This window comes from Azolla caroliniana, unplaced genomic scaffold (genome assembly GCF_043228905.1).
Source record: "Azolla caroliniana isolate FFs.n. ecotype wild unplaced genomic scaffold, voAzoCaro1.0.p SCAF_8, whole genome shotgun sequence".
NCBI lineage: Eukaryota > Viridiplantae > Streptophyta > Polypodiopsida > Salviniales > Salviniaceae > Azolla > Azolla caroliniana.
The window spans coordinates 16,185,697-16,257,785 of record NW_028230443.1 but is presented as its reverse complement, the minus strand read 5'-3'; the positions used below and the strand labels follow the sequence as shown (position 1 = coordinate 16,257,785).

Here is a 72,089-nt window from a genome sequence, read left to right as displayed (position 1 = left end):
GTGAAGAACTATTTCAACGACCTCTTCGAAGGATTTTGGATCCTTATCGTGCACTATCCAATGATAGTCCGAATTGGGGATGCCATTGACAAAACAAACTATTAACCAATTGTCCCCTTCTAGACCCGATTTTTGGATTTGGGTTCTAGCATGGTGAACATAGTCTTCTAGCGAGGAAAACTTCCTGCTAGAGAGGTTCATTAAAGCTTGAGCTGCCTCGGTTCGAGAGGGAGGTTGCAGAAATTGGCCCTTAAAAACTGTGACAAAATCTGTCTAGGTATCAGGCAATTTCCCCAACGTTCGGAGCCCACGCCACCAGGCGGCGGCCTTACCCCCTAGTTCTCAGCCGACATATGCAATCTTCGTACTATCTGGCGTGGAATAGAGCTCAAAATGAGACTCCCATCAGCCCAACCACATGCAGATTGCTTCTTCGGTTCTTTCATTTTTTTCTCATGTAAATGGCTTAACGACAAACGATGGTTCACCCTGTCGCTGATCAGGTCTATTAGTCTCACGTTGTAAACTAATGACACGTGCCTCGAGAGCACTTTGAGATTGCCGAAGTTCGGTCATCTGTTGCGTGGTGAAACTAAGGTATTGGCTTATTTGTGGAAAATATATCTCAATGGACATTTGTCCAGGATGATTTCCTTGAGTTCCTTCCGCTTGAGCGGATGACATCGGGTCATTATTTTGAGCCATTGTATGATTATTTCTGGAAAAGAAATAGGATAAGGTCAAAAAAATAGTAATAACATCATGTCGTGATGTAAACATATCATGGCCAAACATTAATCGATATCATGATCTCATGTAAATACCCCTCTAGATGTATGAGATGAGGTTCAAGATCAAGTTACTATGGTAACACAAAGGTGTTTTAAAAACTATGGGGGTGACAAATAAATGTCTTTCCTTGATCTCTATATCAATTTTTTTCATGGCGGCTCAACCATGTATATTCACGTCATGAATAAGTCCTATTACGAGGACCCCAAAGTGCACTTAGACCTCAAGTCTAAACATGTGTTATAATCATATGTATCAACAATGTTGTATGGTCTTGGTCATATTTGAACTCGAGACCTCGAGAACAAATGCATTAAACACTTGAGCCAACCAACTTCTTGAATGTTTAATATTTAATGTGTATAAGAGATATGTGAGGCATTTGCCCATATATGTTTTTTTAAAAGGAACATATATGTCAAGAGTCCTTATTTCCCCCTCGTTTACCACAAACTTTGTTGGTACGTTACCTGACCTCAAGTCTCGTAATTACGATGGCATATGCTAAAGGGCAACCTAAAGGTCAAGCCAAATGAACCCTATTTTCGTAGTAGGCCCACGTGGCCCATCACATGGTTACGTCATTACGAATGCCTTTCGTAACAATGAGCTCATGGTGGCATCGTATCCATGTAATAAGGGAGGGATGTTAGATATGTGTGTCATAAGAGCGAACTCACATCAAGTGGGTCAAGCCCTATGTTCTCAACACCATTGTGGCTAAGATTGTTTCATTACGTAACGAAATCGAAGTCACCAACGGGGATGTCAACAATAAAAATTTGTTGAAAAAGGGATGGTGACAACATCATTCTCACAAAACTGTGAGGACGGCCACCAAGATCCTTTCCCTGAAAAGGGAAACATTCGATATTGAAATCACGTAATAACTTATATACACATATGTATATTATCACATATATACGATCAAATACGTATACATGTGACCACATATGCATATATAAAAGAAATTGTAATATAAAATAGCCAAAAATGATGTAATCGAGGCATATACCCTCTACACACACGAAACATCTAAAAATAAGGGTTAATCGTAATACGCAATTGAGGTATTGACCTCATACGCATACCATTTACATACAAATCAAGGTAATGACCTCATACACAAACGTAACATATGTTTGTGAACGTAATACGTTGTCGTAGTGTATTTTGTACACTACGTGAAAAAGTAAAAATAATATAACCGATTTAATTACATATAAATAAATAAAATAAGAATATCAAGATATTTATCACGTGCATAGGGCAAGATTCAAACCTTGCACCTCCACATAGATAAACCTCAACTTTACCATTATGCTACCTTATCTTTAGTGTTCTACAAATAGATTTAATAACTATAAGTGCTTTATTTGCGCCTACCTTTATTAAAAGGTAAATCATGCATTTTTAGAGTGCGTGAATATTTTATAGAAAAACGCAAGCGACTAAAAAGTGACTCATGCACATCTAGCATGAATGAGCACTATATTTAGCAAATAAAAGCAAGGATTAGAAAAGCATCACATGCACATTTAGTGTGCATGAACATATTAGAAAAAGCATGTAGCTATGCTTAGTCTCTCCCATCACTATATAAGGATGGGGAGCACATTGTAGTTTTGTTGATTATTTTTCTATAATGATCAATCAATCTAAAATATTCGTGGGATTCACGAATTTGCTAAAAATAATTCTCTCTTACTACCTAAATATTGACTAAATATACTAAACTCGTGGGATTCACGGGATTCTTATCTTATAACTCTTTATACCTATTCTTTACTAGCCTTATTTGTATTTTTCTTTCTCCTAGTCCAAAACCCCGGTGGTTCCCACCCGACTCACGCAAACGATCCGGAGCCGAAAGGCACGACACAGTTGGTGAACCCGACGTGAAGGCGGGTGGCAAGGAGATGGAGAATCAACAAGAGGCAATGAGCATAACGATGATGATGATGTTCGAGCGGATGCTACAAGAACAACGAGTGATGTCGGAGATCACGGGGGCAGTAAAGCGGCTCGTACAACGAAATGGACAATTCGACGGAAATGATGTGTCACGCTATCTACGTGACTACAAGGCGGAGATGATACGATGTGGGATACCGGAAGGATTGCAAGTGACATCCTTCAATCGGGTGGCCACGGATGAGCTACAAGAGAGAATCCACAAGATACGGCAACAAAACTCGACATGGGGGTCATTCGAAGAAGCTTTACGAGAGGCATATGATTACAAGAGATCGAAGGGACAAGATCGGCGAAAATTCGACGAATGGGTGGCATCGGAGAAGACCCACTGAAGTGCAACACAAGCATTCCTAGAGTTCGAGCATCGTTTTGCTCGACTCTCGGAGCGAGAACAACGATTGGTGGGAGAGGATAAAGTCCTAATGTTCGTAAAATCGATCGATCGGAAAGAAAGGATGGACATTGGGATCGAACTCGAAGATGATGACGGTGCGAACGGCCTTACCGAGGATTGGGCCAAAGTCGAAAGGGTATGCCGAAGACATGATGAAAGGAAGCTGAGAATCTCGTCAACAACGACATGGCCCATGAAGGATGGTCGATTGAGGAAAAACGATGAAGCCAATATGAAGGCCGAAATACAACATGATGGTACCACGGGAGAAAGAGTGGAACAAGACACCCACTCGTCTTGTGAAAGAACGATGGCGAAGGATAAGGCCGATAATTCAAGTGTAGAAGGAAATTTCGGGATACAAGTGCCCGAGACATCGGGTCAAAAAGGGGTAAGCATAATAGATGTTTGCATAATTGATGCAGATAAAGAGTGTGAAGCGGATGTGATTAAGGAGGTAGCCACAAAAGACGAAATCGAATCGGAGGTGGCTATGGACGAATCAATGGCGGATTGCCATATCGAGACTTCCCCACCACTGATTCCAGAGACTCCGGCGGTTGCGATCGAAAGGCAACGTGAGACCGAAGAGACGGAAGGTGGCGGAGAGAAAACGAATGTCGAAGCCGACGAATACGATGAAGAGATAGCCGAGAAGAAGGTATTTTGTACACTACGTGAAAAAGTAAAAATAATATAACCGATTTAATTACATATAAATAAATAAAATAAGAATATCAAGATATTTATCACGTGCATAGGGCAAGATTCAAACCTTGCACCTCCACATAGATAAACCTCAACTTTACCATTATGCTACCTTATCTTTAGTGTTCTACAAATAGATTTAATAACTATAAGTGCTTTATTTGCGCCTACCTTTATTAAAAGGTAAATCATGCATTTTTAGAGTGCGTGAATATTTTATAGAAAAACGCAAGCGACTAAAAAGTGACTCATGCACATCTAGCATGAATGAGCACTATATTTAGCAAATAAAAGCAAGGATTAGAAAAGCATCACATGCACATTTAGTGTGCATGAACATATTAGAAAAAGCATGTAGCTATGCTTAGTCTCTCCCATCACTATATAAGGATGGGGAGCACATTGTAGTTTTGTTGATTATTTTTCTATAATGATCAATCAATCTAAAATATTCGTGGGATTCACGAATTTGCTAAAAATAATTCTCTCTTACTACCTAAATATTGACTAAATATACTAAACTCGTGGGATTCACGGGATTCTTATCTTATAACTCTTTATACCTATTCTTTACTAGCCTTATTTGTATTTTTCTTTCTCCTAGTCCAAAACCCCGGTGGTTCCCACCCGACTCACGCAAACGATCCGGAGCCGAAAGGCACGACAACGTTGTCGTGCCTTTCGGCTCCGGATCGTTGCGTGAGTCGGGTGGGAACCACAGAGGTCTTGGACTAGGAGAAAGAAGTTCGTGAGATAGAGATTAATTATGAGTAAATAGCAAAGAGAAAGATAAGAAACTCGTGAATCACACGAGTATACTATATTAATTGGTACTTAGGGTGTTAAGAGAGAAGTAGATGTATAAATCGTGAATCCCACGAATAATTTTTTGTATTGATTAATACTTAATCCAAATAATCAACAACCCTTTATATATTTCTCTCCTCCTTATATAAGGAAGGAAGAGCTAAGCATGGCTTCATGCTTTTTTTTTTACAAAAAGTGTTCATGTCCACTAAATGTGCATGTGATGCTTTTTTATTTCCTAAGTATAGGGCTCATGCACGCTAGATGTGCATGAGTTATTTTTAGTGTCTCGTGTTTCTTTTTTTCTTTTTCATATATTAAAAAAAAATACACGATTTACCTTTTAATAAAGGTATGCATAAATAAAGGTCTTATACGTATTAAATCTATATTTAAAACACTTAAGATAAGTTAATGTAATGGTAAGGTTGGGGTTTGTCAACGTGGAGGTGTAGAGTTCGAATCACGCCCTGCGCAGTAGTGAGTATTTGCCGTTTTCTTCCCTGCCGGTATGCCGTTTTCCTCCTTGCCGGTATGCCGTTTTCTTCCGGTTCTCACCGAGCGCTCCATTCTCTATCCGGAGGGACAAAAATATAATTTCCACATAGTGTGCAAACTACACTACGACACTCGCCCCCTCCAAACCCGCACATCCTCCGGTATGTGCCGAAGTTCTTGATTCTTCGTATCCGTCTTCATCCGAAGCTTCCTCCGATTCTCCCCTTATGTCGACTATGAGTTGTAATCCACTTTCTTCGCTTCCCGCATCATTGTGGTCTTCGTCCGATTGCTCCTCGTTGTCGGCCTCGACTTGGATCACATAAGGTTTGTCGTCGGTCTGCTTCTTGAAAATCTTCACCCGCTTCCCGGCTATAGGCACTCGTAGTATTGTTCCATCCAACTCGGACAGTCGGTACGTCCCGTTGTCGAAGACCTTCCGAACCTCGTACGGCCCGAACCACCTTTTCGCGAATTTCCGCATCGTTGTATGTTGATGGTCCAAGCTACTATCATAGACGATCACCCAATCTCCTTCTTCAATCCTCCTCGGTCGTAGTCGGTGCTTTGTGTCGAACCGGCTTTTGTTCCGGAACCGTGCTTCTTGTTGTCGGCGTGACGCTTCCGCTACATCTTTCGGTCTTCCCTCCAGTTGTCGTATCCGGACCGCTAGTAGTTCTTCCCAGTTCATCTCTTCCTTCCACGGTAGTATTGTCCATGTCGCGATTGCGGTTTCCGTTGGCATTACCGGTGCTTGTCCAGTCATGAGTTCTGCCGGCATGTAACCGGTCACGGAGCTATGCGTCGTCCGATCCGCCCATAGTGCATACGGAAGCATTTGTGGCCAATCCTTCACCCTTCCGTCGCATGCCTTCGCAAGTGCTTTCACGATCGGACTATGTCCTCGTTCGATCTTCCCGTTGGCCTCCGGATTGTAGGCCGTTGTCAACGTTAACCGAACTCCATGTTTGGCGAAGAATCCCCTAGCTTTGTCCGAGTCGAGTTCTCCCCGGTCCGCAATCACTTGTCCTACGCAGCCGTACCTACAAAACACTTCTTCCAAAAGAAATTGGCACACCGCGGCACACGTTTTCCTCCGAAGCGCTCGACCTTCAACTTGGTTTGTGAGATCTTCTCGAGCTAACACCAAGTATTTCTTTTGTCCAATCCCGGTCGGCATAGCTACAATGTCGACCATCCACTTGAAGTTGATTGTCGGTGAGAATGTCGGATGCAGCTTATCTCGGTGTCGGACCCCGGAGTAGACTTGACATTTCTCGCAGCTTTCTGTGAACTCCGCGACATCTTTATACATGTTCTTCCACCAATATCTTTGCTTGATTTTCACAAAAGTTGCCCATGTTCCTCGATGTCCAGCCCAATCGGATTTGTGGAACTCGGACATTATCCGGTTTCGTTGCTCTTTCGTCCCGACTACTCGAAGTGGTATCCCATCCGGTCTTTTCGGCGTCCTCCATATTAAACCGTTTTCCAAGAAGAACTTTTGGACTTGCCTCTTCTTCCTTCGGATCTCGGCTCTCCTTTCTTTATCATTGGTTGAATCCTCGACCTCTTGTAGCATCTTCCCGATCATCAAGGTTTCCCCCTCGTATTCTTCTTCCCGGAATTCTCGGATCACGTTCACTCGGCATATGTGTTCTGACGTGAAGTAGTCTTCGGAAACTTCTTCATTATCTAATTCGGTTATGTTGTCTTCAAACCGCGCCCTCGATAACATGTCCGCTACCGCGTTGTCCTTCCCCGAGATGTGTCGAACCTCCGGATTAAGTGACTTGACATATGCAATCCACCTTAGCATAGCCACATCCGGTATCGTACAACACCGCATCATCCCGAGTATCGGAAGACAATCCGTCTCGATCACCACTTCAGCTCCGATCAAATAATCCCGATCCGATTTTATCGCCGACACGACTCCCCACAATTCTCTTTTGACTTGTGCATATCCGCGTTGCCTTTCGTTGAGGACCTTTGCTCCAAATCGGATCGGATACCGCGAACCATCCGAGTCGGCTTGATTGATGACCCACCCGATACCGGTTGGACTTGTATCAACCGTTACTATGATTGGCCGCTCGTAGCTTGGCTTCATAGTGTCTTCTTGAGCTTCCTCATGGCTTTAGTGTGTTCCGGTTTCCACTCGAATTTCTTACCTTTCCGCAACAAGTGATAGAGCGGGTCCGCTACATGTGCATAGTGCGGAATCCATATGTGATAGAATGCACACGCACCCATAAACCTTCGGACTTCCGATGTTGACTCACATACTTCCTTCATAGCTTGAATCGCATCGATCTTTGTTGGTGACGGTCTTCGGCCGTAGGGTCCACATAGATGTCCGACCACCAATATTTCTTCTTGCCCGAATGCCGATTTCTCCCCGGAAAGTGTTAGGTGCACATCTTCTAGCTTTCGCAACACTTTCTCGCAATCATGAATATGGTCGACCACGAACTTTCGGCATCCCCGATCATCCATAGTCTCATCTTTTTCTTCCACCGCGCATCCTTTCATCGGAATGTCATCTAGAAACGGCATCGTTATCTCCGGGATGCAATCTCGAAGCACCTTGTTCATCGCGTTCATCATATGTGCAACCGAGTTTGTCGCTCCTTGTGGTAGTGTGCACATTCGAACTAGTCCTATCGGTGTCCACATGGTAGTGATGTCTCGGCTCTCCACGGCTAGTTGGAATTGGTCATACCCCGAGTATAGGTCCCCGATGGAGTATATCGCACGTCCGGCAAAAGCTTCCGCGAATTCGTCCACTATCGGACCGACTCCCGAGTTCCGGATCGTGACCTTGTTCACCGGTTGCAAGTCTTGGATGAATCGGAGTGACCCATTCTTCTTCGGAACCGTAAACCATCGATTTGAGTACGGAGCACTTGATGGCTCTAGAATCCCCATCGCCACCTTCTCCTTGAGCAAGTCGATGACTTTCGGAATATGCGCCCGTGGCACCGGAATCGGCTTCAGGTTCCACGGTACATGATCAATCGTGAAAATCACCATCGGCTCCACTATCTTTGGATCAATGCATCCGATCTCCCTCGATGTGAACGCGAATGCTTTGCCATGTTGCTCCAACATCTCTCGAAACCGTTTTTCTTCTTCTTGTAAGAGGAACCCACCTCCACCGATCCGAAGTTTCTTCCGGGTCTCATCTGTGAAGGCATGTCCGATATCCACGGACTTCCGAAGTGTCGGATCTCCCGAGACTTCTTTCTTCTTTTGTTCGCTATCGGCGGGTAGTGGTCCCGCGGCCGGTTTCACCTTCTTCTCCACGGTCTTGTATTTCGTACTTACCATTGCTTCTTCTTTGCGGAGCGCATCCGGCCCCATTTTCGCAACGATCTCGTACATCTCGACCGATTCCACCGGGACTACCCGGTTCCCTTGGCTTTTATCTTCCGCAAGCTCTTCAAGCCGTTGTAGTGTATTCCCATAGAACACTTCCTCGATCACTCCCACGATTTCTTCGTCTTCTTTTATTATTGATGCCGACCGTAACTTATCCTCCACTTTTCGGTATTGTTTCTTCATTCCTCCGGTTACGGCCGTGTACGTAGATGCCCCATCCGGGCCGATTCGTACTTGTTTTGCTCCGAGAGTTTTCTTCCTGTGTGGGGTATCAGGGCTTCTCGGACTATCACTTCCCCACTCCGCAACAGTCCGCTTTAAAAATCCATTCTCACTTGGGACAAGAGTTCCCTCTTGTTCCTTTCGTGATTTGCCGGCACCGTTAGGAATTGGACGGATTTCTCTCCGTTTTGGCTCCGAATTCGCGCAAAAGCCGCACCACTATCGAGCACCTTCGTCTCCATCCGTGAAGCCGTGATAAAGGGTTGGCTGAGGATGACAGAATGTGAAACCTCATCCTGCACAAAGAAATTTTGGTCAATTTCGACATCCCCGATCTTTACCGTCACATCCGGACAAGCCGCAAATAGGTCTTCTGTCGTTTTCGTGGCTGCCCGAATCTTCCATCCATGGTTGGTGTTTATAGGCCACTTCCCCTTTCGGTAGAACTCCTTGGACATCAAGTTGATCTCCGATCCGTGATCAATCAATGCTAGCACGGGTTCTTTGATGTTGCCGATTCGGACCGGAGTCTCCGTAGTCGCACGTGCCCAGTGTGGCCTTGTATAGTGGGAGTTCGGAATTTCGCCTTCCACTTCGGTGTCGTTCATTGAAACGGTATTTGCATTCACCCTTGGAGCATTTTCCTCCGTACTTTGTCTCTTCCTTTTCACGAGATCCACGAGAAGATCGTGAAACTCCTTCTTCACTATTCCGAGTAGTTCCCGCAGCGAAAAATCTACCCGGCTATCCAAGATTCTTTCCTCGAACACTCTTTTCAAGTCGGTTTGTTGTTCTATGTCCGAGGCGAGCTTGAATGCCGGAGTCGCCTTTTCTTTTCCCTTACCTCCGGAGTTCCAGCTTTCCGGTATCTACGATGGTCCGGCCGCATCCTCCGTGCGCCGTCATTTCTCGTCCACATACACCTCATGTAATTGACACAGGGCGTATATGCTATTCTTGTCGACAGGGCACTCCCATCCCGTAGCTTCCCGGACACCTTCCGCGGTGTTTCGGATATCGTTGGACTCGGTTTTCTCGGTGTTTCCTAGCACCTCCGGCCAGAAAGACGCCTTCGCTCCCGATGACTCCCCGACACATATTCTCGCGGTTGTCGCATAGTTGCTTCTTGCCGCTAACTCCTCCTCGAGCACCTTCTTCATGCCGCCTTTCCGGAAGTTCGGTCGGAGTGGCTTCCGAGAGTCCATCGAATGAATCCGGTTTCCCTCGTAGTAGATGAGATCCCGTCGTAGCGCCTCCTTATGGTCGTCGCAATCCCTCCGATCGTGTTCGGCGCTATCGCACCATATGCACCGTCGATCCGTATATTTGGAGCTTGTGGGGCGGTCATCCGACTTCTTCACCATCGCGATCTTTAGATTCTCCATCTCCTTCAGCAGCTGCTCCACCGTAGACGCGTCGACTCCCTTCTCGGCCGTAATCTCCCGAGCCCTCGGTTGATGGTCTTCCAGTCCCGTTCTCGGTTTCGGAATCGGTTCCGAAACCCTCTTTTCTTCGTTGGCAAGCCATTGCCCCCTCTTCGTGTACCGCGCGACGATATCCCGCACGCTTTCCCATGTTTCGGTGAGGCCGCTTTCGGTGGTCGTGTCCTCAAGAAGCACTCCGAGATCTTTCCAGTCTCGGACGTCCACAGCTCGCAAAAACATGATGACTTTGTCCGGTGCAAGAATAGTTTGATCTCTCGCAGACAACCTCCCGAACCGACTTTCGAATGTCGAAAACACTTCGAGGACCTTCAGCCCCTTACCTGACGTTTCCACCCAATCCTTGAATCCCCTCCGCGTTGCCTTGGAGGAGTCCTCAATGGCAAACGTGGTCTTTAACGCCTCTTCGAATGCTTCCCACGTCGGATTTTGTTGTTGCAACCCGTGGATACTCCCTTGAAGCCCGTCGGTCGCCACCCGGTTAAAGGATGTCACTTGCAGTCCTTCCGAAGCCCGGCACCGGAGCATCTCCGCCTTGTAGTCCTGCAAATATTGCGACACATCCTTACCATTAAATTGCCCGTTGCGTTGCACGAGCCGCTCTACTGATGCCGAAATCTCCGACATCGTGCGTTGTTCTTGAAGCATCCGTTCGAACATCGCCATCATATTGTTAGCTTGTTGAGCCTCCATCTCCTTGCCACCCGTCTTCACGTCGGGTTCACCAACTGTGTCGTGCCTTTCGGCTCCGGATCGTTGCGTGAGTCGGGTGGGAACCACAGAGGTCTTGGACTAGGAGAAAGAAGTTCGTGAGATAGAGATTAATTATGAGTAAATAGCAAAGAGAAAGATAAGAAACTCGTGAATCACACGAGTATACTATATTAATTGGTACTTAGGGTGTTAAGAGAGAAGTAGATGTATAAATCGTGAATCCCACGAATAATTTTTTGTATTGATTAATACTTAATCCAAATAATCAACAACCCTTTATATATTTCTCTCCTCCTTATATAAGGAAGGAAGAGCTAAGCATGGCTTCATGCTTTTTTTTTTACAAAAAGTGTTCATGTCCACTAAATGTGCATGTGATGCTTTTTTATTTCCTAAGTATAGGGCTCATGCACGCTAGATGTGCATGAGTTATTTTTAGTGTCTCGTGTTTCTTTTTTTCTTTTTCATATATTAAAAAAAAATACACGATTTACCTTTTAATAAAGGTATGCATAAATAAAGGTCTTATACGTATTAAATCTATATTTAAAACACTTAAGATAAGTTAATGTAATGGTAAGGTTGGGGTTTGTCAACGTGGAGGTGCAAAGTTTGAATCACGCCCTACGCAGTAGTGAGTATTTCCTTTTTCTTTTTTTTTTTACATTTATGTCTCTTTATCCGGCTCTTCCTTGCCGGTATGCCGTTTTCTTCCCTGCTGGTATGCCGTTTTCCTCCTTGCCGGTATGCCGTTTTCTTCCGGTTCTCACCGAGCGCTCCATTCTCTATCCGGAGGGACAAAAATATAATTTCCACATAGTGTGCAACCTACACTACGACAACGTAATTGAGGTATTAACCTCGTACGCATACAACACTAATCACAATATATGTCAAATGAGGTATTGACCTCGTGCACATATGTAAACGTTTTATATAACCAATTAATTAACACTACAACATCATTGAATTAATATAAAAAAATTACATATGACTATATACATGATTAGAAGGGAGAAGAAAAAATAAATAAAAAAACAAGAAAGAATACCGAAGTTCCTTTGTTGATCGTGTTAAGAAATGGAATGGCAAGAGTGGTTGTAATGCAGCGGAAGGTGACCATATGTGTGTGTGTGTATAACAGTAGAGAGAGAGAGAGAGAGAGAGCACAAGAGACAGAGATAGACAAAAGTATATATGATATTAACAAAATGAGATACATCCAACAGTGACTAAGGTACAATGAGTTGGTTTATATACCAACTATGCTAGGGCAAGCGCCCTTTCTACTATTTTCAAAACTAGCCTGGAGTGTCCATGAGCTAGTGTGAAACCTATCTATGGGAAGTTGAGTTCGATTCTCAACACGCCCCTTCGAACACAACTTCCATCTTTCGGAAAGTCGTTTGGTTTGTACTTCGACTTGTCTCGTCGGTTGTGTTGCGTATTGCGTAGCTTATCCGTGTTGCATCTGCGTACTCCTTCGTCTCCTATCCGTGTTGCGTATTGTGTAGCCTATCCATGTTGCGTCTGCGTACTCCTTCATCTCCTATCCGTGTTGCGTATTGCGTAGCCTATCCGTGTTGCCTTTGCATACTCCCCCTCAAGCTCGGCAATGTGGACGATGTGAGACCAAGATCCGATGCAAATTGCCTGAGCTTGTCGATGCCTAAGGCCTTCGTAAAGATATCAGTGACTTGTGGTGCGTGCTGATGTGTTGGAGGTTAATTTCTCTGGCCTGGACGTGCTCGCGGATGAAGTGGTAGTGCACTTCGATGTGTTTAGTCCGCGCGTGAAATACAGGGTTACGCGCGAGGTAGATACTACTCATGTTGTCACAGTATAGGCTTATTGGATATTTGATGGGTACGCCCAGATCTTTTTGTATACGCCTAAGCCATACAGCTTCGCATGCGGCGACTGTTGCGCCCCTGTATTCGGCTTCAGTGCTCGACAGTGCGACTATCAGCTATTTCTTGCTGCTCCAGGAGATCGCTCCGCTGCCGAGGGAGAAGACGAATCCGGATGTGGATCGTCTATCCGCTTTCTATCCTGCCCAGTCTGCGTCTATGTACCCTTCAAGTCGAATGGTCGTATTCGACTTATACAGGATGTTGTGATCCATTGTTGTACTGACATACTGTAGTATCCTCTTAGCACAATCGAGATGAAGGTTACGCGGATTCTGCATGAATTGGCTGAGTAGGCTGACCGAATAACTTAGGTCGAGTTGCATAATGGTGAGATAGATCAAGCTACCGATCAGTTGGCGATACTAAGTTAGTTTAGTCTCGACCGTGACGGAACTGGCATCAATCTTGATATTGCGATCAAGAGGTTTAGGCACAGATTTGCACTCTGTCATTCCGAATTTGTACAGGAGGTTGAAGATGTAGTGCCGTTGTGAGATCATTATCCTGACTGGTGTCCGAATTACTTCAATACCTAGGAAGTAAGGAAGTTCATGCAGGTCTTTCATTTCGAGTCTACCGGAAAGAAGTGATTTAACTTTGCTAATCTCAGCGAGATCCTTTCCTTTGATTACCAAATCATCCATGTACAAGATGATGATTATCGGGCTATCCGACTCGTTTCGGATGTACAGGAAAGTGTCGGATTTTGACATCTGAAATTCGACTTGATGAAGATACTGCGTGATCTTCGAATGCCAAGCACACGGTGCTTGTTTGAGGCCGTACAATGGATTGTTGAGTCGGCATATGGCGTGTGGATGATTACGCGATTCGAATCCGGGTGGTTGTGTCATATACACCTCTTCTTCTAGCTCTCCTTGGAGGAAAGCGTTTTTCACGTCCATCTGATGGAGGTGCCACCCTTTTGCTGTTGCTAGCACGATTACGGTCTGTACTATCGTCATCTTTGCCACTGGGGCAAAGGTTTCTTCGTAGTCTACATCGTGTGTCTGTGCGTAGCCCGTTGCAACGAGCCGTGCTTTGAAGCGATTTACGGAACCATCAACATTGTGCTTCACCTTGTAAATCCACCTGCAACCAATTGGTTTCTTGTTCGGGGGGAGAGGAACGAGATCCCATGTCTCATTTTTGCATAACGCTTCCATCTCCTCATTCATCGCGTTGACCCATCGCAGATCCTTTGCGGCTTCGGAAAGCGTTTCCGGTTCCCGTACTAACGCTACCTTCATCATGAATGCATAATGATACGCCATGTATTCGTCGTAGCCGTAGCGGTTTACGGGGTTCTTCTCGCGCGTGGATCGGCATGGCTTGTCATTTGCGGATTCTAGGGGATTCTTCACGCCGTCCATGTGGATATCAAGGTCATCGAACTCACTGTCGAGATCGAAATGATCTTCATACTCCTGCATTTTTTCCTTGCATTTGTCCAGCTTCGGACTCGGCCGAGATGTGCTTTCATCGCTCGGCAGCTCTGATGGCCCACTCAGCCGTGTCGTAATTGGGCTGTCTTCTAACATCTGTGTGAGCTGATCCTCAGCTTCTATTTCTATTTCAATGTCATCCGCGTCGAGTGGGGTTGGAGTCGAAGTGTTCTCTGGTGCGTACCAGGATGCGTATTCGACGAAGACTACGTCTCGACTTGTTCGAACCTTATGAGTAGATGGGTTGAAGCACTTGTACCCCTTTTGTTCGAGCGAGTATCCTACGGGGATACATTTCTCCGACTTTGGATCGAGCTTTTGTCGTGTATCGTCGGGAATATGTACGTAGGCGATTGAACCGAACATGCGGACATGCGATAAGTTCGGTTTCTTCCTGAAAAACTTCTCATGCGGAGTTATGACATGTACTCCTGAGGTTGTGCACCTGTTCATGAGGTATACAGCCGTATTTGCCGCTTCTGCCCAGTATGATTTCGGCAGGTGCTTCTCGTTCATCATGGCTCGTGCGACTTCTACTATGTGGCGGTTTTTACGCTCAGCTACGCCGTTTTGCTGAGGTGTATGTCGACACGAGAACTCTCATCGGACTCCTTCCTTGCGGAGATATGCCGAGAACTCATCCGAAAAATATTCTTTGCCTCCATCTGATCGAAGGCAGCGTACATGCCGGCCTGTGGCTTTTTCCACTTCGGCTTTGAACTTCTGGAAGTGGCCGAACACTTCACTCTTTTGCTTCATCGGATAAATCCAGGTATTTCTGGAGAAGTCATCGATGAACGTGACATAGTAACGGCATCCGCCGAAAGTAGTTGTTTGGGCTGGTCCCCATACGTCTGAATGTATGACATCCAGGATCCCTTTGCTTACATTCCACTCTTTTGGGAATGGATGACGGCGTTGCTTTCCGAATTGGCATGCTTCGCACACGCCCGTGATCTCCTTTCAGTAAAGTTCGGGAGTCCAACTACGACTCCTTTTGTCTGCATGTTCTGAAGCTTCTGGAGATTGATGTGGCTGATTCTCTTGTGCCACAACTTTAAGTCAGTTTCAACTTTCTGGCCTTTTGCATACATAGCCGACTTTACTTCGCTCGACTCGAGGATGAACATACGACCTTCTCGTCTGCCGTGAGCTATGATTTGATTGCCTTTATCAATGAAGCGCCCATCATTGTTGAAGCGTACCTGCATTCCTTGTTTGACAATCTGGCCGACCGAGACCAGATTTTTCGTGATGGTGGGAACATGTAGTATGTTCTTGAGGTAGGTCTGTTCGCCGTCGTTTCCGAATGGGACATTCCCGATATGTTGTATTGGATGAGTCATATCATCACCTGTTTCGACATATCGGGGACATTCGGGCTTCCGTAATTCCCAGAACCAATCTTCATGGGAAGTCATGTGATTGGAAGCTCCCGAATCGAAAAACCATACTTTGTTCAGAGTGGAGGTGGTAATTGACGCAAGTGCAGACATTGAGTGCGCTTCGTGCTTCATTATGAACATTCCGCCGCGGTCGCCGTAGTCGGAGTTCATGGCGTAATTTGTTAGTTGTCAGCCTTGCTCACGCTTCTTCTTCCGACATTCCTGTTCGTAGTGGCCGGGTTTTCTGCAGTACCCGCACTCAACTAGGTTCCTACGGTTGCTTGGTCCGACGTGATGACCCCCCCTTCCGTCGAACTCTCTGAGCCCATTCTTGTCCGCTTGCCACTGGTGGGAGTTACGCCCTTGATTCCGCCGATCATTATGGCCTTGTCCGAAACAACCTTTGTTTCCATGGCCGAAATCTCTTCTATTATCCGACTGGGAGTACAGCAAATGACCATCTGATGCGTTGTTCCTCTGTTGGGCATGATTCTCTTCGACCAACAATATCGATTGAAGGTCGAAGAAGGAGGGAGGGTTCTCCCTTGCGAGAATAGCCGATCTAATTGCGCCGAAACGCGGTGCTAAGCCTTCGAGGCATATATACACCAATTTTTCATCATCAATGACGACGTTGATCGATCCGAGGGCGTCACATAGCTCCTTGATCTTCAAGGTATAGTTGCCAATTCACATGTCCCTTTGTTGAAGATTGTTCAGCTCCTATCGAAGTTGGAGCTTTTGTGTGACTATATTGGCTGCAAAGATCTTCTTGAGGTTCTCCCATGCCTGCTTCGGCGCTTTAGCCTCTCGAATGTAGCCACACATATGATCATGAACGCATGATGCAAGGCAATACAACACACGGCTTGTGTCCTGCTCCCAAGCGGGATAGTCAGCGTGTGTTGGGTTGGGGTGTGATTCGTGAGCTCCTTCGATGTAGCTCTAGTAGCCTTGTCCGACAAGATATTGATGCATCTTGTATTCCCAAGATGCAAAGTTCGTTCTGTCAAGCTTCTCGGTAGGAAGAGCGCTTCTCATTTGATTATTCATGGTGATTTCTTCTCTATCGATGGGTTGGCTCTATTGATCGTCGACGTGCAGCACAACATAGTCAAAAAATGCTTGATCAGGCAACCACACGCTCTGATACCATGTTAAGAAATGGAATGGCAAGAGTGGTTGTAATGCAGCGGAAGGTGAGCGTATGTGTGTGTGTGTATAACAGCAGAGAGAGAGAGAGAGAGAGCACAAGAGACAGAGATAGAAAAAAGTATATATGATATTAACAAAACGAGATACATCCAACAGTGACTAAGGTACAATGAGTTGGTTTATATACCAACTAAGCTAGGGCAAGTGCCCTTTCTACTATTTTCAAAACTAGCATGGAGTGTCCATGAGCTAGTGTGAAACCTATCTATGGGAAGTTGAGTTCGATTCTCAAAAGATTGTTGTCTGGATCAAGGCCGACCGTACATCGATCAATCACCATTAATCAAGAAGACAAAAGACAACAAAAGAAACATTAGAACATGAGTTCTGAAACCAACTATTAGAGATATGCCCTAATGTAAGCATATGATAAGGATAAAAGAATGATAGATAGATAGATAGAAAGGAGAGAGAGAAAGAAGGGTGTCGATCCACCCGACCACCCCCGAGCGAAGGGATCGAGACGGACTCGAGCCTTGATCGGTGTCCCATACCACCGTCGTGGCGTCGAGCCGTACCTAGTGCAAGAGTTGAACCACCATGAAACAGAGTCTCGACGTAGTCAAAAGATGATGAAATGAGGGTAGCTAGGCCTCTTATTTATAGTGATACCCAAGGCCCCCAGGCAAGTTCACACTTGGCCTAATAGGTTGTCTCTATCCCGAGGATTAAAAGTAATCCTCCCCATCTTTACACTCTCGTTTAACCCTCACACTTATCCACATGTATTGAATATTATGGTAAATTCTCACCACAGGATATTATATGGTCAAGCCTGTAACAACACCGGAAGTCGACACCGACGCGGAGGAACCGATGGATCAACAAGCGCCGAAGTCATAACAGCGAAGGAGCTTAAATGGGCATGTTGAGAAGACAAGGTTGAGGTGCGTAGTACCAGACGGGTCACGGGAAGCAGAACCGGACCGGACGAGGAGCGCGAGCAAGTTGGGAGGACGTTAGAAGAAGCCGGAGGAAAGGACCAGATACTGCCACAGACATTAACACCACGATCCGACCTCAAGTTGAGCTTGAGGGGGAGTGTTGAGCGAGCAAGCTCAATCGGATCCGTATCGGTTGAATAAGCCAGAGCCAGATCGGTATCCGGAAACAACCAGCCGGATCGAGGAGACGGATCGGAGTGCCGGAGTCGAGAGCGAACCTAAAGCCTAGTAGTAGCCTAGACTACTAGGTAATCATTGTCTCGTTGTTAGTGTTAGTCACTTGTATGAGCACTGAAGTACATAATACTTCTGTCAATCCTTTTGAGGACTTGTATAAATAGTGTTGTTTAGGACGTTGTAGGTACGGAGTTACAGAGTGTCTTCATTTTTGAATCTATGTTTACGTTCTGCTCTCTCTGTCTCTCCCACGTATACTCTTTGTGTATTAAGCTTCTCCATTAAACCTTCATCTTATTCTCTGTTGCTACTCGGTTGAGCCGGTTCTGTCTAACGCTTCCGCACGTTAACATTGACAATAATTATAAAGTTACGATGGATGTGACTTTTCCTACCTCCTTTGATTTGTAGGATTAACTCTTCAATAGTAGGGCCTTGTTGTTGTAGCTCCACGATTTGTTGGGGGTGAACAGGGGGCTCATCTTTTTGTATGCTGAGTTGGGAGACTTGATGCTCAATTCGGGATAAGGAATCCGCGACTATATTCGTGATGCCTCGGTGGTAAGTTAGGGTAAATTTGTATTCCTACATTGCCAAGGCCCACATGAGTAGTCGTCCTAGTGGATGACTTTTGTTGATCAAGGAGAGGAGTTGCTGATGGTCTATCTCGACTTGCACTGTGGTACCGTGCAAATAAGGGTGGAATTTCTGTAAGGGCTAGATCACTGCCAAGAATTCCTTCTCTGTGGTTGAGTATTTTGTTCTGCATTTGTGAGTGCTCGATTGATGTAAGCAATAGGTCACCATTCATTTGTGTGGTCTTGTTGTAACAATACTGCACCTATTACTAAATTAGACGCATTTGTCTGTACCCAGAATGTCCGGCTAAAATCAGGAAAAGCTAATGTGGCTGCATCGCTGATGAGCTTTTTTATTTCATTAAAACTATTTATGTAGGCGGTGGACCGCGTAAATTGGGTTCCCTTCTTCAAAAGCATTCGAAGCGACTGTGTGACCGTGGCCAACTGTGGTATATACCGTAGTGAAAAATTCACTAGTCCTAGGAAACTTTGTAATGTTTTGACGTTAGTTGGGGTTGGATAATCTGTTATGGCTTTGATTTTTGCAGGATCCATGCTAATGCCGGTGGTTGAAATGATAAATCCCAAGAACTTCAACGATGCCGCACCCCGTTGACATTTCTTCCATTGCAATTGCAGAAGTATGGATCAGGATATCATCAAGGTGCACCAGCACCACACCCTCATTGATGAGGTCTTGAAAGATTGTATTTGCCATTCTTTGGAACGTGCTTCCAGAATCAAATAGAACGAATGACATTCTTTTAAATTGGAATAAACCATGTTGTGTGCGAAAAGTTGTTTTGGGATCTGCCAGTACCCTGACGCAAGATCTAGTGATGTGAAATAACTTGACTTCCCGACTTGATCTAACAAGTCATCGATGCGTGGCAATAGATAGAGATCATGCTTCGTGATCTTGTTCAAGGGCCTGAAATCGATGCAAAAACGGAACGTACCATCATCCTTACGGACGAGATGTGGCTCTGAAATCCAATCGCTACTTGATGGCTTGATGATGTCTTTCTCTAGCATGCCTTGTACTGCTTGATGGATTCGATGATTATCTAACGGTGATCGTCATCAGGGGGCGGTTCGAACTGGTTTTGAATTGATTGTGGGAATAGAATGTTGCACCAGAAGATTGATCTTGGTTGTCTTTGTAGACATGTGAAATAGGTCGGGGAACTGCCAAAGGATACTACGAATTGCAACTAGCATACTTGTGGTGGTTCTAGGTGAATTTGTGTGTGCAAGATGTGTGGGCTAAATTGTGGAGTGTTAAGTAATGGAATTGTGGCTAATGGCTTTGTATTAGGTAAAACTAATGTTTGTGTATCAACGTGCAGTTGTGCGCCATTCTTTATAAACCAATTACAACCTAACGTCATTAGAAATAGTTGGTGCAGTAAGACGTAGAAGGAATGAAAAAAGGTGTGTTCAGCAAGGGTGAATGTACAATGTGCGTGTCTAGCGGATTGGTATATTTTTTGCTTATCGCCAAAGATGACCTGAATTGGCGCTGCGGGTGAAGTAGGTAAATTCAGTTACTAAACTAAATCTACAAGTCTAATTGAAGATATGGTGCTTCCTGAATCTAAAAGGGCTTCATGTGATGTGTTATCTATTTGTGTTATTGTGAAACATACCATCCATCCGGAAGAGGTTGCGGCTTGAATGTGCGGGAGCTGCTCTTCCGTCAACGTCCCGCTTGGTTGTTTCCCTGTTCCATGGCAAGTGATGTAGTGTCGGCCAATTGGATTTGTGCATTTTGATGATGTCTAGAGGCTACAAACTTCCTACAATATTTTTTAACATGGCCAACCCATTACAATAGAAACAACGGGGCTTACCATGATTGTCTCTATCTGGTACTTAGTTCTTTTTAGTGCTGAATTGTACATTTTGGACGTCTATGTTCATTGGGCCATCGGTCGGCTCAATTGTTGTCTTTTGAATATTGTTATTTGCAGGTGGTGTCGGTTGTGATAGGTCGATGTAATCCGGTGCCTCAATTCGTTGTGCGATTTGCACAACCATCTGGAATGTCGTTGGGCCTTGGTCTTTGACACGACAGTATATGTCATGGCGTAATCGTGGTAGTAGAAAATAGAGCTTCATGGTTTCCTTCATATTGGGGTCGACACGCAGTAATAACTATTTCATTTTGACAACGAATTGTGCCACTGGTTCATGTGCTTGTTGATGTAGATTGTTTAATTGTTGGAGGGGTGTTTGTGTGACATCGTTGTTTGCGAAGTGTTGTATGAGTTGCTCGCGTAAGTAGGTCCAATTCTGTTTGATTTCCACGGGGTTGTTGAATGAACCAAGTGGCGGCAACATACTCCAGCACGCACTTTCGTCACGCCATTCATGGTAACTCGCCACATTGTCGAAATGATCCAACCATGCTAGAACATCTTCTGTTGGAAGACCTGAGAAGGATCTTGGGTGGATTCTTAAATCTTTCTGTTTGTTGGTCGTTGCACCAGCAGACTGATTTGTAAGCCATGTCATAAGTGTTTGGTTTGTATGATTTCCTTGCATCGTCATTGTTGACATCGCCTGAAACATCCGCTCCATGGCAGGGTTAACCTGTGCGTGTTCTATGAATTCAGGTTGCATGTTGACAGTGTTATCCGCTTCCGATTGTTGCATGGTGTATGAGATCTTTGTGTCGTGGATGGTGACCCGACGGTGATTATTGGCTGCTAATGGGAAGAGTTGGTTGCCGGCCTACTGTGCTCCTTCAAGAAGTCGGTTGGACTACTCTACACCCTCCGACGGCGTGGCAAGAGCCTGTCATCTCCACCAATGTAACATACATAGAGTAGGCTCCAAAAAGTGTCCTCATTGGACCTCCTTTGTTTCTATTTATAATCGTGTTAGTTACATCTTTAACTTCTTGGTGCTTCACCTAGCGAACCAGACCCATTCTTGCTCCACTACCTAACACTAGGAAACTAAAAAGGAGGGAGTTCATATACTCTCTCTCTCTCTCTCTTTTGTTAAACGAATACTTGACCATGCATTCGTATACATATTCGTTTTCATTTGAATGGGAAACCCCATGAATGCGAATATGTCAATCTATGGCTATGTGTAAAGCAAAGAGAAAATGGAAGCAAAATGTTTTAAATGAAGGTTTTTTTTTTTTTTTAAAGAAGATATCCTGTCATTAGTATAAACAAATTACAAGATTTTAAACCTCTATGTAATCGGCGGGGGAAACAACCATTTCGGTGGCTGAAAATGCCAATAAGGAGTAGTGTACCTGGATGTCACAAATGGAGTAGCTGTCCAGATAATAAGAAACTCATGCCGTTGAGCAATTTTAGCATCAGAATCTCCCACTATACCATCCCATTGACCCTTCAAAGCATGAACTATCTCTAACCAAATATTTGAAATCACTTCAGCAGGTGGTGTTTTCAGATTATGGAAAACGAGAGAACACCGAGCTTTCCAAATGTGATAGACAGTGGTACTACTCAATATCTCCCATATTGGCTGAACTTCCTTCCTTAGTCCTGAAAACTGTAATGACATCAGTGATAATGTACGAACACTTCCATTTTTAGTGTAAAACCCATGGTCCATAGATTCGATGCCATAATGGAACACATCACGGGCAAGTGATGTCCAAACGACCATGCCCCAAGTGAGAACCAACGGGGGAAAATAATTAGCGAAAATTCTAAGGAGCCGTTGCCATATCTGTTGAGAATCAATGCATTCCCATAAACAATGTTTTTGAGTTTCCGTTTGTAAATGACATCGAGTACAACATGAAGACACTCCCATCCTATGCAACCATGTGCCAACCGGCAACGCCTTGTGTACAACTAACCACTGTACATGTAATATTTTGTGTTGCTGTTTTCTTGCCCATAAGATAGCCCAGAATTTTGCAAGGAATTGGGGAGTAATACCTTGTTGATTCCAATATTGAGATGCAGCTGGTACCACATCACGTGTATCTGAAAGTACATGTCTTCCCAACTGTACAGAATATTGGAAGAAATTGAACTTGTTACCCGTGTAAGGATCTGTCCAATGATAGTCAATTGGGTCCCAATCTAATCTGAATACCGGTCTTTTAGCTAACACCCACAGCTTCCAATGTGTCTTTATTTCCTCTATCATTGGATCAATATACCATTTACGATCGGCATATCCAATTATCCTTATCTTGTGCTCAATGGCATAGGGGTAATCTATCACCATTTCCCCGGACTGAGACAATTGATTTGTTTCATCCACCTCAAACAACCGGTATGTCTTATCATTTGAATAACCCTTAATAGCCAAGAGTACTTCCAATCTTGAAAAAAACCCAATCCATCTATGGTTAGTGTTATTGGGTGGTATGGGTTGTCTACTCATAGCTTCTTGAATTTGTTGGTACATTATATGTCCGCCATGCATATTACGTAAGATTTCTTTTTGTTCTTCCAACGATCGCGATAAAAATTCTTTCCAAGTCTGAACTGTTTTCGCGGGACCTTCTGTCATTTTTCCCCACGATAACCATTGTCTAGAACCCAACACAAAACCATCTGATGTTGTAAACAACGGGTTCCAAACTATCTTTTGTCTGAGATACTCAAGATAATGTTTGGGGTTCGGTTTATTGCGAAGCAAACCAGGTAGTACTTGTTTCCATGCTGCAAATAATGTCCTAATAAATTTGTCTTCCCATCTAGTGGCTGAAGGTACTCGGAAATTTTCCCTAAATATCCAATTCACATCCTTCGACCAGGGAGCACCTAAACGAGGAAAGCAATCTGAGCAACGGTCAAGCAATAATACTTTCCATATCTCTTGCCCCGGCATAAATCCTCTAACGAGCAACTTACTTAACAATGCTCTTGATTGGTCCACTGGATCAATAATACTTAATCCTCCTTTAGAGCGAGGTAAGGTAATAACATCCCATTTCACTTTGGACCGAGCATTGCCTTCTGTTTTACCGGACCACAAGAAGTTACGAACCAATCTACGTATTTTCAGAATACATGACTTGGAGAATATCCAACATGACAAAACATACCATGTTGAAGCCAATAAAACCTGATTAGCCACTACAATCCGACCAGCAAAAGATAGCTTGGCTGAACTCCATAACAACAACTTTTTCCGCAGTGACAATAGGAGGGGTGCCACTTGATTTTCCATTGAAAGATCAATACCTATCGTACACCCTAAGTATCGAACTGGACAACCTGATGGTATCCATCGAAATTGCGGGTGTGGACTCCATAGTGGAGGCTCTACATCCCCCACCCAAAATGCAAAGGACTTGTTCCAATTAACCAGTGCACCCGAAGCCTTACAAAATGTGGATATGGCCAATTCTGTTTTCTGCAGATTTTCCAAATCACCTTTTAAATATAGGGCAGTGTCATCTGCAAATTCAGCGTCCCTTACTTCTATATGTGAGAATGGGATGCGTATTCCGCGTATACCAATATCACCAGCATTCAAAAAGGAAATCATTGCCTCAGCAAAAAACAGAAACAAGAAAGGAGCTAAAGGACAACCCTGTCGAACTGATCGAGAAATAGTAAACAAAGGTCCATAATTCCCAACCAGTAAGACTCTGCTTTGTGCCGAATTATATAATGAAGAAATACCTTTTATCCATTCTTTCGAGAAACCAAAACGAGCCAGTACACCTTGTAAAAATTCCCAGTCAACACGGTCATAAGCTTTCTCAAAATCAAGCATAACAATGGCCAACTCTTGATTAGATTTGGCTGCCAAGGCAGCAGATTCCCAAAATGTATACACATTATCCAATATGCTCCTTTCCTGAATAAATCCTGTTTGCGACGGATGTATAACTATAGGCATTATAGTACCAAGTCTTATACTAAGCGCTTTAGCTAGGATTTTATACACCGTATTCAGTAATGTAATTGGGCGCCATTTCTTGATGTCCAATGAAGGACCTTCTGATTTAGGGATAAGGTAAATTATTCCTTCTGTAAAATGTGAAGGCATAATGCCCTCTCGAAGAATTTGTTGGAATGTTGTACATAAATCTGATTTAAACAAGTCCCAATATTTAATGAAAAATGATGGGGTTAATCCATCCATACCTGGACAAGTATTCTTAGGCAAAGCTTGGAGTGCTTCACTCAATTCCTCATGAGTAAGAACGTCTTGAAGACTGGCATTCATATCTTGTGTTATTCTTGAACTCATTTTATTCCATACACAAGACCGACTTATTAAATCCTCATCGGAGAATGAAATAGCTGATAGTAGGTTGGAATAGTATCGTGTGGCTATTTCTCTCATCACTTTAGGGTCAGATGAGATGGTCCCATTCTCATCTTGTAGTTGTTTGATTGAAACCGCATTATGATTGGGTCTCATTGCATGAAAAAATTCAGCTGTACATTTATCACCCATTTGGGTCCAACTAGATGCCCTATTATGGTATTGAAATTCTGCACGCTTTTCTAATAGTACAGCAAGTTCTTGTTTTGCTGACCCAATTTTCTCAGCAATCCAAGTACAGTGTGGATAACGTTCTTGTAATCGTTGTAGAGAAACAAGAGAAGTACGAGACCGTTTCTCCTTTTCTTGGATCATAGAGAACCTCTCCTTAGATTTACCCCTAAAAAATTCTGAAATACATCGTAAGCCATTAGCTACCCGCACCGCCATTGATTCCTGTACAACATCCTTTTGTGACCATAATTGAGCCACTTGTAAGGAAAAGCTATTGTCTAACAGCAGATTTTCAGGAATCTTCATATTGGAGAATTCTTTAAGGTTTTGGGTTGATATTGAAAGAATCACTGGAGCATGATCAGAGAAGGTAGTCCCTGGCATTATATGTATTGTACCAGTTGCTGAAATAAATTTGCCAGATACATAGAATCTATCCAATCGAGCTAAGTTAGTACCATTTACACGTCTATCTGATCTTGAAAATAAAAGAGAGGTATTTGTATGAACCATCGAAGGAGCATGCCAAGCATCTAAAATTTGTAAGGAGAACACCAATTGTTCCCACATTGCTAATTCATGGCCATGTATCGTAGTTGAGCTACCTCCCATTCTATCAATGGGGTCCTCAAGCATATTGAAGTCACCAGCGATACACCAATGATCAAGGGAAGGCAGATTCTCTAATAATTCTTTCCAAAATTGTTGCCTAGCAGAAGCAGTATTAGGAGCATATATATTCAAGAGTCCCCATATAATCTCCCCCTCTTGCATAATAACATATTGAGCCCTTCCAGGAATGATCACTTGTTTTTGTATAATGGATGGAATCCACCTCTGAGAAATAGCCATACAAACCCCACCACGGACTTCCGTGTTGCCTATCGCGGGGGACCAAAACATGTCCCAATTTCCAGATAAAATAGAACCATACCGAGAAATTCTAAAAGTATTTAAATGATGTTCTTGTATTAAAAGAAAGTCGAGGGATCCACCCACTATGCATTTGTTGATTTCTTGACGGAGACGATACTTGTATCGTCTATATAAGGGGCCCCCTAACCCCTGAACATTCCATGACATCACTCGCATTTAAGGGAACTTAGGTTGCTGTGATGCCATTTTCATGTTTTTCGCTAACGGCTCAAGATTGGCCTCACTACCATCTTGTTCACCACTTTTCGATTGTAAAGGTATCGTATTGCGTACCATTCTATAATGATGATGAGCTTTAGCCAATATTTGACCTTCCGATAGTCCATCTTCATGGATATAGGTATATCCACAATTTGGAAGGATCGCAGCATCTAAGGATACCACCACTTGCCTTCGCCCCATCACATCAGACACTGGCAAGAGTTGTATAGTTGCTGCCTCTAGTCCCCTTAATAATACTTCCCCAAAATTGTCACAATTAACATATTTTGCGAAGTGTAGTGTTTGTTGTCTAATAACCAATCTAACATCCGCTGCCACCCATGTTTGTTTATCATATCCACAAAAAGGGAAAGAAAATCCTACAAAAGATTGCATAGTCTTGAAAAGAACATGAACATGTATTGATGCACTGCCATTATCAACTATGTCTCCCAAAAATTTCAAAAACTCAAACCCATATGTGGCATTCCATCGATTGATTGCAAAATCACTAGTACTTTCTACTTGAGAATTTATCGGGATTGTGCGAATGAAGTTCGCATTTAACCCTCTCAAGCTAGACGAACGTTTTGTAGATCTGTGAAGGTTTCGCGATACATTACTCAAGTTCAAATGTTGTTTACTTGATTCCATTGTTTTGCTCTGAGTGGCCATAACAAGATTATTAACTGATTCAGTCCCTTCTCTATTAGGAGTAGATTGTTCAGAAACATTACTAATTTGGCATATCTGAACATCATTTTGAGACAAAGAGTTATCTAGTTCCTGTATGGCATCATAACGGCCTATACTTACGTGAGCACCCTTAGATTCAATGCATTTATTGGGTATTGAGTGCCGTTTTTCAATTGGTTTCCATATCTCATCCTCGAATGTTTGGATATTTTTCCCTTTTTCATCCTTGGATGGCTGAACATTTTTCCCCTTTCCACTTCCTCCACCTAAATGAGATTGTTGCTTCTTATCCAGATTAACATGGTTAACGTCTGTATACACGTTATTTGTACCATTCTAGGGTCTAACCCCGTTCTTCTTTTTTGGGCAATCTTTCAAAACATGGCCTTGCTGTTTACAATAAAAGCATTGTCCACGCATACCTATATACTCCAATTTTTGCATGAATGTCGAGTTCCCGGTAAGCGATGGTAAAAGTACCTGAGTAGGTAAATTTTCTATTGAGGAAACTAGTATTCGAATTGATGGGTATCCCGTTAATTTCATTCCTATTGTCTCCTCTCGAGGAGGAAGAATCGTGCCGATTCTTGCTGCAATTGATGGGAGTACAGCCATGTATTCCTTAGGGATTCTCGGGAAAACCACGGAAATCGGGGTCAAACGATGCCCCGAATTCAACATTTCGACGGGATCAAAGCCCGATTTCCACGGCATAAAACAAGCTATTGCATTTCGAATGTTAATCGTATTTGCATTCAACATTACCACAACGGATTCAGTGGTATCCAATTCTAAATGATAGAAAGCATGTCCAAGAAATTGCACATCGACGATTTTTCCGATCCTATGTTGGAAAGCCGCTTGTAGGAGATCTCTCAAATCTCCTCTATTTGGCCTTAAACCTATAATCCTACACACTATTGAGTAGGAATGTAGACGACTTACCTCTCTTTTCAATATCTCTTCTTCTTCCGGTGTGAAGACGACAGTGAAGGCCGACCGTGGAGGAGTTGTCGGGGGCGCTGCGTGAGAGTTCCCCTGGTGTACCGTGTCAGCCATCTCTTCCTCTTCGTCTACAGTGATCTGCGCAACATTCTCTTCATCCTTCGTTTTGTTTTAAATGAAGGTTGACGGTCTCCAACAAATACATATATATATGCATGCTAGCTGTATATATATACATGTAATTGCCTTTTCTTAGAAATAAGTCAAAGGGTTTGTTTGCATGTGGAACCCTTTTCGTAAACATCTTTTTGATGAATGCTAAGCTATATCAAGCACTATGATGTTCTTTCCACTCACATTTCTTACTACTACTTATTTAGTAGTGGGAACCTCAATATGAGGTGAAACCCCACAAAGAATAAAGAGAAATGTACAAAATTTTGATTAGACATTAAAGTGCTTGTAAGCACTCGAAATCAAGAACGTGGGTTTGAAATGGGATGTCCCATAGGTATAGATAACCAAATAGAGATCATAGATTAGAATAGTTTAAGAATTTAACGTTATGCAATTTTTTTTGGCCAAAAACTTTAGAACTACATACCATTGAGATGGTTCAAACTTCAACACACCCAAAATCGTGTTCATTGAAGGAAGTAGATATTGCTTGATAAGCCAGATGAGAAATCTATCCAAACAACCAAAAAAAATCCCAAACTTTTACCCAGGAAATTTGAGTAACACAAATAAACTTATTCTTTGTATAAATGCATTAGTCCATAAGATGTGTCTTGTTTTTGAGTCTCCACCACATTGTGCAAAATGTAATGTAGCTATCTTTCCCGTTTTGGAGATTAAACCCAATGGGAAACACGCTCAATAAGCATTATCGTAGGAACACCCTTAGCTCAAGTGGAAGACCAAGCTCCATATACAAATACACTCGTTTTTCCGTCAAGATTTTGACTCGTGGGGTTGCCTCTCTAACACCAGCTTTGAATCCAACACCTGCTTTAGTCTCCGTTTGTGGTGACATGGGTTCCTCCCTATGAATGAATCGGTAAATCTTGCAAGAATGAGATCTGCTCGGCATAGGTGGAGTTTTTCGATAAAGCGAAGTGGATCTCGGTTTTTGAACCTGCTGCACGCGATACTTCTATTTATCGAAACTCCATTTAAAGCATGGAACATTACTATTTTATATCGCGTTTTACGCGGAGTGCAACTAACTACTAGGGTTCCTCTCAAAAATCCTTTTGGAAATAGGGATCTATCCCATTCCAATAGATTGACTCGGGAATATCTTCATGGTTAGACTGGTCGATAGAAGAAGTCGAGGGATCGGACCAAACGGTTGGTCCGTCTCTCGAGACAGACATCCAAACCCATAACGAAAAATCGATGGATAAGACATGCTGGACAGGATGAACTTAATCATACCATGGAATGTTCAACTCGTTAGTCTCTCAAAATGAAACAAGAGAGAGGGGTTCGGCAGGGTCTGTCTAAAGTTCCGCCTATCTCTTTGTTCCACCCACCTATTATTATATCTGCGAGGGAAATAAACTAAAGGGGTTTGTTCCGAACGACTCTCTTTTCACCACCAACAGATAATGGATCGGCGACGAAATAAGATATCTCTCTATCGATTCAGTAATCAAATAAAGATAATACACCAAAATAGTTACGAAAACTAGTTCTCCCTCTTTTGAAATTTCCAAATCGGTGGAAAACCATGTGGGATACGTTACTCAGATCATTGGACCAGTATCGGATGTTGCTCTTTCTCCGGGGGAAATGCCAAATATTTACAACTCACTAACTGTTAAGGGACGTAATCCGGCGGGTCAAGAGATTAATGTTACTCGCGAAGTACAACAATTGTTGGGTAAATAATGAAGTCAGAGCCGTAGCTATGAGTGCTACAGACGGTTTAACGAGAGGTATGAGTGTTGTTGATACAGGAGCCCCTCTCAGCGTTCTTGTTGGTGAAATTACCCTTGGCCGAATTTTCAATGTCCTTGGCAAACCCATGGATAATATGGGTCCTGTGGAAAGTAGTATAAAATTTCCGATTCACAGGTCCGCTCCAGCTTGGCCTGGCTTGACTACAGATACCCAATACTCTGGAGATCCTTTGCCTGATCCCATGCGTGTTTCAGCAGGTCTCATGGTGATTGGTTTGTCGGGAAAAACTCGTATCCATAGTTTACCGCCACGGCGAGCATACCTCGTTATTGCCCTTCTTCCCGCTTCTATTTGTCTTGTTGTAATCCATGCCTGTTCGAGAGCTTGGAGAGCAAACTTTCCAAAAGATATTTTATTACCGCGATTGCTAATTCCTTTCAATCTTCCTCTATGTTGTTTACGGAATTTTGTTCGTTTGGGGTTACAGTCGATGGCAATGAAATTTTTCCATCTCTGATACGAAACCGGGCATGGGGATCTCTTCCCCAGTATTCCACCGAACCTACCGGGTATTCCAAATAGCCTCCGATTTTATGTAATGAGATTCTTTGCTCATCTTTCAGCGATGGGAGGAGCGGGTTCGGAGAAGGATCCTAGAGTGTACGGAATTGATCCAGGAGGGTTGGTCCCTCGACACCACTCCTCTTCCATTGAGTATCTCTACGGATACTCGCCATTAGCGAGAGAGGAGGGGGCGGGGGAACAAGCACACTTGGAGAGCGCAGTACGACAGATAGTTGTATGCTGCGTTCGGGAAGGATGAGTCGCTTCTAAGAAAGACGCAAAAACGAGCCAATGGGAGAATATCAGGATCGATTCCCGAAGAAGATATAAAAGGTTTCGTCGCATTGTTGCGTTGCAGAAGCAGACTAGTTGGGACGATTGCTTTTCATACAAACAAATCTTTTTTTTGTGCTAGAGTCTAAAATAAAGTATTGCGTGTGATACTGATAATGGGATCTACAAATATACCTGATAGGATTGATGTTGATGCACAAACAAACATAACTGTTTCAGCAGAACTCTTGGATATCCAGATTGACAAAAGTGATGCTTTTTTACCCCGACAGTAATCTCTTCAGATCCAAAAAAGGAAAAATCCTATTTGAACGAGTTGATGATGATGTCGCAGGTTTTTGCGGATTAGATGGAATAAGTTGAACCGTTGTAGGTACATGACCAACAGTTTCCTCCCCTTCTGTTCGTTTCAATAGACTGGGTGATAACGAATTTGACAGTTGGGACTGAATAGATGAGATGGTATTGTATGAGACGACTTCATTTTTGGAGTCCACATACGGATTCTCTAAGACGTTGGGATAGCTACTGCTGCATCTCCCAATAAAGAAATCCCTTTTGATTCTGGAATGAAATTGCTTCTAGCACAGTCCCATACAGGTGAGTTAGAGTGTTCTAGAAGCTTTGGTGTATTCGCTTCATCGGAGATATATCTCGAAATACTTTCATTAATGTCTTTGGCCAACCTGAAATGTTCAAAGGAGGACCCTACAGAAAGTTCCCAACCGTGGGGGGAGTGGAACCCTACGCATGGATCAGTTAGTAGAAGAATAGAGAACGCCTTCATTGTGTCATTCAAGCTATAAAATAATTCTTGAATCCAAGGGTTTGGAACTGCAAGTCTCTTTCGACCCGTTATAAGCAATAGAACCGAGATTATGATGCTAATTGTATCGGTTACTAATTGCAAAAGTAGCTGAATATTTGCTTCATTATACATTACTGCCAATCGAATAGTTTCGTTGTACGCATTTGTATCATAATTCCAGAATTGAGTATCTATCGAAATTCCAGTTGCATCGTTTAACCAAAGCAGCGCCTCCGTCTTCCGAAGCCGATTCAAAGCCCTCTCCTCTTGAAAGGAGTTTATGAATAGTTGTGGTTGATAAACGTTCCACCAACCCCTGATCTGAGGTTCTATAAAGCTATTTTTGAGACTGATTGAAATCGCGGAAGGAAAGAGTAATAAATACCCGATATACCAGAATCACAAAGCTATTCCATTTACGCAAAAAATCCCTTACTGAAGGACCGGATTAACAATTATAATAAACGTTTCAAGTATATTTATTTGTTAAATAGTTTTACTGATTTTCTGCGAGATGGGCATACACAGCAATTTGCTACACAACAGGATTCCCTAAAGCAAACTATTGAGTCCAAGCTTTTAATCGATGGGTTATATGATATATTTGATGGGTTGGATGAGCTTGCTGGATTTGATGATGTTTTTGAGGCAATTCCTGCATATAATGAAATTAAGGAAATCGATCCTTTTGATGGAATTGATGAATTTCGTGGAATTGGTCGAATTCAAATAATTCCAAAAAAAAATTGTGTATAATTGATATTACTTATCAATATACTAGTAATGGATATAGCATCCATGGCTGAACGGTTAAAGCACCCAACTCATAATTGGCGAATTCACAGGTTCAACTCCTGTTGGATGCAAATAGAAAAAAAGAAAGTAAGAATAGTAGATATAGAAATATTCTAGAATAGAATAATTAGATAAAATTAATGTGTATTTTTAACCTTTTCAATTTTGTAGACTATACAGGAACTATTAAAGGAGAGAAAAAGAGAATAAAGGAACGGCAAGGGAGATACTACGGATAAATTGAAAAATCAAGTACTTACTGGGAAATCTATTCGTTTGTTACAGAACAACCAATACACTTTTGATGTAGATCCAGAAATAACAAAGGTTGAGATGAAGAAGTGGGTTGAACTTTTCTTCAACGTCGAAGTGAGAGGCATTAATAGTCTTACTAGCCTGGGGAATCACTAATTTTTCTGAAAACCAAATATTATCATGACCGCAACTTTAGAAAGACGCGAAAGCGCAAGCCTATAGGGTCGCTTCTGCGACTGGATCACCAGCACTGAAAACCGTCTGTACATCGGATGGTTCGGTGTCTTAATGATTCCTACCCTACTAACCGCAACCTGTGTATTCATCATTGCTATCGTCGCAGCTCCTCCTGTAGATATTGATGGTATTCGCGAACCCGTCTCTGGTTCCTTGCTATACGGAAACAACATCATCTCTGGTGCTATCATTCCTACTTCTGCAGCTATCGGGTTACACTTCTACCCAATTTGGGAAGCAACTTCTGTTGATGAATGGCTATACAATGGTGGTCCCTACGAACTGATCGTTCTTCACTTCCTACTTGGTGTAGCTTGCTACATGGGTCGTGAGTGGGAACTAAGCTTCTGTTTGGGTATGCGTCCTTGGATTGTTGTTGCATACTCAGCTCCTGTCGCAGCTGCTACCGCCGTTTTCTTGATCTACCCAATCGGTCAAGGAAGTTTCTCTGACGGTATGCCTCTAGGCATTTCTGGTACTTTCAACTTCATGATCATTTTCCAGGCTGAGCACAACATCCTTATGCATCCTTTTCACATGTTGGGTGTTGCTGGCGTATTCGGCGGCTCTCTATTCAGTGCTATGCATGGTTCTTTGGTAACTTCTAGTTTGATCAGAGAAACTACTGCATGTCCTTGAAAACATGAGGTTAAAACAACCTATACACTAAATGCGTGTCAATCTTATCCATTGGAATAACAACATTTCCATTGTCCAAATTGAGACATAAGTAGATAATCTCTATCTAGAGAAGGCACAAGTACAAATTTGAGTACAAACTCTATCACTTGCTCCCATATGGGTCAAGACTGAAGAGTGTGTCTCAAGCCTTTAGCAACATGTAAAGTCATTGAACCTTAGACTTTGCTCATTTAATTGATTTGCTAAAAAAAAGCTTTTCTAAGTACTTGTTCATCTAACAATCTTTGAAATACATATAGCCCAAGTCCTACTCCCACTCCTCAATCCTAGTTCCACTACGACTCTTACTCTCACAAGCTTTTCAGTGTACTTGTTCAACTAATAAACATGAAAATATGGCACCCTAAGTCTAACTCCCAATCTCCATCCTCATCCTATTCTAATGAGCATGAAGATATAACACTTTCACTCCCAATCCTATTCCTATTCCCATTGTAATCAACGTGAAAATATAGCATTCCCACTCCCACTTCGAGTCCTAATCCTATTCTTATTCTTACTCTCAATTGATATTATATGGAAGGAAATAAAAGAATGCCTTAGATACTTAGCCTCATCTACCTTAGAGATAGGATATAAAAGAGAGGAAAAAGGAAGTAAAAATAGAAAGTGTTTTCTGTCAAATACCTTGAAAGGTTAGAAAGGCTTGGTGGTGGAAGATGATCTCATGTCCCACTTATATGGGTTAAATGATCTTGTATAAGACAAAAATACAAAAGATGAGAATCTTTAATAAGAAATTACATGCAGTTTCACCTAAACACAATTGATATTCTAAAGTTCATAAAGGCTGCATTTTAATTTTATTGATAGGGTGGTTGTCGGCAATAGAAATCTCATTCGTCAACCGGTAACAGTGCCATGTGTTGTTGGTTGGAAAGAAAAGGAATAGCTTTGAAATGGTAGAAATTTTCTCTTTATTTCTTTGAATGCTCATATGATTCCGGCAATTCCCCCCCCCCCCCAACATCATTGGTCATCCCTCTCCAACTATTATTGTGAGTGCCACATGAGCAATTATTTAATCGATTCAACCCCCATTTTCTCCCTTTTAGGGATGATCACAAGTTTGGAGAAATGGTGAAAAACTCGTGTAACTTTTGAGGAAATACTTGGGGCACTTGGAAAATTATTTAGGGGCATTTAGAGAAATAAATAATATTTTTTTAAAACTAAATATTACTAATTAACATTTAGTGCAAATGATTGTAAAGGGAGGGGTTTCATATTATTCCAATGAATATGATAATTTGAGAGGTTTTGTATCATAAGATAGTTTTGTCTAGAAATAATGCCAATAACATGTTGCATAATCTCAACTCTACAAAATTTTGAACCGGCTATAGCATCATGAACCTACATCTCATTCCTCTCGCATGTAATCTATCTATCAATAAGATCAAAATATAAATTGTATACATCTCAAAATCCAAAAAGCTTTCCAATAAAGAATGGAGCCCCATTCCGAGTATTTGCTCATTGCAAGGAGGAAGATTAATAGATGTCTTCACAAGGGCTATGAGTACATTGGAATTTTTCTTACTTCACAGAAGTGGTGCTACATCTACACCATGAAGAGATATTTTTTATCTACTTGCTATAGCAATAAGAAATATGTGTGTTGTTCAAGCTATGCCATGAAGAAAATGTCCTACCATGTCATAGGCTTGTAATTTACTTGCCTCAATACATGCCCCTCAATCGTATAATGTGAGGCACTATGTTTGTGTGTGTGTGTATATGTTTGTGGAATGCTCATTTACAAATGAAGCTTGCACCATTAACATTTTCAAAAGGCCAAACTCTCAAGATATATGTTTTTCTCCAATGTTCATTAACCAACCTGTGGGTTCATAATAGGGCAAGCGGCACCCTAACCCTACTACTTGTTAAAACATGAAATGATGTATGACCAAAAAGTTTTAAGAGGAAGCTTGGGGGATATCATTGAGAACTGGATTTAAAAACTTGTTGGGTGGTAGCACGACATTATGGAACCAGGTGTTTATGAGAAGAGTTACCAATGCCCATGGAATGTAGACACAAGCACACACACATGCATTGCAAGCTACACATTGTGATTCCTCATGCACACAATGACACACTCTTTGTTGGGTATCATGTGTGGATGTTAAAACCATTGTTGACAAACAACCCCCAAATAGATAGATGGATTTTATTATCGTCGTAAGCGGTCACAAATGACCTATGGAACCAAAAATATTACAATTCACGTGATGCATGTGAAAGTGAGTAGCATCTCTCAATAATTTGGGAGTGCACATTGTCAAGGTAAGGATAAAATAGAGAGAGAGAGAGAGAGAGAGAGAGAGCATTGTCACTCTAAGGATAAGATTGGATAAGGATTAGGGGGATTGTAAAAAACAAGAACTCTGTGGAACAAAACATTAAAAAAAAGCACAGTCCAAAGTAAAAAAAAAAAAAAACAAGAAGAAGAGGAAGGAAGAAGCAATTTCTTGCCCCTTGACCAAGTCAAGCAAATGCTATAAAATAAAAAAAATGCAAAACAAATCAAAGCAATTTCTTCTCTCTTGACCAAGTCAACTTTCCTAATCTTGTGAATCTATCTTATATAATATCAAATAAATAAAGGGAGGTCTTTCACAAAAGACATATGATACTAAAAGAGAGAAGAAGAGTGTCTTCCTTCTAGTTCTTCTTCTTCTTCTTCTTCTTTAGATCTACACACTTAGCTTCTTGAGATCTACACACATAGCTTTGTTCTTCATCAATTTTGTGGCTTTGTAAAGAAAGAACCCAGATCCATTTCATCATTAGCCAATCCACCTCCTCATCTCTAAACCCTAACCATGTCTGGGACTCCCCCTCCTTTCCCCTCCTCGACAGGGCCCGACAAGTCTTCGTCGACAACCCAGAAGAAGCTCGCGGATCTCCACCGACCCCCGACCCTCCCCCTCCCGGTGCAAGGCAAGAACCTCCTCTTCGTGGATGGGCCGGTGGCCAAACCCCCGCACTGGGTCAAGGCCGCCGAGGCCCTGGAGACGAGCCATTTCGACGAGGTGCGTGGCATGATCCGCCAGTTCTACGAGAGCGAGAAGGTGGTGTTGAGAGGGAGTAGCCTGACTGTCGGCCAAGTGACTGCCATCACCCAACGCTCGTCCGTCTCGGTCGAGCTTGACGAGTCCGAGGCGAAGCCTCGTGTGGACCAAAGCTCCGATTGGGTCCTCAACAACATACTTAAAGGCACCGACACCTATGGTGTAACCACGGGATTCGGGGCCACTTCTCACCGCCGCACCAACCAAGCCCTTGATCTCCAGAGAGAGCTCATCCGCTTCCTTAACGCAGGCGTGCTCGGTAGAGATGGAGATGGTTGCTTCTTGCCTCCCAAGTATGCCAAAGCGGCCATGCTCGTCCGAACCAATACCCTCATGCAAGGCTACTCGGGCATCCGGTGGGACATACTAGATGCCATGAAGAAGATCATGTGTGCAAATGTGATCCCGAAGCTCCCCCTCCGGGGCACCATCACGGCATCCGGGGATCTTGTCCCTCTCTCTTACATCGCCGGGTTGATCACGGCACGCCCCAACTCGCGGGCCTTTGGTCCCGATGGCAAGGAGATCCCGGCCCTCGAAGCCCTAAAACTGGCGGGCGTGGAGGAGCCCTTTGTCTTGCAACCGAAAGAGGGGCTCGCTCTCGTGAATGGTACATCGGTCGGGGCGGCTGTGGCTGCTAATGCATGCTTTGATGCCAATGTCCTCGTGCTCTTGTCGGAGATTCTCTCGGCCCTATTTTGTGAGGTGATGCAAGGCAAGCCCGAATTCACGGATCCACTCACCCATCAGCTCAAGCATCATCCGGGCCAAATCGAGGCCGCGGCAGTCATGGAGTTCCTCCTCGAAGGTAGCGCGTACATGAAGGCGGCCGCGAAGCTCCACGAGACGGACCCCCTCTCGAAGCCGAAACAAGATAGGTATGCACTCAGGACATCTCCTCAATGGTTAGGGCCTCAGCTCGAAGTGATCCGTGCCTCCACACACGCGATCGAGAGAGAGATAAACTCGGTGAATGATAACCCCTTGATCGATGTGTCGAGAGATATGGCCTTACATGGGGGTAACTTCCAAGGCACCCCCATAGGTGTCTCCATGGACAACATGAGAATTGCACTGGCGGCAATCGGCAAATTGATGTTTGCGCAATTCGCAGAGCTTGTGTGCGATTACTATAACTCAGGTCTACCCTCCAATTTGAGTGGGGGGCCAAACCCGAGCCTGGATTATGGATTCAAAGGTGCAGAAATCGCGATGGCGGCCTATTGCTCGGAGCTTCAATACCTCGCGAACCCCGTGACCACTCATGTCCAGAGTGCGGAGCAGCACAACCAAGATGTGAACTCCTTGGGTCTCATCGCGGCACGCAAGACGGCTGAGGCCATCGAGATCTTGAAGCTCATGTCGGCGACATACATGGCCGCGCTTTGCCAGGCGGTGGACTTGAGGCACCTCGAGGAGAACATGCAAGCGGTGGTGAGGAAATTGGTGGAGCGATCGATCCAAGCAACCCTAAAGTCGGAGAACACATCTCTCCTCCCTACCAAATTCTCAGAGAAGGAGCTACTTTCGGTGGTGGATCACCAGCCCGTGTTCTCATACATCGATAACCCGTCCAATCCGGCCTATGCACTTCTATTACAATTGAGGGAGGTGCTAGTGGAGCAAGCATTGAAGACTCCTTCAGATAACAATGAGGCCGATTCGTCGCCCTTGTTCAAGGCCATCCCCGTGTTTGAAGCGCACCTAAAGAAGAGCTTGGATGAAGAGGTGTCCAAGGCGAGGGAGCGATACGACAATGGCGACTTCGCGGTGCCCAACAAGATCAAGAACTGCCGGACCTACCCGATCTACAAGTTTGTGAGGGGCGAGTTGGGGACGAGCTTGTTGAGAGGGACGGCCACGAGGAGCCCCGGAGAAGACATCGAGAAGATCTTCACCGCGATATTGGACGGGAAGTTGCTCCTTCCGTTGGTCAAGTGTCTCGAAGGATGGCGCGGATCGGCGGGTCCTTTCACACCAAGGCCCGTGCCCGCATCCCCGGCCATTTACAACCCCACCTATTGGGCCTGGTTTGACAACCTTAGGTCACCTTCAGCTACTTCTGGCAAAGGTTTCTGGGCTCTCACCTAAGTGTGACATAATAATAATTGCCCCTCTCAATCATGTTCAATCTCCAATGAATGAAAAAAGTAGTAGGAGTCTTAAAAGTCTGCTAAGACCTAATGAGACTGATGTTGATGATAAAACAGCATGTATTTTTGTCCACATGCTTGGGGATTTTTCTCTGTTTTGTCTCTCTTCTTCTTGATAATAAAAAACCATGTCTTTTTTCCGCGGGAAGTGTGCCTCACCAATTTTTAGCATCGGTTCAATGGATCAAAGAGGAAGAGTTTTTTTAGGTCAAGGTATCAAGAAAAGGCTTGAGGTCTTGATGGCCTAAAATGTCTTTGCTTGACATTGATAAGCGAATGGGTTTATTAATTATAATTTAATCTGTGTTTTGAAGGAATGAGATTGAATTGTTTAAGTGTAGTTTCTCTCCAAATTTGTTTGTAAGTCTTAAAACTCCTTTATTCATGATATGATCAAAGGATGTGCACATGCTTTGCTTGGATTGATGTGATTTTGGAGTTAAAAATAGGTGTGGTGCAATGTTGAATGATTTGATGATATTTTCTTTTGGAGTTGTTGGAGGGTTGAATCCTAGGCTTGGCCCATTGGTGAAATATAGATGGTTTTGAAGCATATCATTGGAAGTTTGGATGTATTAATGGATGACTAGTCGGCATGGCCCATTGGTGAAATAGACGGTTTTGAAGCTTCATTGGAAGTTTGGATGTATTGGTGGATGACTAGTTAGTGTCAAAGCAAAGTATTTATAAATTGATATTCATGATGTGGTGGAATAAATGTATTAAGTAGGCTTGTCCCATCTATGAATTAGGCGGTTTTCAAGCTCCATCGGAATGAAACCTCCATAGGAAGTTCTTATGTACTAGTGGTGGTGGATGACTTATTAATGTCAAAGTTATGTACTTAGAAATTTAGATTTTCATCTATCCACACAACACTTGTGACTTGCCTTGGATATGTTATATGACAATAATGGTAGGCTTGTATCTTGACTTACGAAAACTCCTTGTAGATGTGTTGCTAAAAACTCTCCTCGCAATAGGGAGAGAGAAGCATGTAATGTAGCTTAGTTGATGAATGACTTTCGAGAACTCCTTGTAGATGTGTTGCTAAAAACTCTCCTCGCAATAGGGAGAGAGAAGCATGTTATGTAGCTTAGTTGATGAAGTAAGAAGAGACTGGTTGGTTGAGAATCTATTTGAAAATACTTGAAAGCAGAAAAGAAACATTAGAATCAAAGTGTTCTTAATACGTAGGTGGATGATTTTCCTTGCTCAATGCCATCATGTGGAGTTGTTTTCGAAGTTTTGTCAATCAATTCTTTGTATTTCACATGATTATTTAGAAAATGGGTGGAATTTCATTGTATTACAACTCACCCTGTTGTTATTTCGTAAAGTTGTGGGATTTGCATCTTGGAAATCTTTTAGGGTATGCCATGTATCAGAGTTTTTTGGCTTGGGAAGAGTGCATGAATCTGTGGTAATTAAAGAGCTTTTTACTAAGGCTGACAATCTCGATTCTAACAAATAAAGTTGTCTCATCTTCAAATAATTGCAAGTTTGTCAGAAAATTGCTCGAACAAGTTTTTGAGCATAAAAAAGAGAAAGGATAAAATAAGTAAAAGACGGAGAAGTGCTAAAGTAAGTTAAGGAGATACTTGTTCTTTGGAGAGATGACACTTCATAGATATGTTTAAGGTCTTAGGAAAGCTAAAACTAATAACCTTCTTAGTAGAACTCACAATTGGCTCTTTGGAAACTGGAAAATCGATCTTTGAGAAAACGCGGAATACATATAAAGTGTCAATGTATAAATGTTTGTCAACTCTTCTTTATGATACAAAGTGTTTGTCCTTCTGCGTGGTTTGAACCTTTAGTCCATGAGGAAAAGAAAAGCGAGCCTTTAGCCCATGGGGAAAAGAAAAGCTTGCATCGAATGAGACAAATCGTTCATTGAGGAAAGGGTGTTTAGAATATACTTCATAGTATTTAGTATTCTAAGAATAACAACTAAACATAAACTCTTCATTATAAAATAAAAAAGAGCATGTTCACATATTACTATACAACCGACATGTCTTTGATGTTGAGAGAATGTAATGGACAATGTTATAGCGATGGAGATATTTGTAAATGCTTTTAAACAGAGGTGAGGTTCTAAATGTGATTAATAATTCACATAGAAGAATTTGCAAATAATGGAATCAACAATAAGTACATTACCCCACTAACATTAACTAGCACGACGGATAAAAAATATTCATTGTCGTGACTTGTGACATTTAGTAGAATTAGATAACCATTAAGGTTTACCAGCATTAATGAAAGAGAAGAACTAAATACTGTGAAAAAAAATAGGGCCATCAAAGAGAAAAGAAATAGGAAATACATTTATGATATGAATGTGAAAATGTTATATAATTATCCAATTCGTTAGATTCTTTTCATACTAACAAAACCCAAGTATGTAGAAATTGATTTGCAATAAGGGAATAAACATGCTAGATTGGTTAAAATTCGAACAATTGGGCTGCAATGTCATAAATTGATTTTAGATTACAAAATGAAATATACATATATAAAAAACCTAAATGCTAGCATGGCATGGCATGGATCTCGTAAGGAACATATGCCAAAGCCTTACTAAGTTATATGGTATTTTTGAGCCAAAATTTTGTCGGCGGGTGCTAAAGATATTTTATGTGGGGGTACATTGCACAATACTAGTGCAAATTACATATGTTTCATGTGAATAAAGTTATGGTTTTGGAATTATGTGGTTTTTTGAGTCTACATTGTTACTAACCCATGTGTGTCTTATATCCTTTTAATTCATTTTATTCTGCTCAGCTTGCATTTAGCATTGTTGGAGCTATACAAGCAAAGCACAAATCCCTTTATGTGAGTATTTTGTGTAGCGATAGTCTAGTTGCATAGGCTTTGCGGAATATCGAGGGACAAGCAATTACATGAACAATGAGAAACCCCTTTACCATAGACAATACAAAAAAGGTTTGTAAATAAAAGCAATGAAGGTTGGCATCTTATGACAAAAGGAAATCATTAGTTTGCTTGGAAATGTTAAAAACCGACAAAAAAGAAGGTGAAATATATCTAGAAATTTAAGAGATTCTCAAAGAAAAATAACTCTCCTAAAATGGTTAAACCTTTTTAAATGTCCATGGACATATTTTAACCTTTCATACATCCAATAGTGCTAGTGGGGAATCCTCTCCACTTCCATTATTTTGCCTCTCTCACACTTTCATTCAACCCCCCTAGTGGTTGTATGACATGCTTTTTCTCTTGTATGTCTCAATCTCCCTAGAATGCTAATGAGCCCATTTCTCTAATGTCTCGACTCTCCGAACCCTTTATCCCAATCTTTGCATCATGTTAAGTCACATTCAACCTGACATTAAATGTAAAGGTTAATTTTGAGAGAGATGGAGAAAGAAAGGTTGTTGAGTAAGCCATAGTCCTCACTTTATTGTAATAAACTTGTTTGGACCACAAGGTCATTTGTGAGTACATAAACATGACACATCTTGAAGTGAAAGAATATTATATCTTATCTCCAAAAGTGCAAATATAACTTGAGCATGCGTCTCTAAGAGGGCAAGCGGTGTGGACTTTCTAGCTACGAGCAACTAGCTTTTAATGGAGAGAGAGATGATATTTTAACATCCTACGGAAACCATAATATAACCCATAGAATTAAAAAAAAAACAATACAATAGAATTTCCTCTACTAATGTGAGAGGTTTAACAAAAGGGTTCACATCCATTCCTTAAGATCACTCTATGCCAAGTAGAGACTCTATATTTAAAAAACGCAGCTGAAATATGTTGTTTTAATCTATAAATACTCATGAAGTATAGAATTTTTAGTTGTTTGAAGAATAAAGTTAAAGGTTTGGTTTGCTTGACTTGTATAGGATACAATTTGTGATATTTTAAAGCATTTACTTGACTTGATTTAGAATTCTTATGGGAGAGTTATGATTATGATATTACAGATCAAGAAATAGAGAGATTGAGATTAAAACAACATAGGGATGACCGGATGGGTTGAACTACTCATCATATTAGTACAATGTGCAATTTCAAATTCTACTTCTTATGGTCATATTTTAAGCAAGTGCTTAATTTATGTATATATATATTTTTGGTTCTGTATCATAGTAATGATGGAACCATTTCTTAAGAAGAGATACATGAACATTGTTAAAGAGAAGGTTAATCAACATATCTATGTTTGAAAGCACCACAAGTAAAAGAGGTGGTTGATTTTGACAACAAGTTTAGTGCAAAGATATTGCTAAGTTCCTTTTGACTCGTTGATATTCAGCTCTATTTAGATTTTTTTTTTTTCTTTAGCACAATGAGTAGGAGTCAGGACAACATATTTTTAAAGGTTATTGATCCTAGCTTTCCAATTATTGCTTGTATTATGAAAATACATAATGTCGCCGAGAAAAAACATTTGTAATAAATATGGATTTGGTTTGCACTATCGTTTTATAATGATAAGTTATTGCATTAATTACTAATTAAGAGTGACTGAAATTTTAATGGTCTAGATATTGACCATTGTGAAGATTTTTCCAAATTTTCCTTTTATTCTAGAGACTTGACAAGTCTTGGGTGTAAGTTTAATACACACCTAGCTAGTATGAATGGGTTTCATATTGTGCATACTTAAGTCTTAGATGATATTTATTGAAACAATACCAAATATGCTTTGATATGATTCTAGGGAATAACATATGATGTGATGAGGTGAATTGATAATGAATGTTGAAATGACGGAAAGGGGTGTGCTAACATTTATGAGATAAATGATAGGCCAAATAAACCAAAGTAGGTGATAGGGACCCAAACCTAGCTTTACACCGAGATTGATTCCAACATTATTTGACAATTTGCTTCTAACAATGCATCACTACAGCTTAGAATTTTTTTTTTCTCCAAAAATGGAGCTACTTCCCCACTAGTTAGGAGAGATTTTTACAGAAAGACTATACAAGATGGCTTGTATATAAATCAAGGAACCACCCCCCGATTGAGTTCAAGACTATGAGACTACGTACGTATCCTCTCATACTTTCTACTTAAGTAGGTATCTAGAGCTATAAACTAGTGACAATCATAGCCGGCCAACACGAGCCTGATCCTTTGGCCTTCAACAGTGGGAGGGTGGGAGGTGAGTAGGAAACAACCAACGTGGGGCTTGGTAGTTCCACCTCGGGTCGTTTCCTCGCGTTGTCGTGCCTTTCGGCTCCGGATCGTTGCGTGAGTCGGGTGGGAACCACAGAGGTCTTGGACTAGGAGAAAGAAGTTCGTGAGATAGAGATTAATTATGAGTAAATAGCAAAGAGAAAGATAAGAAACTCGTGAATCACACGAGTATACTATATTAATTGGTACTTAGGGTGTTAAGAGAGAAGTAGATGTATAAATCGTGAATCCCACGAATAATTTTTGTATTGATTAATTCTTAATCCAAAAAAATCAACAACCACTACAATGTGCTCCCCATCCTTATATAGTGATGGGAGAGACTAAGCGTAGCTACATGCTTTTTCTCATATGTTCATGCACACTAAATGTGCATGTGTTGCTTTTTTATTTCCTAAGTATAGGGCTCATGCACGCTAGATGTGCATGAGTTATTTTTAGTGTCTCGCGTTTTTCTTTTTCATATATTAAAAGAAATACACGATTTACCTTTTAATAAAGGTATGCATAAATAAAAGTCTTATACGTATTAAATCTATATTTAAAACACTTAAGATAAGTTAATGTAATGGTAAGGTTGGGGTTTGTCAACGTGGAGGTGCAGAGTTCGAATCACGCCCTGCGCAGTAGTGAGTATTTCCTTTCTTTTTACATTTATGTCTCTTTCTTTTTACATTTGCCGGTATGCCGTTTTCTTCCTTGTCGGTATGCCGTTTTCCTCCTTGCCGGTATGCCGTTTTCTTCCTTGCCGGTATGCCGTTTTCCTCCTTGACGGTATGCCGTTTTCCTCCTTGCCGGTATGCCGTTTTCTTCCGGTTCTCACCGAGCACTCCATTCTCTATCCGGAGGGACAAAAATATAATTTCCACATAGTGTGCAACCTACACTACGACACTCGCCCCCTCCAAACCCGCACATCCTCCGGTATGTGCCGAAGTTCTTGATTCTTCGTATCCGTCTTCATCCGAAGCTTCCTCCGATTCTCCCCTTATGTCGACTATGAGTTGTAATCCACTTTCTTCGCTTCCCGCATCATTGTGGTCTTCGTCCGATTGCTCCTCGTTGTCGGCCTCGACTTGGATCACATAAGGTTTGTCGTCGGTCCGCTTCTTGAAAATCTTCACCCGCTTCCCGGCTATAGGCACTCGTAGTATTGTTCCATCCAACTCGGACAGTCGGTACGTCCCGTTGTCGAAGACCTTCCGAACCTCGTACGGCCCGAACCACCTTTTCGCGAATTTCCGCATCGTTGTATGCTGATGGTCCAAGCTACTATCATATACGATCACCCAATCTCCTTCTTCAATCCTCCTCGGTCGTAGTCGGTGCTTTGTGTCGAACCGGCTTTTGTTCCGGAACCGTGCTTCTTGTTGTCGGCGTGACGCTTCCGCTACATCTTTCGGTCTTCCCTCCAGTTGTCGTATCCGGACCGCTAGTAGTTCTTCCCGGCTCATCTCTTCCTTCCACGGTAGTATTGTCCATGTCGCGATTGCGGTTTCCGTTGGCATTACCGGTGCTTGTCCGGTCATGAGTTCTGCCGGCATGTAACCGGTCACGGAGCTATGCGTCGTCCGATCCGCCCATAGTGCATACGGAAGCATTTGTGGCCAATCCTTCACCCTTCCGTCGCATGCCTTCGCAAGTGCTTTCACGATCGGACTATGTCCTCGTTCGATCTTCCCGTTGGCCTCCGGATTGTAGGCCGTTGTCAACGTTAACCGAACTCCATGTTTGGCGAAGAATCCCCTAGCTTTGTCCGAGTCGAGTTCTCCCCGGTCCGCAATCACTTGTCCTACGCAGCCGTACCTACAAAACACTTCTTCCAAAAGAAATTGGCACACCGCGGCACACGTTTTCCTCCGAAGCGCTCGACCTTCAACTTGGTTTGTGAGATCTTCTCGAGCTAACACCAAGTATTTCTTTTGTCCAATCCCGGTCGGCATAGCTACAATGTCGACCATCCACTTGAAGTTGATTGTCGGTGAGAATGTCGGATGCAGCTCATCTCGGTGTCGGACCCCGGAGTAGACTTGACATTTCTCGCAGCTTTCTGTGAACTCCGCGACATCTTTATACATGTTCTTCCACCAATATCTTTGCTTGATTTTCACAAAAGTTGCCCATGTTCCTCGATGTCCAGCCCAATCGGATTCGTGGAACTCGGACATTATCCGGTTTCGTTGCTCTTTCGTCCCGACTACTCGAAGTGGTATCCCATCCGGTCTTTTCGGCGTCCTCCATATTAAACCGTTTTCCAAGAAGAACTTTTGGACTTGCCTCTTCTTCCTTCGGATCTCGGCTCTCCTTTCTTTATCATTGGTTGAATCCTCGACCTCTTGTAGCATCTTCCCGATCATCAAGGTTTCCCCCTCGTATTCTTCTTCCCGGAATTCTCGGATCACGTTCACTCGGCATATGTGTTCTGACGTGAAGTAGTCTTCGGAAACTTCTTCATTATCTGATTCGGTTATGTCGTCTTCAAACCGCGCCCTCGATAACATGTCTGCTACCGCGTTGTCCTTCCCCGAGATGTGTCGAACCTCCGGATTAAGTGACTTGACATATGCAATCCACCTTAGCATAGCCACATCCGGTATCGTACAACACCGCATCATCCCGAGTATCGGAAGACAATCCGTCTCGATCACCACTTCAGCTCCGATCAAATAATCCCGATCCGATTTTATCGCCGACACGACTCCCCACAATTCTCTTTTGACTTGTGCATATCCGCGTTGCCTTTCGTTGAGGACCTTTGCTCCAAATCGGATCGGATACCGCGAACCATCCGATTCGGCTTGATTGATGACCCACCCGATACCGGTTGGACTTGTATCAACCGTTACTATGATTGGCCGCTCGTAGCTTGGCTTCCTAAGTGATTCCGCCCTCCATAGTGTCTTCTTGAGCTTCCTCATGGCTTTAGTGTGTTCCGGTTTCCACTCGAATTTCTTACCTTTCCGCAACAAGTGATAGAGCGGGTCCGCTATATGTGCATAGTGCGGAATCCATATGTGATAGAATGCACACGCACCCAGAAACCTTCGGACTTCCGATGTTGACTCACATACTTCCTTCATAGCTTGAATCGCATCGATCTTTGTTGGTGACGGTCTTCGGCCGTAGGGTCCACATAGATGTCCGACCACCAATATTTCTTCTTGCCCGAATGCCGATTTCTCCCCGGAAAGTGTTAGGTGCACATCTTCTAGTTTTCGTAACACTTTCTCGCAATCATGAATATGGTCGACCACGAACTTTCGGCATCCCCGATCATCCATAGTCTCATCTTTTGCTTCCACCGCGCATCCTTTCATCGGAATGTCATCTAGAAACGGCATCGTTATCTCCGGGATGCAATCTCGAAGCACCTTGTTCATCGCGTTCATCATATGTGCAACCGAGTTTGTCGCTCCTTGTGGTAGTGTGCACATTCGAACTAGTCCTATCGGTGTCCGCATGGTAGTGATGTCTCGGCTCTCCACGGCTAGTTGGAATTGATCATACCCCGAGTATAGGTCCCCGATGGAGTATATCGCACGTCCGGCAAAAGCTTCCGCGAATTCGTCCACTATCGGACCGACTCCCGAGTTCCGGATCGTGACCTTGTTCACCGGTTGCAAGTCTTGGATGAATCGGAGTGACCCATTCTTCTTCGGAACCGTAAACCATCGATTTGAGTACGGAGCACTTGATGGCTCTAGAATCCCCATCGCCACCTTCTCCTTGAGCAAGTCGATGACTTTCGGAATATGCGCCCGTGGCACCGGAATCGGCTTCAAGTTCCACGGTACATGATCAATCGTGAAAATCACCATCGGCTCCACTATCTTTGGATTAATGCATCCGATCTCCCTCGATGTGAACGCGAATGCTTTGCCATGTTGCTCCAACATCTCTCGAAACCGTTTTTCTTCTTCTTGTAAGAGGAACCCACCTCCACCGATCCGAAGTTTCTTCCGGGTCTCGTCTGTGAAGGCATGTCCGATATCCACGGACTTCCGAAGTGTCGGATCTCCCGAGACTTCTTTCTTCTTTTGTTCGCTATCGGCGGGTAGTGGTCCCGCGGCCGGTTTCACCTTCTTCTCCACGGTCTTGTATTTCGTACTTACCATTGCTTCTTCTTTGCGGAGCGCATCCGGCCCCATTTTCGCAACGATCTCGTACATCTCGACCGATTCCACCGGGACTACCCGGTTCCCTTGGCTTTTATCTTCCGCAAGCTCTTCAAGCCGTTGTAGTGTATTCCCATAGAACACTTCCTCGATCACTCCCACGATTTCTTCGTCCTCTTTTATTATTGATGCCGACCGTAACTTATCCTCCACTTGTCGGTATTGTTTCTTCATTCCTCCGGTTACGGCCGTGTACGTAGATGCCCCATCCGGGCCGATTCGTACTTGTTTTGCTCCGAGAGGTTTCTTCCTGTGTGGGGTATCAGGGCTTCTCGGACTATCACTTCCCCACTCCGCAACAGTCCGCTTTAAAAATCCATTCTCACTTGGGACAAGAGTTCCCTCTTGTTCCTTTCGTGATTTGCCGGCACCGTTAGGAATTGGACGGATTTCCCTCCGTTTTGGCTCCGAATTCGCGCAAAAGCCGCACCACTATCGAGCACCTTCGTCTCCATCCGTGAAGCCGTGATAAAGGGTTGGCCGAGGATGACAGAATGTGAAACCTCATCCTGCACAAAGAAATTTTGGTCAATTTCGACATCCCCGATCTTTACCGTCACATCCGGACAAGCCGCAAATAAGTCTTCTGTCGTTTTCGTGGCTGCCCGAATCTTCCATCCATGGTTGGTGTTTATAGGCCACTTCCCCTTTCGGTAGAACTCCTTGGACATCAAGTTGATCTCCGATCCGTGATCAATCAATGCTAGCACGGGTTCTTTGATGTTGCCGATTCGGACCGGAGTCTCCGTAGTCGCACGTGCCCAGTGTGGCCTTGTATAGTGGGAGTTCGGAATTTCGCCTTCCACTTCGGTGTCGTTCATTGAAACGGTATTTGCATTCACCCTTGGAGCATTTTCCTCCGTACTTTGTCTCTTCCTTTTTACGAGATCCACAAGAAGATCGTGAAACTCCTTCTTCGCTATTCCGAGTAGTTCCCGCAGCGAAAAATCTACCCGGCTATCCAAGATTCTTTCCTCGAACACTCTTTTCAAGTCGGTTTGTTGTTCTATGTCCGAGGCGAGCTTGAATGCCGGAGTCGCCTTCTCTTTTACCTTTCCTCCGGAGTTCCAGCTTTCCGGTATCTTCGATGGTCCGGCCGCATCCTCCGTGCGCCGTCGTTTCTCGTCCACATACACCTCATGTAATTGACAAAGGGCGTATATGCTATTCTTGTCGACAGGGCACTCCCATCCCGTAGCTTCCCGGACGCCTTCCGCGGTGTTTCGGATATCGTTGGAGTCGGTTTTCTCGGTGTTTCTTAGCACCTCCGGCCAGAAAGACGCCTTCGCTCCCGTTGACTCCCCGACACATATTCCCGCGGTTGTCGCATAGTTGCTTCTTGCCGCTAACTCCTCCTCGAGCACCTTCTTCATGCCGCCTTTCCGGAAGTTCGGTCGGAGTGGCTTCCGAGAATCCATCGAATGAATCCGGTTTCCCTCGTAGTAGATGAGATCCCGTCGTAGCGCCTCCTTATGGTCGTCGCAATCCCTCCGATCGTGTTCGGCGCTATCGCACCATATGCACCGTCGATCCGTATATTTGGAGCTTGTGGGGCGGTCATCCGACTTCTTCACCATCGCGATCTTTAGATTCTCCATCTCCTTCAGCAGCTGCTCCACCGTAGACGCGTCGACTCCCTTCTCGGCCGTAATCTCCCGAGCCCTCGGTTGATGGTCTTCCAGTCCCGTTCTCGGTTTCGGAATCGGTTCCGAAACCCTCTTTTCTTCGTTGGCAAGCCATTGCCCCCTCTTCGTGTACCGCGCGACGATATCCCGCACGCTTTCCCATGTTTCGGTGAGGCCACTTTCGGTGGTCGTGTCCTCAAGAAGCACTCCGAGATCTTTCCGGTCCCGGACGTCCACAGCTCGCAAAAACATGATGACTTTGTCCGGTGCAAGAATAGTTTGATCTTTCGCGGACAACCTCCCGAACCGACTTTCGAATGTCGAAAACACTTCGAGGACCTTCAGCCCCTTACCTGACGTTTCCACCCAATCCTCGAATCCCCTCCGCGTTGCCTTGGAGGAGTCCTCGATGGCAAACGTGGTCTTTAACGCCTCTTCGAATGCTTCCCACGTCGGATTTTGTTGTTGCAACCCGTGGATACTCCATTGAAGCCCGTCGGTCGCCACCCGGTTAAAGGATGTCACTTGCAGTCCTTCCGAAGCCCGGCACCGGAGCATCTCCGCCTTGTAGTCCTGCAAATATCGCGACACATCCTTACCATTAAATTGCCCGTTCCGTTGCACGAGCCGCTCTACTGATGCCGAAATCTCCGACATCGTGCGTTGTTCTTGAAGCATCCGTTCGAACATCGCCATCATATTGTTAGCTTGTTGAGCCTCCATCTCCTTGCCACCCGTTTTCACGTCGGGTTCACCAACTGTGTCGTGCCTTTCGGCTCCGGATCGTTGCGTGAGTCGGGTGGGAACCACAGAGGTCTTGGACTAGGAGAAAGAAGTTCGTGAGATAGAGATTAATTATGAGTAAATAGCAAAGAGAAAGATAAGAAACTCGTGAATCACACGAGTATACTATATTAATTGGTACTTAGGGTGTTAAGAGAGAAGTAGATGTATAAATCGTGAATCCCACGAATAATTTTTGTATTGATTAATTCTTAATCCAAAAAAATCAACAACCACTACAATGTGCTCCCCATCCTTATATAGTGATGGGAGAGACTAAGCGTAGCTACATGCTTTTTCTCATATGTTCATGCACACTAAATGTGCATGTGTTGCTTTTTTATTTCCTAAGTATAGGGCTCATGCACGCTAGATGTGCATGAGTTATTTTTAGTGTCTCGCGTTTTTCTTTTTCATATATTAAAAGAAATACACGATTTACCTTTTAATAAAGGTATGCATAAATAAAAGTCTTATACGTATTAAATCTATATTTAAAACACTTAAGATAAGTTAATGTAATGGTAAGGTTGGGGTTTGTCAACGTGGAGGTGCAGAGTTCGAATCACGCCCTGCGCAGTAGTGAGTATTTCCTTTCTTTTTACATTTATGTCTCTTTCTTTTTACATTTGCCGGTATGCCGTTTTCTTCCTTGTCGGTATGCCGTTTTCCTCCTTGCCGGTATGCCGTTTTCTTCCTTGCCGGTATGCCGTTTTCCTCCTTGACGGTATGCCGTTTTCCTCCTTGCCGGTATGCCGTTTTCTTCCGGTTCTCACCGAGCACTCCATTCTCTATCCGGAGGGACAAAAATATAATTTCCACATAGTGTGCAACCTACACTACGACAGCGTCAGCATCAATGTGTTCCTCCATTTTTGCCAAAAGTATACGCGGGCAATGACCACGTGGTTGGAGTGGCTGCCAACCTCGTCAAACTGCCCTCATAGGTAGCTGATAATTGCAAACACCACAGTTTGGTATTAGTTCCATTCATGGCATTCTATTGGACGATTTTCTTGGAAATCCACAAAGTAACAATTAAAAACGTTTCTCCCTTGAATAACTCTCTCCCATTTTCACCTAGAGGGCAATGAGGAAATATGTTATGGAGTATTTCATTCTGAAGTCAACTTGGTTAGTGGCTCTTTTATCATGTTACTATGTTTATATACTAAATATTGTTTCCATGATTGCACCATTTGAGACTAGGAATATAATATTTACGTGTAATACACGTGAAAGTTAGAAGTCACTCTTGATGTTCAAGAACTTTAGTAATGAATGTTGTAATTAAGTGTGAACATTGTGATAGTGAGAGAAATTAATCTAAGGATTGGGTTTGGTTGAGGTTGTGTTGAAAGGATAAGTGGATGTGATCAAAGGTAGATTATTTGGGATAAGTTGCACGGATTAGTGTTGCCGCATGACCCAATTCTTGATTCGATGGTGGATGTGAAGAACTTGATTGACTATGATATCAACAAATGCTGCTTATCACAAGTTAATTGAAAAACATAAGTGGATGGAAGAAAGAGTTATATATGTATGAGGTTTTCTCAAGGCAATTATTTGGTGCTCTCATTTGACCATAATATGTTGGTATTCTCGATTCATGCTACAAGCTACAATATTTGTTTGGAAAGTTATGGTTTGAGCTTTACCATTGGGAGAGTTTTGTGAATGTAGTGCCACTATGATAGTAAGGTAGAACCCATATTCTTGTGTCTACAATTTTAGATGAGTTTGATCCAATTTTTGTTACCATTATTTGGAATCGCCACACCAGTTAAACCAAGCCAATTAAGCATTAAATAACTTGGTAATCAATTTGAGCAATCCCAAACAGAGCTCACATCGGTTAAGGAAACTGAACCCTAAACTAAACCAAACCGAACAACCGAACTGTTTAAAAAATGGTTTAATGGTTTGGTTTAGGCTTGAGTTGAGCCATTGCTAATTCCTAATTATTATATGAAGCAAGCCTCCTAGGCTATGTTAGCAACAAAGCATTGGCCATCCATGACTTCCTTGAGGTTATGGCTTGTATTTGGGCCTCATTGAAGTGGGTATATAAGGATTGAACATATGTTCACATATGTTCGTCAATCAAAATCCCCATTAATGTCATCGTTTCCCCGTTTAAAGTGCATTATATTGATCTTGTAGGTTTCTTGTGGAAGAGGTAAACTCATTGCGTTGTGACTATATTCTTTTTCTCATGAGAGTCTTGTACATCATTCTTGGTCTTACCACTGCTTTCTTATTTGGTGACAAGGTTCTTTTCAATGTGTTAGCACCAATCATTACTGGGGACTCATTCTTGCGACTATTCTAGTTGATTCCAATGATAAGATTCAGAATCTCTTTCTTGTACAAGTTTTGGCAGCTCTTTTCCATTGGAGATGTCGATTTGGATAGATAATATCCATTTCTTTGATTCATGAGGAATCATAGGAATAAACATATGTCTTTAGTTTCCATTACATGGTATCAACATAGTCTAAGAGCTTAATGTCTCTTTGGTTTCATTGCATTTTTGTTCAATACCTTGCTACTGTTTTAGTTTTTGCACACATCCACTTGTGGTTTGTCGCCAAGGGATATAAAATTTCAAAATTTGAACATGGGGGACAACTTGTCTTGAGATATCTATCTCCCATTCTTGAATTAGGTTATTTCGTGATTCACTATTTCTTTGCACCCAAAATTTGCTTGCATCGTCACATTGATCAATGAAAGAGTCATGTCCGTCTTGTTGTTGTTTTTCAATAAAAGTCAGAATATTATGGATTTTACCAACTTGTGTGCTTCTTGATTACCTTTTGACATATATATTGCTTGGAGGCTCCTCTTTGTAAATGTTTATTTTTTCTTCTTGTGTTTTACTGTCACATTTACCTTAATAGCGATAAGGAGTGGGTGATAGAGATGGCATTTGTTGTCAATTTGCAACTATAGACTCAAAGAAGATGGCGTCTATATCTTCATGTTCACTCAAGCCCTTTTTATCAGTACACATGATAATCCCAAACATAACAATTGTATGTGGTATTTGTGAATTTAATCCAATGACATCACTATAAAAACCTTTTCCTTTTGTCGAAGTATCAATTAATAGTGTTGTATAATTAGTAAAAAGAAACGAATCTCGTTTGTTATATAGCTAGGAGTTCCAATGTCGTCTACAAAAGGTGGTGGAATTCACATTTATTTTTCGACACCTTTGATAGATAGGAGCCTTACCCCATGAAAGACTTTAAATCTCACTCTAGAAAAAAATAATAGAAAGGGTAGACCCCCACAAATACTTTTCTTTTTTTTTTCCCCAAAAAATACTCCTTCCATTAGTTATAAAATTTTACAAATGAGACGATTATGTACAAATCCCTATAGGGACGCGATAGTTCCATCTTATATGGATGCCCACTGACTCAAGAAAGGGAGAGGACGGCCATTGTTGGATGAAGGCTATTCGTTGTCTTTCAACTCCATAGGAGCCGCCCTTAAGGCCATCATATTGGCTCTTTAAGTGGCTACAATTTCACTCCATATCTCTTGCACTAACCTTGCTGGATGCACAGTTTGGTTGGAGAAGACACGTCTATACTGTTGTTTCCATAGAATCCAAAGAGTTATTGGGCTGACCAATTCCAACACAACTTGAGATTTGTCATTAAGAGGAGTTGAGTGGACATTGCCGCTGGTGGAGAAAAAACCCTATTGTGGTTTTATCACCAAAGTCATCCCCTCCTCCTGATGCTCGTATCTACCAATTGGGCTTGCCATGATAGCCAACATATATTTCCCCACTTGATTGAGCCTTGCACCTGGCATAATTGCAACAAGTGTCCAACCCCCCGCCATATTCGATGGGATGTTGGGCAGTCCCACAGAGTGTGTCATATTGATTCTACTACATTGGGCACTCTACACAATTAGGAGAGCTAAGGTTCCCACGTTGCCATGCTCCCACTGGTAGGGACTTTATGTATTAATATCCATTGGAACGTGGTAATTCGCCTCGCGTGTTGTTGTTTCTAGATTTTCTGCCAAAACTTGGTGATAATTGTGGGAGGAACTTGAAATGTGTGCTAGACCTTCGCAGCAGCCGACTGTCGGGTGGTTTGAGCAGCTAGAATGTGGCGACCCAATCTAGTTGTGAATTGGAAGAAAGGGATGGGTTTGCTTTCTTGCCTCACGTAAGGATCAGGCCATGTCCATTGCAAAGGGTCCCAACTGAACTTACGTAGCCATGTGTTTTCATGAGTACATATGTGCCAATCGGGTTGTACTTTGATCGGATCATGATCTACAATCCATTTATGACCAGTATACGCGAGTACTCGAATTGCATTATTCTATGTTGGTGTCTTAGTGTCTCGCAATTCAGAGCCTTTGATCTTGTCTGGTGTTCCCCTACCTCTCAGGATCAGAGATCCCTCCTCCTCGTGGCCTATCCATTTCTCCATTGTCATCCTTTGAGTAACAGTTTCCCTAATTAGTAGAGAGTTAATGATTTCCGATCTCATAGTCCATTTGCCCCTGATTCCATGGAGTGTGCTGGCTTGATCTTGTAGTGGCAGTGACATAAACTGTCGCCAACATTCTTTACTTTTTCTTGGACCTTCTGCAATGTATCCCCATGACAACCCCTTACGTGATCCCAGTAGTTGATTATATTCATCCTTGATACATGGGTTCTATAGGATACGTTGACTGAGCTAGGTAGGTTCAAAACTCGGTTGATCACACTTGAACCCTCGTCTAATGTCACACCATGCCTTCCACATGGATGCACTGAATCTATCCTCCAATTGGTGGGAGAAACTAGGTTTGAGATCCATGTTTACAATCCATCCCGTTTGGGGTGCCCAATTGACCCCTTTTCATGGCCTAAAGTAAGCGAAAGACCCCCACAAATACTTTTTAAGTTTGTCGCAAACTCCTAAAAATAATGTGTAAGTTTGTTTCTAAAATGTTGGTTATAAATAAAAGGCTAAAAAAGCATAGATAAGGAAAGAGTTGATACAAAAAGATCTTAAGATCAAATCAAACTAATATATATACTTCATATTCTCTCTCAAATAAAATCTAACTCCTAATAATCCTCATATGATATTTGTCATCATTTTTCATATTGATGTTTATATTATGTTAGAGCGACACAAAAATATATTAGTCATTTTTTTTACAAATAATAAAATTTAATCATATTGGGAATATACCACTAATAAAGAGTTCATCAAATACAATGAGCATTTCTAATTTCTCTTAAAAGAGCCCTAGAAATGGTTACCCTAGAAATGCAAGGGCTTCCATCAACACTAGAAATGGTTACCGTAATGTGAAAGGAGCCCAACCTCATTGTAAAAAGCTATAAAACTTACCATTTAGTGACTTTTGTAGCTCTTCTTTATTCTTTTTCTTTTCCCAAAAAAGGAGCTACTTTCCCATTAGTTAGGAGAGATTTTTACAAAAAGACTATACAAGGTGGTTCATATATAAATCGGGGAATCACCCCCTGACCGAGTTCAAGAATATGAGGCTGCGTACATATCCTCTTATACTTTCTACTTGATGTAAGTAGGTACCTAGAGCTATAAATTAGTGATAATCATCGCCGCCCAACAAGAGCCCGATCCTCTAACCTTCAATGTAGGGAGGGTGGGAGGAGATTAAGAAACAACCAGCGTGGGGGTTGGTGGTTCCACCACGGACTGTTTCCTCCTTGCGTCACCATCAACGTGTTCCTCAATTTCTGCCAAAAGTGTAAGTGGGCAGTGATCACCTCATCGGAGTGGTCGCAAACCTCGTCCAACTGCCCTCATAGGCAACTGATAACCGCGAACCAAACATCCATGATCAATTCCTCCAAGGGGTGTACGAGATCTTGGAAGACCTTTAGGCAACGTACTTTCCACATATACTAAAGGGTGAAGCTTGCAATCAACATCCAAATCTCTCGGAAACGAGGGGATGCAATCTTCAAGCCTCTCTTAAATCGGGTCTTGACCAATTTACCTCTTGACATGCATTCATAGCACCAGTAGCCTGCGTTGAAGGTGTCTGTCCAGCTATCAACCGAGAGATTGATCTAGGCCACTGTACTCCACGATGTTGTCCCATTCACTTTGGTAGCAGTTAGGAGGTGTGTCACTCGTTTCCCACACCCTTTGAGCTTGAGGGCAATCCCACAAATAGTGTTTCAGAGTCTCGATAGGTGCAAAACAAGGTGGGCAAGCTATTGAGCATCCTCCTTTACCTATCATTTGCCAAAAGGGACCACATTAATGGCCGATTTGCCACCAAAATTGCTTGATCTTCTCAAGCTTGTGGAAATGCCAGAGAACCTTCCAAAAGGTATCAAGCACCTTGTCAAGGATGCCCAATCTCTGCCAATCATTGCATAACGGACCTTCCTACTGTAATTTTATAGCTCGACCCAATTCAATGTTGTAATCAAAGTAGTATAGTCTGCCGCTGTGTTTCCACCTAAAATCCCCTGGGTCCTATTCTAGTTCCGTGAGGGGGCAACTACCGTAGACCCACAACTTCTAGTGGGATTCCACCTTAGCAACTAAAGTTGAATGAGTGGCAGAAGCTGGATAGAATCGTCCACGCCACCATTCGGATGCACTTGTTGGAGTCAGTGTACTTCACAGTGCAATCGTGTTCATCTGCCTTTCAACTATGGAAGACACTTTTAGACACTTACGAAAAGAAGGTTGTTGCCATAAAGATATATTTGATTCGATTGAACTTTAATTTCTGGAAGGAGCAAATGCAGGACTATCTAATAGTCAAGGGTTAGATCGACCCAATCGAGACTGAAAATGCTCCAGAAGGATACAAGCCGAATGAGTGGCAGAAGCTAGATAGAATCGTCCGGGCCATCATTCGGATGCACTTGTGGGAGTTAGTGTACTTCCGAGAGCAATTGTGTTCAACTGAGTCCGAAGGGTACTAGCCCTTCATGATGGCCCAAGCCATAACACGAGGTTGACTTCACGGGTAGCCGAATCCTCTCGAACCAACTCGACAATGCCCGACTCGGCACAACCGAATGATTCGGCTTTGGACCATCCGACTCTGACACCCGATGCGACTAGTCTCGTCCTACCTCAAAGATCCGAGAGACTGTTGCAACCCCTAGAGAGGTACTCCCCTGGAGTCTTCTTCACGGATGCCAAAGAACCGACGTCATATGAAGAAGCATCGACATCAGCCGATTTGTCCACTTGGCGTTTGGCCATGGAGTCAGAAATGAACTTCATTCGGGAAAACAAGATGTGAGACTTAGTTGAACTATCGAAAAATCGACGTGCTCTTCCGTGCAACTGGGTCTACAGATTTAAAGAGACATTGTCGTGGAGGATTCCGACTACTAGGAGAAAACTCACCGACTGCGAGTGAATGGGGGTGTGCACGGATGCACACGAAGTAGTCATTATGTACAAACATATGTAAATGATTATGTGTCATTGAGTACTAGGAAGAAGTGTATAATAGATACTTTAAAGAGACACGCATAGGGAGAATAATTGTGATTGATGGGAGGACAGAAAAGCGGTTGTCTTAAACAACTTGATGTAACGACTTCTCTCTCTCCTTGAGCTATAAAAAAGGGGAGAGAAGACGGAAGAGGGGATCCATCGTTTTGGAAGCGGAAGCACTGTCGGTTTTCTGTGATCTACAAGTTTTCGATCTTCGGTTTTCTGTCTTGTGTGTTCGTTGAGAGTCGGTGAGGCCTCTGTTCGCATAGGAGGCCCGAGCCCATGTGATGGTGAGGATATCCAGAAACCAATTTGGACAAACACTTCAACCCCTCTTGTTCCCTTTAGGCTTCTTCATTCAAGAACCCCGTGGTCCTGCCCCGATCTGACACATCCACGTGGATTACCGTGACATCTTTGGTGAACCCAACGTGAAAAGGGCGGCAAAGGAGTCAGGATAGTGAGAGGGGTGAGCTCGTGAATGCTCGTGAAAACTCGTCGGGGGTCGATAGAGTCATCAAAACGATAGTCGGCACTACGGGCCGATTCAATGGCAGGGACACCACCAACTACTTGGAGCCCTACACGGTCACAATGCTTATGCGGTACATACCGGAAGATCGAAGACTGTTTAGATTTCCTCGGGTGGTTACACCAAGCATCCACGCTGAGGTGCTCTAGGTGCAGGTTGATTGCCATAGTTGGCAGGACTTCAAGGAGCGACTCCTCGAAAGATATGGACTCGACGACTCACTCCGGTTGTCAAAGAGGGAGCTTACGGAGTTGGTTGAGCTCCCCGGTAAGGGGCGGAACACATCCATGCTTCTCCAAGAGTTTGAGAAGCAATTTGCGCGGCTGCAAGGTCCTCCTTTTCATCAAGTTAGTCGATCCTCTTGATTGAGAGAAGGTCGGTCTCTTGCTGGAAATGGACGAAGGGCTCACAACCAATTGGGCCATGGTGAAGCGGGTTTGCGGTTGGTTCGATAAATGATGGGAATGGAACGATGAAGGGTCGTCGCCGACCGGCTTAGTCATGAGACGAACAACGGAGGAGGTTCCGACTCAATTGAACGAAACGCAAAGATGTCTCGAGTCGGGCCCGGTTCCAGGTAACGGGGTTGACGGTTAGACATTGGATGAGTTGACGAATGTTTACTCTAGGTTGGACATAGCCACAAACACAGGGGTGTCCATTCCGGACACTTCACCAAAGGGGTGGTTAAGGTAATGATATTATCCGACACAGATCCGATTCAAATCCGGGTATTTTCGGATACTCTCCGGATGGTTAATACACAACCGATTAATGAAAACACGTGTAAGAGTATGAATGAAAGCGAAAGTAGACAAGAGACACAATAGAATTAAATTAGAACGCTCAAACTTGTATTACTTCGGCTGTTAATTACATCGATTCCCAGATCCTTTTATAGTCATTCGGTTGGAAATACGAAACGGTGCCTTACCATTCACCAACTATCAATCAGTTCGGATCTGGATCGGTACAACTATTCTGATTCCGTCCATTCCTATAATATTTCCTAATAATTATGATAATATTATTCCCTGACTTGTCCTTGTACATATTAACCCTCTGGTCCATGTGGGGCAATATTTTACACGTCGAACCCACGGGTTATCTCCGTCACTCTTCGTCGACTATGTCCAATATGCTTTCATCCAAGGGTTTGAGTGGTTCTTCATTCTGTTGCTGCTGTTGTCACTCCTCCGATTGCCGCTGTTGTTGTTGCCTTGCTTTGACTCCCTCCGGCTGGTCGTTCCGTCCCCCTTACTTCCAGCTTTCTCTGTTTGCTCCGTTTCGGCTACTTCCTTCTATTGATCCGACTAGTCTTCATGTTGTGGTTGTGGCTTCGCAGATTGTTCCTCATTGTTGATGTTTATGGCCTCTGCTCGTTTTTCCGCCTCTTTCTGCAGTCGCTCCCACTCGTATTGCTCGAATTGCAGTGGCATGTCTAGTTGATTGTCTTCGAGCCTTTTGATGAGCTTTGGCACACTGTCTAGGTGATTTTCAACCAAGGCAAAAAAATCATCCGACAATTCCTCCCGAATGGTGACAATGCTTTCTTCATCCATCTTGTAGAAATTGTCGCCGGCCTTTTCCCGATTTTCCGCATTAGCCCGGAGTATTTGGAGTTCCACCGCTTGTCGGAACCATTCATTCCATACCGACAATGAACAATCGTCGATTTGTCTTCGTTCGGTCCTTCCATGCTTCGACAAGCATTCGAATTCTTTTGATGCCGAGCTTCATCTTGTTCTCCATGGCCTCCTTCTCGTTCTTGAGCTGTTTGATGAGTTTGGCAGCCACCTTTGCTTGTACTTCATACTCCATAAATTGGGTCTAGTAGGTCATTTGCAACCTATCCAAAACCATCTTTGCCCATTGCACTTCCTCATAGTGCTGCGATTGGAGTTCCATTCTTTCTTTCGCTGCTTCCTCCATCACCTTTGTCGTCATCTAAGCCATCATTTTACCTTGATCTGTTAGCGCCTCCGTTTTTTCCTTCAACTCCGTCCGGACCTCCTTAAGCTTTTCTTGCTGCCGGTCATAATTTGACCCTAGCTTGTTATGTTCCACTTCGAGTTGCTTATGGTCATTGTGTAGCTTCTCGAAGTCTTCCGTTTTCTGCTTTAGGCGTTGGTTGATTTGAGAGCGCACCCAATCTTCCCAATCCTTTTGTTGCCAAATCTCTTCCTGTTGAGAATCAAAGTCAACTTCCTGTGTGTGGGATCACACTCTAGGATACTCTAGTTTGTGAACACCACACCTCCTTGTATAGTAACTAGTGTGTCATAGAAGTTAATGTCCTATGACACATATTCTTTAAGTAGTTAAGACATGACCTCTTTCCCAAGAGGCGGTACTAGTGAAAGAACTTAGAGAGAAGGTGACTACATAAGCACCCTCTCCCTCTCTTTGTAAATGTTGGTAATTCTTGCTTCGTTTGTAATACAGTTTTTCTAATTTTCTGTAATTGTGAGCTCTGCCCCTCTTTCTCTCTCGCTACACACACACACAGAGACACACACACACACACACACAGTTCTTCCGTTGCACTTCTTCTACTATACAGAATGCATCCGATTCTTTACTGTTGAACAACAGTGCTCGGCCGCAACCGAGGAATAGGACCAACTCCAGAAAACGGGAAATACAAAAAAAAATGCACGAAGACAATAGAGAGAAAAATACACAGGATGTTTTACGTGGAAAACCCTAAATGGGAAAAAACCACGGGAGTCCTCAAACTCCAACTATCACTATGAACAGAGATGTACAATGGTGAAGCCACAAGGCAACAACCTTGAGCTCACTGTCTTCGCCACAGGCGGCGGTAATACACAGAGGCAACGACCTCTTCGTCTTTCTCTCACTCTCTCTCTCTCTCGGCTGCTCTCTTCACTCTCTCTAAGTGGAAAACAGAAAATGAGCAACAACTAAACTGTTTGCCCTAAGTCATATTTATACACATATGACTTTCGGGCTATTTACAAATATAGTCTCCGCATCCGGATCTCTCTCTCCGGGTACTTCGTCATCCGGCTCCGTAACCGGGGTCTTCATCATCCGGCCCCGTAGCCGGGTCCTCGTCATCCGGCTCCGTTGCCGGGGTCTTCATCATCCGGCTCCGTAGCCGGGTCTTCGTCATCCGGCTCCGTAGCCGGGGTCTTCATCCTCCGGTTCCGTAACCGGGTACTCTTCATCCTCCGGTTCCGTAACCGCAACCAGGCCTGCCGTCATTCATCTCCGGACATCCCATTCGGAGGGACCGAAAAACCCAACAAACTCCCCCTTCACTTCGGCATGGGATGTCTCTCCAATCCGATCCTCTTCCGGCATGCTTCCAGCTTGTCGGGTGTAAGTACCTTGGTCAGCATATCCGACCCGTTCTCGTCCGTGTGGATCTTCGTCAGCACGAACTCCTTGTCTTCTATCCTTTCCCGGATCCAGTGGTATCTACGCTGGATGTGCTTCGTCCGGGAGTGATAGGCCGCATTCTTCGCAAGGTGGATGGCACTCTGATTGTCGCAGTAGAGTCGGTACTCCTCATGCCGGATACCGAGCTCTCTAATGAAGTCCTTCATCCATATTATTTCCTTGCCGGCTTCAACAGCCGCCATGTACTCCGCCTCCGTGGTTGACAACGCAACCGTCTTCTGCAACCTCGACTGCCACGAAACGGCTCCCCCTGCATATGTCATTACATACCCAGATGTAGACCGGCTGGTATCCGCATCAGCCGACATATCCGAATCGGTAAATCCATCGAGTTCGGGTTTACCGGAGCCGAATCGGAGGCACATGTTCGAAGTGCCCTTTAAGTATCGGAGTATCCATTTGACCGCGTTCCAGTGCTCCTTGCCGGGATTACTCATATACCGGCTCACCACTCCAACTGCATATCCTATGTCCGGTCTTGTACACACCATTGCGTACATCAAGCTCCCGACGGCAGAGGCATATGGTACTTTCATCATGTCCTCCTTCTCAGCCTTTGTCTTGGGGTTTTGCTTGCTGGACAGCTTGCAGTTTGCCGGGAGTGTTGACCCGACCGGTCTTGCTTCCAACATGTTGAACCGGTGAAGCACCTTTGTCACGTACTTCTCCTGTGACAGCCACAACTGCTTCTTCTTCCGGTCCCGGATGATGTGCATCCCTAGTATTTGCCTCGCCGGACCCAGGTCCTTCATTGAGAAGGTTCGGTGAAGAGCCTTCTTCAGCATCCGTATCTTGACCTGGTCTCGTCCGACGATCAACATGTCGTCCACGTACAGGAGGAGTATTAGAAAGTCTCCTCCTTCGAACTTCTTCACAAACACGCAGTGATCGGACTGCGTTTTGTGGTACCCTTCGTCTGTCATGAAGGAGTCGAACTTCCGGTACCATTGCCGGGGAGCCTGCTTCAGACCGTAAAGGCTCTTCTTCAACCGGCATACCAGGTGCTCCTTCCCTTTCTTCTCGAATCCTTCCGGTTGCTGCATGTAGATCTCTTCTTCGAGGTCACCGTGAAGGAATGCCGTCTTCACGTCCATCTGTTCTACCTCGAGGTCCATGCTTGCCGCTATGCTCAGCACCGTCCGGATGGAGGTCATCTTCACTACCGGGGCAAATATCTCGTCGAAGTCGACGCCCTTCTTCTGCTGGAACCCCTTCACCACGATCCTGGCTTTGTATCTCGGGGGGTTTCCGGCATCTCCCGGTTTCAGCTTGAACACCCACTTGTTTCGAAGTGCCCGCTTTCCTTTCGGCAACTCCACAAGTTCATATGTGTGGTTCTCATGCAGGGAATCCATCTCCTCCTGCATGGCACTTAACCACCTGCGGCTATGGGTGTCAAGCTTTGCTTCTTCAAAACTCTCCGGCTCCCCCTCGTCGGTTAGTAGCACGTGCTCTGGTTCCGGAAATCTCCGGGGGGCCCTTCTCTCTCTTAGAGGATATCTCCATTCCGGAGCTTCGGTAACCGGCTCCTCCGTTTCCTCTTCATCCGAATCCATTTCGGGATCGGGGCCGGTTCCGGTATCAGTTTCATCTTCCTCGGCCGGTTCTGTTTCTTCACCGTCTTCGGCCGGATCCTCCAGTGCTAACCGGTCCCTTGTCGGTCGGGACTGCTCCTCGTAGAGTTGATCCTCACCGGTCGACTTGGAGCTCTTCATCTTCTTCTCCGACTCCCAGTCGGCGAGTGTCTTGTCCTCCATGAAGATGATATCTCGACTCCTGAATATCTTCTTGTCGACCGGGTCCCATACTCGGTAGCCGAACTCGTCGTCGCCGTAACCGAGGAATATGCATGGCCGGGTCTTTGGGTCTAACTTTCCTCTCCGGTCCTTTGCCACATGCACGTATGCGAGACACCCGAACACCTTCAGATGCCGGTAGGATACTTCCCTACCGGTCCACACTCTCTGCGGCGTGTCTCCGTCCAAAGGTACTGAGGGTGATCTGTTTATCACGTATGTCGCCGTCGACATTGCCTCAGCCCAAAACCCCTTGGGTAATTTCGCATGCGCCAGCATACTCCGGACCCTCTCCATTATGGTCCGGTTCATCCTCTCGGCCAGCCCGTTCAGTTTCGGCGTCTTCGGCACAGTAAACTCGAGCCGGATTCCCTTCGAGCGACAGTACTCCTCGAACTGCCCCCGGTATTCCCCTCCGTTATCCGCTCGTATCGCTTTCAGCTCCTTGCCGGATTCCCTTTCCACTCTCGCGTGGAGTTCTTTGAAGACGGACAATACTTGGTCCTTTGTCTTCAACGGTGCCGTCCACAGCTTCCGGCTATGGTCATGTATGAATGTTACGAAGTACTGGGCTCCGCCATGTGACTTCGTTTCTACCTGACACACATCAGTGTGTACCAACTCCAATGGTACACTACGTCTCGTCGGTGGCCTTGAGTGGAAGGAGGTTCGGTTCTGTTTACCGGCCAGGCAATCGGTGCACTTCTCCAGGTGCACATGCTTCACTGGAATAAGGTTGTCTTCTGCAAGCCTCTTCATCCCCTTCTCACTCATGTGACACAGTCTCTTGTGCCACAGCTCACCGGCAGTGTCGGCTGCCACGTTCAGCTCCTCCGGACATAGCCGGGAATTCATCAGGTACAGTGTGTTGACCTTCCGGGCCCGAGCCACTATCAGGCTCCCTTTGCTGAACTTCATGACACCGTTCCGTATGCTACCCGTGTAGCCTTCATCGTCTAGCCTCCCGGCCGAAATCAGGTTCAATCGGACCTCCGGAACGTGTCGTACATCCTTCAGCAGCATCTTGCATCCGGTTGATGTCATCAGCCACACGTCTCCTATGCCGGCAATCCGACATGTGCCTTCATTTCCCATCCGGACACAGCCGTGCTCACCGGCTGTGTAGGATGAGAAGTATTTCTTATCCGGGGTCAGGTGGAACGACGCTCCGGAATCGACCACCCAGGTCATCTCTACACCGGCAAGGTTCAGCTCCCTCTCTTCGGTAATGAGCATTATCTCTTCTTCACTTGCCGCGAGTGCCGTCGTTCCTTTCCGGTCCTGCCCTCGCCGATCCGGACCTCTCCGGTCCGTGGCTCCCCGGTATGCACCGTTTCTCTCCGGTGACTTCTTCGAATCGGTGTCGTCGGCTCCGTTGTCCTTTCGGTAATGCCGACAATTCTTCCGGAAGTGCCCCGGCTTCCCACAGTGGAAGCATGTGGGTCTTCCTCTTGACTGCGACCGGGTCCCCGACTTCTCCCGTCTTTGCGGACTCCGGTTCCATTGTCTTCCCCGATCCGATTCGGTAAGCAGCATCTTCGGATCGGAGGCCGGTTCTTTATCTCTCCGACGCGCTTCTTCGTTCAAAATGCTTGTCTTTACCGTTTGTAGAGACAAGTTATCTTCGGTGCAGGAGGTGCTGAGAGTCACCACCAAGTTCTCCCAGCTTTCCAGCAATGTACACATCAGAATGATGGCTTGCATTGCATCCTCCAACGGGAACTTGATCGCCGTAAGCTGGTTCACGAATCCCATGAACGTGCTCACGTGTTCCACCATATTCTCGCCGTCCCGGTACTTGAGGTTCACTATCTTCCTCATCAGGGAGGTCCGGTTCAACGCATTCTTCCTCTTGTAGAGGCCCGACAGCTTCTTCCACATCTCATATGCGTTGGTGTCGTTCGCCACATGTTGCAGAACACTTACATCTACATATTGCCGGATCGTCGCTACGGCTTTCCGGTTCAGGAGCTTCCACTCCGACTCTATTACCCCCTTGGGTATCTCGGCATTGTCGATCGGTTCGTACAGGTCTCGGACGATGAGAAGGTCTTCCATCTTTATCTTCCAGTCGGCGTAGTTCTGTGAGTTCAACACCATCATGCCCGGAGGCCCACTACCGCCGCCTTCCATTTTCTGTGTTAACCGTGCTCTGATACCACTTGTTGAACAACAGTGCTCGGCCGCAATCGAGGAATAGGACCAACTCCAGAAAACGGGAAATACAAAAAAAAATGCACGAAGACAATAGAGAGAAAAATACACAGGATGTTTTACGTGGAAAACCCTAAATGGGAAAAAACCACGGGAGTCCTCAAACTCCAACTATCACTATGAACAGAGATGTACAATGGTGAAGCCACAAGGCAACAACCTTGAGCTCACTGTCTTCGCCACAGGCGGCGGTAATACACAGAGGCAACGACCTCTTCGTCTTTCTCTCACTCTCTCTCTCTCTCGGCTGCTCTCTTCACTCTCTCTAAGTGGAAAACAGAAAATGAGCAACAACTAAACTGTTTGCCCTAAGTCATATTTATACACATATGACTTTCGGGCTATTTACAAATATAGTCTCCGCATCCGGATCTCTCTCTCCGGGTACTTCGTCATCCGGCTCCGTAACCGGGGTCTTCATCATCCGGCCCCGTAGCCGGGTCCTCGTCATCCGGCTCCGTTGCCGGGGTCTTCATCATCCGGCTCCGTAGCCGGGTCTTCGTCATCCGGCTCCGTAGCCGGGGTCTTCATCCTCCGGTTCCGTAACCGGGTACTCTTCATCCTCCGGTTCCGTAACCGCAACCAGGCCTGCCGTCATTCATCTCCGGACATCCCATCCGGAGGGACCGAAAAACCCAACATTTACATGGTATCAGAGCGCGTGGTTGCTTGATCAAAGCCCATAGCCTCTGTGTGTTTTGTGCCCGATTCTGCGTTTGACAAGAGCTGACTGATCGCTATAGCAGTCATTTGCATAGTTCACATCAAGAAGAAGAAGAAGAAGAAGCTCAACATGAACACATAGATGGGAAGCACTCTTCCTACCGAAAAGCTCGATAGAAACAACTTTGCATCTTGGGAGTACAAGATGCACCAATACCTTGTCGACCAAGGCTATTGGAGTTATGTTGAAGGGGCAAACGAGAATCAACCCAACCCAACACATGCCGACTACCTAGCTTGGGAGAAAGCGTCGAGTCGTGTGTTGTACTGCCTTGGATCACACGTCCATGGTCACATGCTCGGTTACATTCGAGAGGCCAAAACGCCGAAGGAGGCGTGGGGGAACCTCAAGAAGATTTTTGTTGAGAGACAAGCTTAACATCGGCCGGATCGGTTGAGCAAGCCGAGGACCGGATCGGTTGGGACTGATCGGTTAGGCCGGACCGGTGCGTAAAACGGATACACAAACCGGTGCATAACGAGAGGCCGTATCGGTGCGTAAACCGAAAGGCCGTTAGAGAGATATTCCTCATAAGGAATAGTTTTGGGAGTCAGTGTCGAGGCTCATTTATGAGTAGTCAAGTACTGTCAGTACTTGTGTCAGCCCGATTGTCAGGGCTTGTATAAAAGGTGCTCACTGAGCACGGTGTATGTACAGACAGAGTTAGCATTTTTGAATTAAGTTCTTTGTTTGTTCTCTCTCTGTCCCTCCCGCGTACTGTGTATACTCAAGCTCTACATTAAACCTGCGTGTTTTCTGTGTGTTTGGTTTTCTATTGCTTCCGCACATAATCTTTTACATGGTATCAGAGCGCGAGGGTTGAGAACCTCTACAGCCGACATAGCTTGAAAAGAAAAACCAACCGAGAAGAACAGGTAAAACTGATGGATAGAGGTATGGCTAGCTCGCTTCCGATGGAGAAGCTCAACAGAAACAACTACGCGTCTTGGTCTTACAAGATGCACCAGTACCTGCTCGGACACGGTTACTGGAGCTATGTCAATGGAGCAAATGACACAGCACTCGATTCGACACACAAAGACTTCCTGGCGTGGGAACAATCGGTGAGCAGAGTGTTGTACTGTTTCGCGTCTTGTGTGGGCGAACAACTATTAAGCTATGTTCGGGATGCAAAAACGCCAAAGGGTGTGTGGGAAAATCTGAAGAAGATCTTCGCCGCGAGCACCATAGCCAGGAAGCTTAAGCTCCGACTGGAGTTGAGCAACCTACAACAACGCGATTTGTCGGTGGCTGACTATACCTGGAAGATCAAGGACATATGCGACTCCTTAGCTTCCATCGATGTGAACATCGAGGAAAGCGATATGGTCTAGATCTGTCTCGGGGGTTTGGTGTTAAAGTTCGGAACATTCCGAACTGCTATGTGTACATGGGAGAATACGCCGTCGTTTTTCGACTTACAGTTGATGCTCCTTATAGAGGAGAACCTCGCGGGTGCGTCGACAAGCATGGATGCCGACAACAAGATGCTGTACACGGAGGGAGATAGGCCCTGTGATCGTGGCGGACAAGGCGAGTCGGTACGCAATGGAGGCGGCCGACGAGATCAAGGAAGAAGGCACCGAAGTGATGCCGACAATAATTCCGGACCCTCCGGAAACAGGGGGAGTCGAGGCGACGAGAACCGGCAAGGGAAATCCGCTGCGGAATGCTGGTACTGTGGCAAGAAAGGCCACAGGGAGAGTGAGTGCTGGAAAAAGCGCGCTGATTCGGAGAGAACCGGGTCTGGAATAGGTTCCGGACAGATCGACAAAGGAAATCGGCAACGATCGCACTACGCCAAAGGATCCGGAGAAGCCGGAAAAGGGTCAGTCTTCGTGAGGAGACACAAAGCAAACTCGATGAAGAAGATCACCCCGAAGTCGGAGGAGGTGTGGTACGTCAACTCTGGCACGTCAAATCACATGAGGAGCCATAAGGAGTGGTTCTCGTACCTGGAAAAACCGATGCAACCGGGAGTAGTCGCAACCGGAGACGACACTCCGCATCCGATCGCGAATGTCGGAGAAGCTCCCTTGAGCCATGTCGGGCAGAAAGGGAAACTCATGAACGTGCTACACATTCTGACAATCACGAAGAACTTGGTATCGGTCGGACAGATCGACGACCAAGGGATGGAGGTCCGGTTTACACACCTCGGGTGCTTCATTGAGGAAGAAGGCCGTGTTATTGCGCAAGGGCGCAGAGATGGGAGGATGTTCATCCTCGATTCCACTGATGGTGACACCGCAATGTTCGCGAAGGGACAAAAAGTCGAGTCGGACATCGACTTATGGCACAAGCGGATAGGCCACATCAACTACCATCGGTTTCAAGACCTGCAATCGAAACAAGTGGTGTTCGGATTGCCCAAATTTAGTGGCCGGAAGGCACAAATTTGTGAAGCCTGCCAACTTGGGAAGCAACACCGAATTCCTTTCCCCAACGAGCGTAACCGGAGCTGGAACAAGCTCGACTTGATACACTCCGATGTGTGGGGGCCGACACAAAAAAAATAGCCTTGGCGGGGGCCAATATTTCGTCTCCTTCATCGACGACTACACACGGCACACGTGGATCTACCTCATTGAGAGGAAGAGCGAAGTCTTCGACTGTTTCTGGGACCTCAAAGGGTTCGTGGAAATGGAAACAGAAAAAAAGATCAAGTGCCTGAGGTCGGATGGCAGAAAAGAGTATTTTTCCGGTCAACTCAACGGTTATCTACAACAGATGGGAATTCGGCGCGAATTCAGTTGTAGATACACGCCGGAGCAAAACGGCGTGGCCGAGAGGAAAAATCGGTCGGTTGTGGAAGCGGCATGGGCAATGCTGGAGGAGAAGAGCTTGCCCAAGTTCTACTGGGCCGAGGCGGTAAGAACCGCGGTATACATCCAGAATCGGATCGGAGAAAAAGTGTCAGCGCATGAGCTGTATTTCGGAAGAAAGCCGAACCTATGACACTTGAGAGTTTTCGGTAGCATTGCGTATGTGCATGTGCCGAAGGAGAAAAGGAGGAAGTTGGATGCGAAAACCGAGAAGTGTATCTTGGTAGGCTACTCGGACGAGCAGAAGGGTTATAAGTGTTATAACCCTCGCACCAAACAAGCGCGCGTGAGCCGCGATGTTGTATTTGACGAGTTCGCGTCCTGGTACTTGCCTCTGACTCCAGACCTCACCTCCAATCCAAGTTTTGACGATGAGGTCAGCGAGGCCGAGATGCCTCCGGATGAGCCTGAAATCGGGACTCGCGAAGAGAGTCCGATTTCGTTTCGGTTAAGTGGACCGAATGGACGACTGAGTCGGTTCAACCAGTCCGATGAAGAGCCAGTGAGTAGTGGAGACTCAATCGTGCATTCCCCGTGCAGGAAGCCGAGGAGATGGCTTATGCACAAGGAAAAAGGGAAGAAAAAGGTGTCGGATTACGGCACGGATGGGAGCGAGTTGGATCAACACGAGCCAAACTTCGAGGGAAGCGATGATGGGTCTCGAGGACGAAGTCCACATCGGCTAAGAAAGCCTCAACCTCGGCTAATGAGCAATTATGCCAATCAACCCGCCAGAAGAACCCTGTTGTGCGGTTCGGTTATAATGAGTACATGGCGCACCATTACGTGTACATGACCCATGTAGTGGAAGTGCGTGAGCCGGAGAGCTAAGCAGAAGCGGCTAAGGACGCGAATTGGCGCGCCGCGATGGAGGAAGAGATGCACGCATTGGCGGAAAACGAGACCTGGGACCTGGTTGACGCATCGAAGGGTGTGAAGCCAATCAGATGTAGGTGGGTGTACAAGGTCAAGTACAACACCGACGGCTCGGTCAACCGATACAAGGCCCGGTTAGTAGCGAAAGGCTACGCGTAGAAACACGACATCGACTATGGTGAGATGTTTGCGCCGGTCGCGAAGATGACGCTCGTCCGTGTTTTGCTCGCGGTAGCTGCAGCAAAGGGGTGGCACTTACATCAGATGGATGTAAAGAATGCGTTCTTGCAAGGTGAGCTTGAGGAACAGGTGTACATGGTACAACCCCCGGATTTCACTCCGGACCGAACACCTCGGCGGTGTGCCGATTGAAGAAGTCCCTTTACGGACAAAAGCAAGCCCTGCGTGCATGGAACGTGAAGATCACATAGCAACTACGTCGGATGGGCTTTGCGACGTCGAAATCAGACTCCTCACTGTTCATCCGGAAAGGTTGACCCGGGCCGGTTAGTATTCTAATATATGTTGATGACTAGGTCATCACCAGCGCCGACCTAGGTGAAATCGACCGCGTGAAGCTCCAGCTTGCGGCGTCGTTCGACATGAAGGATCTGGGGGATCTTCATTACTTCCTCGGGATCAAATTGATCCGCACCCCTGAAGGCTGATTAGCCAACGTCATTACGTGCTGAATATGCTCTTCAAATTCGGGATGGCCGACTGTAAGTCCGTCTTGACTCCTCTGAATAGAACCGTCAAGCTTCGCCCTGAGTCCGGAAAGGTATGCGACCCGACGAGGTTCCGACAGATAGTCGGTAGCCTTATATACTTGACCATCACCCGACCAGATCTCAGCTACCCGGTTGGGGTGATTAGTCAGTTCATGGCACGACTGACCGAGGAACACCTTCAGTGCGCACAACGCGTACTCCGGTACGTAAGCGGCACTAAGGACCGGGGACTGCTATATCGGACCGATACAACCTCGCACTTGGTCGGCTACACTGATGCTGATTGGGCTGGCAACGCCGCCGATCGTCGATCCACGTCCGGATACACGTTCTCTGTTGGAAGTGCCGCGATAGCGTGGAGCAGTAAGAAGGAGCCGACAGTTGCACTGTCGAGCACCGAAGCCGAGTATAGAGGAGCGGTTGTCGCGACATGCAAAGCCATATGGTTGAAGCGGCTACTTAGGGACCTGCAAGAGGAGGTGTCCGATCCGACGCCGATCTACTGCGACAACCTTAGCAGCATCCAACTCATGAAGAACCCCATTTTGCACGCACGGACCAAGCACATTGAGGTGCACTACCATTTTGTCCATGAGCTTGTCCTTTTTGGTGAAGTCTAACTTCAGTATGTTCCGACGGATCGGCAGACCGCCGACATCTTCACCAAGCCTCTTGGTCTGGACAAGTTGCAGCAATTCTCGGGTGCACTTGGGTTGCGTCACCTCGACATGCCGAACTTGAGGGGGAGTGACGTCCCGGATGACCACGAAAGGGAGCAGGAAAGGAGCGGAAAAGACCGTGACGCCGAGTCGAATGAGGAATTTGACTTCGGACCTGTTGAAGACGCTGAGGGCGGATCCGCGGAAGAGTCCGAAAGCGGACATAAGGGGAGCAGCCAAAAGAAAGAGCTGAAGCCAACCAAGCATGGGGGAGATGACGTCGTCAAGGGCGAGAAGACCGAAGACGAGTTGGAGACAGCCAACTCGGACGAGAGCAAAAACCAATAGGAGGTAGCCGAGTCGGTTCAGATGTTTGATTCAGATACGCTGAATCAACCAAGGGCCAAGC

The 72,089-nt window shown here is 44.6% G+C and overlaps 1 protein-coding gene and 1 long non-coding RNA gene across 2 annotated transcripts; both read left to right on the top strand.

The window, feature by feature from the left end:
• The first annotated feature begins 19,869 nt into the window (after positions 1 to 19,869).
• LOC147861094 (uncharacterized) lies at positions 19,870 to 20,743 on the top strand. Its single transcript, XR_015530160.1, has 3 exons — positions 19,870 to 20,135; positions 20,262 to 20,469; positions 20,572 to 20,743. It is a non-coding gene; the product is annotated as an uncharacterized LOC147861094 (long non-coding RNA).
• A 15,272-nt stretch (positions 20,744 to 36,015) lies between these two features.
• LOC147861093 (phenylalanine ammonia-lyase-like) lies at positions 36,016 to 38,773 on the top strand. Its single transcript, XM_087323246.1, has one exon. It carries the CDS (start codon positions 36,233 to 36,235, stop codon positions 38,570 to 38,572), a length of 2,340 nt encoding a protein of 779 aa, XP_087179372.1. The 5' UTR covers positions 36,016 to 36,232; the 3' UTR covers positions 38,573 to 38,773.
• The last annotated feature ends 33,316 nt before the right edge of the window (positions 38,774 to 72,089 follow it).

Coding starts and splice junctions, on each gene's coding strand:
- LOC147861093 (XM_087323246.1), top strand. CDS start 36,233: ATGTCTGGGACTCCCCCTCCTTTCCCCTCCTCGACAGGGCCCGACAAG.